Raw genomic sequence first — 72,089 nt, 5'->3', positions numbered from 1 at the left:
AGTTGGCAAATCATTTAATGAAGTTGTGAAAATGGGAGGTATGATAGAAGAGGGACTTAAGTCCAATAAGATCCTGAGTTATTCGGCAATTAAGGCAACAACTCAGGCCATTCAGAGCGGCACGGGAGGTGCGCTAGGGAAGAAAAGGAGAGAGGAGGTCACGACATTAGAGGCCGACAATTGGTCCAGATCTAGAGGTCCTTCCCCTCATTACCAACCCAGACCCCATCGTCTAAACTACCCACACATTCCAAATTACCCTCCACAACCCTACTACCAACCACAAGAACAACATTTCACCGTCCATCAAGCCCAGACATACACCCAACCTCCGGTTCGCCCACAATGGCGCGCGCTGGTTCCCCACAATACATACCCACCTCCACATAACACATACCTACCACCACAAAACACCTATCCACCACCAAGAGCTTACAGGAACCCTCCAGGGATGGGTTTCAGGGGAAATCCGGCCGCCAGAAATGAAAGATTGCAGAGGCAAAGAACTTTTACTGAGTTGGGGGAAACTTATATTGCCTTGTTCCACAAATTGAGACAGTTGGGTTTATTAAATCCTGTTGAGCCTAGATTACCAAAATCTCTTACCCCAAAATATGGATCACTCGGTAAGATGTGAATATTGTTTGGGAGCTCCCGGACATGATACCGAGAAATGTTGGAGGCTGAAACATGCAATAAAAGATCTTATTGATACCAACAAGATCGAGGTACAGGCACCGGAGGCACCCAACATTAACCAGAACCCATTGCCAAAGCACCCTGAAGCCCACATGATCGAACTTGTGCACGAAGGAGGGGAGCCGAAGAAACCCTCACAGACAGTGATGATGATCCGTGCCACTCCGAAAGAAAAATCGATCAATGAGGAAGCAGGGGTACAGTTGAAGGGGGAAGATGTCAAGCCAGTGGTGATATTGGGGAAGAATCCATCTGCCGCTACAAGGAAACCAGAACCAGCCAAGTTGGTAATAACGGGAGCATCATCTGCACCCGTGGTTGTTGTGAAGGGGGTCTGCAGGGAACCGGTCATCATAAAACCAGTAGTCCAAACACCAGTGATTGATAGCAAGGTTGTGCCTTGGAAGTATGAGAAGGCAGTGGTGATGTACAAGGGACAACAAGTGGAGGAGAATAGTTCTGAGGCGCAGGGACTGACTCGATCAGGACGGTGTTTTGCTCCGGCGGAGTTGAGAAGACCCAATCCAGCTGCAATAAAGAAACATGTGTCAGAAGAAGAAGCTGAGGATTTCTTAAAGAAGATGAAAGTGCAGGATTACTCCGTGGTCGAACAGTTGAAGAAAACACCGGCCCAGATCTCACTGCTATCATTATTAATCCATTCGGATGAACATCGTCGGGCCCTGATGAAGATACTGAATGAAGCTCATGTGCCCAATGAGATTTCTGTAAATCACCTGGAAACGATTGCCAACAAAATTTTCGAGGTGAACAGGGTAACATTTTCAGATGATGATCTGCTAGTGGAGGGCACGGAGCATAATAAAGCTCTCTACCTAACTGTCAAATGTGAAGATTCGGCAGTTACTCGGGCATTAGTGGATAACGGCTCAAGTGCCAATATTTGTCCATTATCCACCCTGAACCAATTGAAGATCGACCACGGAAGAATCCAAAAGAATAGCATTTGCGTCCGAGGATTTGACGAAAATGGAACAGCCACCGTGGGGGATATTGTACTTGAGTTGACCATCGGTCCAGTCCAGTTTACCATGGAATTCCAGGTATTAGATGCTACGGTATCTTATAACTTTCTGTTGGGACGACCGTGGATCCATGCAGCCAAAGCAGTGCCATCCACCTTGCATCAGATGGTCAAGTTCGAGTGGGATAGACAAGAGGTCGTGTTGCACGGCGAGGACACTGCGTGCATCGTAGGAGGCGCCATTGTACCCTTCATAGAGACCAATGATGACAAAGGTCCCTGGGTCTACCAGATTTTTGATGCAGTGTCGGCAAACAAGATCCCCGAGGGTGAAATCATTCAGCATCCTAGGATAGCTTCCGCAATGGTTATGATGGTTTCAGAAATGCTGGGTAATGGGTTTATGCCAGGAAAAGGCTTGGGAGCTGAACTTCAGGGAATTGTTCAACCTGTTTCCTTGCCCAAGAATTTGGAGACCTTTGGGTTGGGGTTCAAATCGACTGCGGCAGATGTAAAACGAGCGCGGAAAATGAAGAAGAAAGTTTGGTTTCTTCCCAAACCTGTGCCACGTCTCTCAAGATCTTTTGTTAGAGCAAGCGCCAAGGGGTCACCGGTCCCGAAAGTTCTCGGGCCATTGATTGGGATTGACGGGGATCTGAATCAGAGCTTCGAAAGATTGTTCACTGATGTCAATATGGTAGAAGTCGGAGAGGGTTCCAGCGGAACAGACATACAGTTTATGGGGCCTGAGGCCAAAACCAACAATTGGACGGTTACTCCTCTTCCTACTCGGGGAGAGTCCTGGTAGTAGGCTTTGATTTTTGCTTTCTTATTTTTCGGATTATTCAGGGTGTAATCCAAATCTTATTTTATCTTGTAAAAGTGTGAACCCTGTTATCCCGCATTTTAATAAAATTCTTTTCTTGTCTCATTTTAATTTTGTTTTATTCTTTTCTCTTTCTGAACAATTCTCTTTTTACTGGTTCTAATGACATGGCATGCACGACGGATCTTCGACCTAGTCTAATAAATCAATCTGACTCTGATTTAATGATACAAGAGATCGATTATGACGATGAGTCTGAATATGATGAGGATAAAGCCTTCAAAGAAATAAACCGAGAACTATGCCAATTTGAAGAGAAACCCAAGCCTAATCTGAATGACACCGAGGCTGTAAATCTAGGGGATGCGGATAATGTCCGAGAAACCAAAATCATCATCCACATTGAGCCTGGCATCAGGGAAGAATTAATCAAAGTACTCATTGAGTTTAAAGATATTTTTGCATGGTCGTATGACGACATGCCGGGTTTAAGCACCAAGCTAGTGGTTCACAAATTGCCCATTGACCCGGCATGCCTTCCCGTCAAGCAGAAACTGAGGAAGTTCAAGACAGATATGAGTGTGAAGATTAAAGAAGAAGTAACCAAGCAGCTGCAAGCAAAGGTTATTCGGGTCTCTCGATATCCTGATTGGTTGGCTAATGTAGTGCCAGTACCAAAGAAAGATGGGAATATCAGGGTATGCGTCGACTACCGTAATCTGAACAGGGCAAGCCCAAAGGATAACTTTCCATTGCCCAATATCCATATCTTGATCGACAATTGCGCCGGGCGAGAAATCGACTCCTTTGTGGATTGCTACGCTGGGTATCATCAGATTTTGATGGATGAAGAAGATGCAGAGAAAACAGCTTTCATTACGCCATGGGGGACTTATTGTTATCGGGTAATGCCATTCGGTTTGAAGAACGCTGGGGCAACGTACATGAGAGCAATGACTACTGTGTTCCATGATATGATACACAAAGAGATCGAAGTGTACGTAGATGATGTGATCATCAAATCCAAGCGTCAGGAAGACCACGTAGCAGACCTTAGGAAGTTTTTCCAAAGACTTCGAAGGTACGACATTAAGCTCAACCCAGCCAAATGTGCATTTGGTGTTCCATCTGGAAAGCTGTTAGGATTTATCGTCAGTCGGCGAGGCATTGAGTTGGATCCGTCAAAGATCAAATCCATCCAGGAATTGCCGCCACCAAGGAACAAAACAGAAGTAATGAGTCTGTTGGGAAGATTGAACTATATCAGCAGATTCATCGCTCAGCTCACAACAACTTGTGAACCCATCTTTCGATTGCTGAGGAAAGATGCCGCGATAGAATGGACGGCAGAATGTCAGGAGGCATTTGACCAGATCAAAGGTTATTTATCCAATCCACCTGTATTGGTTCCACCTGAGTCGGGGAGGCCATTAATCCTTTATCTAACGGTCCTGGATCATTCGTTTGGTTGCGTGTTGGGTCAACACGACATCACAGGAAGAAAAGAGCAAGCCATCTATTATCTCAGCAAGAAGTTTACAGTCTATGAGAATAAGTACACTCAACTTGAGAAGACATGTTGTGCTCTAACTTGGGTAGCACAGAAGTTTAAGCATTATCTGTCGTCACATACTACATACCTTATTTCACGTCTGGATCCATTAAAGTATATTTTCCAGAAGCCTATGCCCACAGGAAGATTGGCAAAATGGCAGATATTACTCACAGAGTTCGACATTGTCTATGTGACGAGGACGGCCATGAAAGCCCAAGCATTGGCCGATCACTTGGCTGAGAATCCTATTGATGAAGAATACGAGCCTTTGAGGACGTATTTTCCAGATGAAGAAGTGATACATATAGAGGAGTTAGAACTGAATGAGGAACCAGGGTGGAAGCTTTTCTTTGACGGGGCTGCTAATGCAAAAGGAGTTGGAGTAGGAGCAGTACTTATTTCAGAAATAGGACATCACTATCCTGTTACAGCTCAGCTACGTTTCTATTGTACCAACAACATGGCTGAATATGAGGCATGTATTTTGGGCCTACGATTGGCTACAGACATGGATGTTCAGGACGTCTTGGTCTTGGGAGACTCGGACCTGCTAGTACATCAGATCCAGGGTGAATGGGAAACACGGGATTTGAAGCTTATACCATATCGACAATGTTTTCACGATTTGAGCAAGCGATTTCGATCAGTGGACACATCCCGAGAGTTAACAATGAGGTTGCCGATGCTTTGGCCACTTTAGCATTGATGTTGCACCATCCAGACAAAATCCATGTTGACCCATTGTATATTCAGGTTCGTAATCAGCATGCCTACTGCAACATAATAGAAGAAGAAATGGATGGCGAGCCATGGTTTTATGATATCAAGGAATACCTCAGGATGGGAATATACCCGGAGCAGGCAACCGGAGATCAAAAGAGAGCCATTCGACGACTGGCAAATGGATTTTTCCTCAGTGGAGGAATGTTGTACAAAAGAACCCCAGATCTGGGATTGCTGAGATGTATTGATGCAGGTCAAGCCACGATAGTGATGACAGAGGTACATGCTGGAGTCTGTGGGCCCCATATGAGCGGATATGTATTGGCAAAGAAGATTCTGCGAGCGGGATATTATTGGCTCACTATGGAGCATGATTGTATCAGTTTCGTACGAAAATGCCATCAGTGTCAGATACACGGAGATCTGATTCATTCTCCACCAACGGAATTGCACACAATGTCCGCACCATGGCCATTTGTAGCATGGGGCATGGATGTCATTGGGCCTATCGAGCCGGCAGCTTCGAACGGTCACAGGTTCATTCTGGTAGCCATCTATTATTTCACTAAGTGGGTTGAAGCCAAAACTTTCAAGTCTGTAACCAAGAAGGCAGTGGTGGATTTCGTCCATTCCCATATCATTTGTAGATTTGGGATCCCAAAAATAATAATCACGGACAATGGTGCTAATCTTAACAGCAACTTGATGAGAGAAGTATGTGAACAGTTTAAGATTACACACCGTAATTCCACCCCGTATCGGCCCAAGGCGAATGGAGCAGTTGAGGCAGCCAACAAAAATATAAAGAAGATATTGAGGAAAATGATTGAAGGATCCAGACAATGGCATGAAAAGCTACCATTTGCGTTGTTAGGATACCGCACTACTGTTCGTACTTCAATAGGTGCGACTCCTTATTTGTTGGTATACGGAACCGAAGCAGTAATACCAGCGGAAGTTGAAATTCCTTCCCTTCGAATTATCGCTGAGGCCGGGATTGACGATGATGAATGGGTCAAAACCCGACTAGAGCAGCTGAGTTTAATGGATGAAAAAAGATTGGCAGCAGTATGTCATGGCCAGTTGTATCAAAAGAGAATGGCAAGAGCATACAATAAGAAGGTGCGCCCCAGAAAATTTGAAGTAGGGCAACAAGTATTGAAACAGATCCTCCCACATCAGATTGAGGCAAAAGGCAAGTTCGCCCCGAATTGGCAAGGGCCGTATATTGTGACCAGAGTATTATCCAATGGCGCTTTACGTCTGACGGATGTTGAAGGAAGATGCATCGACATGGCTATCAATTCTGATGCAGTCAAAAGATATTATGTGTAATTTCTTTTGTTGTTTATTTGTTTGTTTGTACTTAGTGCTTATCGGATAATGAAATGACGGAGACAATTCTTTCTTCTATCCAAACACTTTTAACCTTTGCTTTACCCCTTTGAGCCATACTTATCTTTTTATACCCCTCTCTTGGAATCATTAATGAAAAAATGTATGAAAAAAAAACTTTTTGAAGGTCGCAAGAAAACAAAGGAGTCAGTGAACTACGTTCGACCTGATTCCTCAAAGAGGATACGTAGGCGCCTCACGGCTCGGTCATAAGGTAATAAAAAAAAAGGAAAAAAAAATCAAAAAAAAATCCCCAAGTAAGAAAACTGGGGCAGAAATTATGTTTCTAAATTTTGAAAAAAGAAAAAGAAAAAAAAGAGTTTGATTCCAAGAGTTGTAATATTTTACCCATCAAAGTTATTTTGAATTTTATATCCTTTTCTTCTAAAACCTATATTGATATCCAAAAAAAAACCTCCCGATCAGTATCCGAGAGGTGTTAAGATAGGCAAATGAAAACCAAGAATAAAACGTCGGTCCCTGACTGAATGAGGATCATGAATTGAAAGAATTTATAGCCAAAAGAATTCCCGACAGAGATAAATCTTATCGGCAACACTCCAATCCCAAGCTGAGAAAATAAGATGAGAGAGTCTTATCGGCGAAAACCTTCACAGGCGCCATAAGGCGACGTAAGCTGAGAAATACAAAATGAGAGAGTCTTATCGGTGAAAACCTTCACAGGCACCATAAGGCGATGGGAGTTGTGAGAAATGAGAGAGCCTTGTTAGTGAAAACCCCGCGAAGGGCACTATAAGGCGACAAGATAGATTGACGGAAAAGATCCGTATTTTGCGAAGAATTGGGCACCTATTTATCCCCAGCAAGTGAAGACATCAGAAAGTTTGATCGACACAAATAGACTGGGTTGATTAATCCGGAATGCACAACATGATCATTGGAATCGGTTGTATCACCCAGATAAGTTCATTTTTTTTGTTCAGAAAGATTTTCTCATTTTTCTATCTTTTCATTTCTTTGTTTAAAAGAATTTTTCTAGAAATTTATGTTTTAAGAAAGGTCTTTCAGAGCTTACTACCAGTTGCCAAAATGGTACAACATAAAAGGTGAAAAGGGCAATCCAGAGACAAGGCAATAAGGCAAAAGACGTTGATTGCCAGGCCGAATAATACTGTCCTAAAATGGCAAGGAAAGTACGGGGAAGAGCCGGAAAAAAAAAACGAACAAGCAGAAAAACGATCCCCAACATGGCTTACATGGCTTACATGTTGAGGAAATTGTAAGCCAAGTTCCAAGACGATCCCCGGAGTACTCCGACCGAATATCGACCAAGCTCCGAGGTGGTCGGACAACACAAAAGTGGAAAGGAAGAAAGGAAAATCCATCTTCGGCAAAATAACCTCCAGAAATTTTTGAGATACAAAATGGTGAAGGGATAAATGGAAAAACCATCCCCAGCAGAATGTTATCCCCAGCAAATAACATCATCCCCAACAAGTTTTGAGAACGCCGGACAGGAATAAGGGAAAGGGGACAATCATCCCCATCAGGAGTGACATGACCACTCGCCATATTCGGAAAAAAAAAAAAACTAACTAAATTTTCTTTGATTTGAACAGGAAAATAAAGTGTTGATGATGGCCTAAAGATATGCCATAAGAAAGATCGCCAGAATTGGGGCAAAAAATTTTCTGCCACAAGTGGAAATTTTCTCGGAGAATCAAGGAAACAAATTCAAATTATTCTTTACCAATTAGGCGCCCACCAGTATAATGCGGGAATACTTTTAAGTTCTAGGTCGCCCACCAGTAAAATGCGGGAATACATTTAAGTTCTAGGTCGCCCACCAGTATAATGCGGGAATAATTTTAAGTTCTAGGTCGCCCACCAGTAAAATGCGGGAATACATTTAAGTTCTAGGTCGCCCACCAGTATAATGCGGGAATACATTTCAGTTCTAGGTCGCCCACCAGTAAAATGCGGGAATACATTTAAGTTCTAGGTCGCCCACCAGTATAATGCGGGAATACATTTCAGTTCTAGGTCGCCCACCAGTATAATGCGGGAATACATTTCAGTTCTAGGTCGCCCACCAGTATAATGCGGGAATACATTTCAGTTCTAGGTCGCCCACCAGTAAAATGCGGGAATACTTTTAAGTTCTAGGTCGCCCACCAGTAAAATGCGGGAATACTTTTAAGTTCTAGGTCGCCCACCAGTATAATGCGGGAATACATTTCAGTTCTAGGTCGCCCACCAGTAAAATGCGGGAATACTTTTAAGTTCTAGGTCGCCCACCAGTATAATGCGGGAATACATTTCAGTTCTAGGTCGCCCACCAGTATAATGCGGGAATACATTTAAGTTCTAGGTCGCCCACCAGTAAAATGCGGGAATACTTTTAAGTTCTAGGTCGCCCACCAGTAAAATGCGGGAATACTTTTAAGTTCTAGGTCGCCCACCAGTATAATGCGGGAATACATTTAAGTTCTAGGTCGCCCACCAGTAAAATGCGGGAATACTTTTAAGTTCTAGGTCGCCCACCAGTAAAATGCGGGAATACTTTTAAGTTCTAGGTCGCCCACCAGTAAAATGCGGGAATACATTTAAGTTCTAGGTCGCCCACCAGTAAAATGCGGGAATACTTTTAAGTTCTAGGTCGCCCACCAGTAAAATGCGGGAATACATTTAAGTTCTAGGTCGCCCACCAGTAAAATGCGGGAATACATTTAAGTTCTAGGTCGCCCACCAGTATAATGCGGGAATACTTTTCAGTTCTAGGTCGCCCACCAGTAAAATGCGGGAATACATTTAAGTTCTAGGTCGCCCACCAGTATAATGCGGGAATACTTTTAAGTTCTAGGTCACCCACCAGTAAAATGCGGGAATACATTTAAGTTCTAGGTCGCCCACCAGTATAATGCGGGAATACATATCAGTTCTAGGTCGCCCACTAGTATAATGAGGGAATACATTTTGTCTGTTCATTCCATATTCTAGGTCGCCCACCAGTATAATGCGGGCATACATTTCAGTTTTCCATTTCCAGGTCGCCCACCAGTATAATGCAGGCATACATTTCAGTTTTCCATTTCCGGTCTTATACTGCAGATTTTGAAGTCAGTAACCCCACCGGAAGGCAGAAGGTTACAACAAGAATCCCCAGTAGGAAACAATAAAAATCCCAATACCGGAAGGCAGAAGGTGGCAACAAGAAGTCCCAGCGCAAATTCAAGCGCATGAGTCAAAAGAAAGAAAAGACGCGTCTTGATGAATCTGATGAAGATAATCGTTTCCCAAGAGGAACAGCCAAAAAGCTTAATGAAGAAAGCCATGTCCCCAGCGGACCGAACAAAATGACGAAAACTGGTATTAAAAAAAAAAAAAAAAAAAAAAAAAACCAAGGGCCAGAAGTCTTGGTAAAAAGGCACCAGAGGAAACACAAACCGACAAAAAGCAAGGCAACCGGAGCAAGGGGGAAAACAAATAAGATTCTGTAATTTCTAGCTTAGTCTAGCTTCTTTTTTTTTTAAGCATGGTGTAATAAGGAGGTCAGCAAACAGTAAAAGTAGCATGCAACAGCAGTAACATTGCAGTCCCATGGTAGTCCCAGCTACCAAGACTTCCCGAACTACATTGACCTGATTTCTGTTTAGCCCAGGATATGTAGGAAACCTTTGAAGCAAAGGTTCGGTCAAATCTTTTTCAAAAAATGCTTCAACAGAGTACTCGGATGGGCAAAAATCGCTCGCTTTATCTTTGCACGAAAACCCTTCGTGTCTCCGGGCAAAGAGGGCAGCTGTAAGCACGTGATTTTTGCCCAATATGAGAATTACTCCCAAAAAATTCAAAAATAAAATGATTTTTCTTTGATGTGCAATTTTGTGATATTTTGTGATATTTTGAATAATTATTTGTATTTGTCTGTGCATGTTTATTTGCTAAATTAATAAAAAATACAAAAATATGTCGCATTTTGCATATAGGATTTAATTCTACAATTGTTAGTGATTAAATTTGTTTTACAAAAATTAAAAATTACAAAAATAGGCATCGTTTGCATTTTTAGCATTTAATGTCCAAATATACAATTTTATGCTTAATTAATACTTAATTGTGCGTTAATTGTTATTGAGAGTTAATTTGCGCTTTTATAACTTAATTTAGTTCTTAATAATAGTTTAAGTATTTTTATAATTTAGTTTTAGAGAAATAAAAGAAGAAAAGAGAGCGAAAATATAAAGAAAGTCGGAATTGGGCCTATTCTTCGATTTCAAGCCATAGGCCCAAAAAATGGCTCAATCTTCCCTACGACCCAGTCCATTTCGAACTGGGTCGACCCAGTCCATAACCCAACATCCTATTATCTTACAAACAACACAAAACAAAAAAAAAAGAAAAAACCCTAAAAAGACCTAACCAATCCGCCCCCTCCTTTCTTCTCTTTCTCTCTTTTCATCATCTTCCCCAAGCTAAAAAAAACACAACCATGGCTGCCCCCCCTTACACCCCAACCATGGCTTCCCCTCCATCTTCACGTCTTCATTTTTTCCGTCGACGTCGTCCATGGTTTCTCCGTTGCTTCATCTTCTTCGTCAAACCTCCGTTGTGCGCACTGCTGCCCGTTTCTGCTCCCCGTTGCTTCTGCCGGTGCGTCGTCTTCCCGTCATCCTCCTCGATGGACTGCCGCTGCCATGATCGACCAGCTGCTGCTGCTTCTGTCTCAATCAAACGACCAAACGAACACAGCCATGGACGAGCTTCGACGTCGACCATGTCGTCGTCCATGGCTGTCCGCGATGTGCTGCTGCCTGTCGCCGCCGGACTGCTGCTGCCTGTCGCCGTGACCGCTGTCTTGACGTCGTGCTGCTGCTGCTCGTCGCAGCAGGTGTTGGACGGACTGCTGCTGCTGCTCGTCGCGGCAGTAGCTACGGGCTGCTTCATCTTCTCTTCGTCTTCGTCCTCATTTGTTCGAGCTTTGGTCGAGGCTCGGACAGATTTGTTTACAATCAAAGTTTTTCGTTGATTCATCTCCGGTTAGTTGTTTTTGAGTTTTATTTTGTCCATATTTCGTTTTTATATTTCTAAAAGTTAAAATCGTTAAATATTTGATTCTTGTTTTGTTCGTTGTTTATCGTTGAAATCATTTTTTCTAGTTTGTTCATGTTCATGTGCTTTGTTAAAATTAATTTTCAGATTTCAAAATAGAAGTTTAATTAGTTGTTTTCATATTCATTTCATGTTTGTATTATTGTTTAAGTGAATATTTGTTAGTTTGTTGTTTGTTAGATTCAAATTGAAATTTAATTAACTATTTCTTCAATTTGTTTCATGTGTTTATGTATTGTTAGAAATTGTTAGTATTGTTAAGTTCAAGTTTAAGTTCATAATTGTTTCTTCGTCGATCTTGTTATTTGTTTAAAGAATTTAGTTGTGTTAAAGGAATATATTGATTTAATCGTTTAATCCGTCATGATTGTTGTGTTAAATAGATTCATTCATGTTCATACTTTGTTTGGATGATCTTGAATCCGAATTTTGTATAGTTTGATTTCTTGTTTATCATTTGTGATTATTTCTTGAATTGGTCTCATAATCTTGTTTAAAGTTTAATATAAGAATTGTTTGTTGTAATGTTGTTAGAGTTGATTTTAAGTTAAATATTATTGAATTTAAGAATCTAAATATACTTGTTTGATTGTTGTTGTTGTTTAAATCCGAAAAATAGGTTTGTTGTTGCTAAAAATATTGTTCAATCAAATTTTAGTTGTTCTTGGTTGTTCAATTTGTGTTCATGTGATTTGTTGTTGAAATGTGGTTAAAATCATGTTCATGTGATATTGTTGTTATGATGTTCATCCGTGTTCATATTGTTGTTTGAACATTGTTAGAAATTGATCATATTGTCTATATTTTGGTTAAGTTTGATTAATTGATGTGTTATAGCTGATGGGTAGTTTGGTAAATTTGTAATACGTTCAGGGGTAGTTTGGTAATTTCAGTAAGGTCGGAAGGGGTAGTTTAGGAATTGTACATTTTGAAATTGTTTATTTGAAGCATGGGGGACAAAATGAAATGGGGTGGGTTGTGATATGATTATTTAATATAAAGGGGGGACAAGATTTAAATTAAAGGGGAATCTTGCATTATTTTAAATAAAACATGGGGGACAAAATATAATGGGGTGGTGTGATATGTTTATTTAATGTAATGGGGATGAGTGGGAAGATAATGGGTTGGGTAGAGAAAAAGTATTGATTTAATTGATTAAAGGATTTATGGGATGTGATATATATATGTGAAGTCTTGAACACAAGAAGGAGGGGAAGAAATACAGACAGAGAAAAAAAGAGAGATTAAAAAAAAGGAGCTGAACATTTATTCCGAAAAAACATTCAAACTCTCAAGAAAAGAAAAACATACAAAGAGAAAATAAAAAAAAATTTGAAAATTAGAAGAGAAAGTAGTACACACCTGATAAATATTCTGGTATACAGGTGTAGAAATTAAGGGTTGAAGATTAAATAGCCTTTCAAAAATCTGAAAATTTCCCTTGGTTTCTGTCCGTTATTTTCGGCATTCTTGGATTTTATTTTGAATTTTTCAAAGCTGTCACTGGGATTTTCGTTGGCTGGTTATTGTTGCTGTTGCTGTGTTACGTATTACGTTGCTGACTTTCTTCTTCTTATATTGACAATATCAGGTACACAACTGTAATTTTGGCATTTTGTAAGCTGAAATGAAGAATGGAGAATTAAATTTTTAATTTAGTTTAATTTAATTTTTTGTATTGTATTTAGGTTATTCATGTATTATTATTCTGTAAATCACTGTCATTTGGCATAACTAGGCATATTATAGCGACATATTAAATAACGCCTTAACCAGATTATTAGGAAATATATTTAAGCTTGATTATTAATTAAAACTGTTTAATAACAAAAAATAGAAGAAATAACGTAAAAATGGCGTTATTGAATCAGTTTGGCAAAAATTAACTAAGTTCCTTATTCATAAGGTTTTTCGTCAACGATAAGTTAATCCGAATCATGTAGTCAATTTCAGTTATAACATGAATTAGTTTGCGAACAAGTATTAGGACATGATGAATTAAAACAAAGTTAGTTAATGTTAAATTGTTTAAATTTTTAGAAATATGATTTAGTACTCAAGTTTTTATTTTTATTTCTTTCAATTTTCAGTATTTGTAAATAATTAGTTTCAATAAGCTTAAGTCTTACTAACAATTTGAATTTTAATCCAACTATGGGATAATTAGTTTTTTTTTATTTTTATTTTTTTTTACTTTTCGATAATTCCATGTTGTATTTATGATTATAATTTTATTACTTTCTGTTAATATTTGTTTTCCTCTTCTATTTAATATGTCATTTTCAAGAATGTAGATATTGATTTTATATTTATAAACAAACTTAGTAATAATAAAAAGGTAGTCATTAAAGGATATTCTTAAAATAAGGAAGGATTTCGCTAAAAATAAATAGATGTAAATAATACAAAAATTTACAGGATTCTCCAATCTCATTTATTTATTTAAACTTTTTTTAAAAAAAAAAAAATTTTACTTAGAATTTGGGATGGATTGTTTAGTGAATTTCACTTCCTTCCCCAAAGATAATGACGCGCTAGACTCTTTAGGCACGATTTAATCAATTTTACCTTCTTAAACTCGGATGCGCATTTCATGCGACCCAAATCTAAATCTTAAAACATTGAATAAAAATGTGTTCCGGATTGCGGGTGCATTTCATGTGACGTAATCCAAAGACATGTTTTAAACGATGTTCACAATTTTTTTTTAAAAATAATAATAATAATAATAAAGTGGTAAAAAGTTAAATTTGCACATTGGTTCATAATTGTATTTAAAATCAGATAAATAAGCCGAATATGACAGTTGAGCGACCGTGCTAGAACCACGGAATTCGGGAATGCCTAATACCTTCTCCCGGGTTAACAGAATTCCTTATCCGGATTTCTGGTACGCAGATTGTAATATGGAGTCATTCTTTTCCTCGATCCGGGATTAAAATTGGTGACTTGGGACACCCTAAATCTCCCAAGTGGCGACTCTGAAATGAATAAATAAATCCCGTTTTGATTGTCCTTTAATTGAAAAAACTCCCTACGCACCTCGCGGTGCGGAAAAAGGAGGTGTGACAAAAACCTAATAATACTTTCCAAAACACAATAGTAACAAACAGTTTTCAATCAAATACGTGACTTAATAGTCGTATGGGACGGACCAAGTCATAATCCCCAACGGTGCACGCCCCCACGCTCATCATCTAGCGTGTGCGTCACCTCAAAGTAGTGAATCGATGTGAAATCCGGGGTTTCATACCCTTAGGACATCATTTACAATCATTACTTACCTCAAACCAGACATAAATCTACACCACGATGCTCTTGCCGCTCGACTCGGCCTCATATCGTCCCGAATCTTTCCAGAATCAGAATCATATCATCAATACATGCCAAAGGGACAAAGCCCATGCGGAAATTATCAAATTAAACTCAAAATCCCGATATTGGCCAAACCCAACCCCGGGCCCACAGCTTGAAATCCGACAAAACTCACAAAATCTGACAACCTATTCAACCACGAGTCCAACCATACCAAAATTACTAAAATCCGACAACAACTCGACCTCCAAATCTTAAATCTTTATTTTTGAAAAGTTTTGCAAAAATTCCAAATTGTTCCATTTAAATCTGAATTAAACGATGAATAACCATGTATTTATGAAATATAATCACTTTCGGATATAGAACACTTACCCCAATGTTTTCCCTTGAAAAATCTGTTGAAAATCTCTTTTTCCGATCTTTAAAATCATCAAGAATGAATAAAAATGACTAACTCCCGAATATAAACTTCTTTCCAGGCAAGTCGCATCTATGAAATGCGACTTGCTCATTATTTCCAGCCAAAACAAAAGGCAGTACCAGCCTTCACTAAATCTGTCATAACTTTCTGTACAAATGTTGAAATGATGAATGATTTAACTTTCAACAAACTAGAATATAAGGGCTACAACTTTCATGTTTTTCAAAATTTTAGATTCCTTATGGATTTCGAGATATAAGCTTTCAAATAGCCTCCTCGCATCAGAAATTTTTGGAAAATTTTCAAAATATCTTCACTAGCCTTTATTTGATCAAGCCTAACTTTCTGTACAAATATCCAAATGACTAATGGTTTTACTTTCTGGAAACTAGGATGAAAGAGCTACAACTTTGATGTTTTGCAAATTTATAGATTCTTTATATATTTCGATATATTAGTTCCCGAAATAGGCTCCACGATTGCACAGTTGCTGTCCAAAGACAGCTTTTGCAGCAGAAAATTCCAGCAACCTTTTTTTTTTGTCCGAAATCCATTCCGTTAACCGTCCTAAATTCACCCGAGGCCCTCGGGACCTTAACAAATTATATCAACATGTCCCAAAATACAATACGAACTTAATCGAGGCTTCAAACCACATCAAACAACGCCGAAATTACGAATCGCGCATCGAATTGAATTATGAGTTTTCAAATCTTCCAACTTCTATATTTTGTGCCGAAACATATCAATTCAATACGGAATGACTTTAAATTTTGCACTCAAGTCATAAATGACATAACAAAGCTATAAAAATTTTCAGAACTGGATTTCAACCCCGATATCAAAAAGTCTACCCTCGGGTCAAACTTCCAAACTTAAATTTCTTATTTTCGCCATTTCAAGCCTAATTTAGCTACGTACTTCAAAATAAATATTCGGACGCGCTCCCAAGTCCAAAATCATCTAATGTAGCTAACCAAATCATAAAAATCCAAATCCGAGGTCGAATTCAAAAAAGTCAAAACTTGGTCAAACCTTTCAAATTTAAAAGTTCAAGGTGAGAATTATTCTTCCAAATCTATTCCGATTATCCTAAAAACCAAAATCGACTATTTACATAATACATAATACATCATACGGGGCTAGTCATGCCTGAGAACTGGCGAGCGAAGTGCGAATGCTCAAAACGACCGGTCGAGTCGTTACAACAGAGCCGTCATGGAGGCCGGGTTTTATCGTGTCTTCCACCAAACTTAGTAATTTTTATGTTTCTTTGTATGATTTGTCGTTTGGCTACCATATCTATGTGGAGCTAAACTTCACGTTCTAGGATTGTGGTTCTTTCATGATTATTGTTATTTGGATATTGATTTTGCTTTCTTGATTTATCATATTAGTTTATTTATTCAATCTTCTGCTAAATTATTTGATTGTTTGATCATCAATTGAATACTATCTATGAATCTAAAAATGAACTCGAAAGTGGAAATTCTAGATTGCATATAGGATTGAGTAGAGCAAGTTCTTGAACCTGGACATCGGGGATGGATTCGTCGTTAGGATAGACATATACCTAATTGCGTTGCTTGACTGATTTACAGTAATTACAAATATGTTCTTCTTAGGTCTACTTTTATAGACATATAAGCATTAGGTTAGCTTGAATAAGCGAGTAAGAACTTGACAGATTCTTATGAGTGATATTAACCATGTCAACCAATAAGCTAGACAAATTAATTAGTCAATTTAATTGAAGAATACAATAGGAATGTTAGATAGACCATAACCCTGGATCGTTTTCATCATATTGATAACATAAAAATCTGCTCTTCCTCTGTTCAAAGTTCATTATAGTCAGACCTCTTTATAACAACATCCGTATATAACAACACTTCACTATAAAAGTCAAACTTTTCCAGAACCAATGTTATGTTATGTTATAATATATGTTCTCTATAACAACACTTCGCTATAACATCCAAAAATATTCGGAACAAATGAGGCTGTTATAGGGAGGTTTGACTATATTTATTTTTCTTTATTTTAATTACTTTACCATCACTACTTTTGGGTTTAATCCCTCTTTAGATAATTAGGGCAGTCTAATTTAGTTAATAGTTAATCACAAGACCTCGTGGGTCCGACATCCGACTTTTAGTCACTTTATTACTTGACAGCCGCATATACTTGCGTGTTCGCTTGACCGCATCAAGCTTTTGGCGCCGTAGCCGGGGACTTAGAAATTAGCTATTTTTCTAAATTAGACTTTTACTTCTATTTTTTCAAGTTTTATTGTTTTTTGTAAATATTTTTATTTTTATAAATATTCAATTTTTCTGTTAGTGTTTTTTCTAGTTCTCTCAGCATAACATCTAGAAATGAAATATATGGAGATAAGATGATTGATAAAGAAGCTTGGTTGACGGAAAACTTTTATGGCCTGTATTTTTGGGCTTGTCATGACTTGACCTCTTGAAAGTCATAATTTGAATATGGAAGTAAGGGTTGGTATTGTGACGAATCAAGAGAATATGCAAAACAGCATTGTTTACTAACAATGTTGGTGAATAATTGGTCCAAGGAGAGAGTTGATCTTGCACAAGAAATTGACAGGTTTGGCTTGGTTGTGCGCAACTTGGATGCAGATTTGAGCGCAAAGGTTGATGTGTGTAACGCCCAATAATTTAGTGATGAGTTGTGTAAGCTGAAAAAGATCTTCTAGGCCGAATTGAGGAGCTAAAACAATAATAACAATTATTAGACCATACTTTTGTTGATGATGCCGAGGTTGAGGGGGTATATATTATTGAGGATGTAAAACATAATGCAGTTTTAGAGTTGGGGCGTGTTAGTCTTCATTCTAAATATTTTTCTACATTATGTTTGGATGAAGACATGCAGATTGAGCCTTTAGAGAGATGTAACGATGAAGAACAAGAGCCTTACATTCTAAAATTTGCCAAACCAAAAAGACAAAACGACATAACTCACTTAACAGCCAAGCAATGCAAGATACGATACTTATTGCTTGGTTCTTTTATTTTTATACCACCGCCCCAGGAACGTGAAAGAGAAATTGATGCAAAATTGGGGGCGCAATTTATATCCTCAAAGTGAAAGGAAAAGTGACGAAGTGGTGTAAGCTGTGCCATGACTATAAATTAGGCGCTTGTTGGGAGGCCAACTTTACTGCTTTTATTTTTATTTTTATTATATTATTTTTATAGTATTTGTTTTGATTTTGTATGATTATAAGAATAGGAAGCAAAGCCATTGGAAGAGTACAAAAGCGAGCTAGATGGTAAGAACTAAGTGTGGGGTGCCCACATAAAGGACCATGTCTGGGGAAAGTCTGAGTACCATATGAGTCGCTATTGCTTCGGTCTTTGGCCTCTCAGGGAGTTTCTTGTCAAACCTCGTTATTGTTTTTCTTTATTTTTGTATTGGGGACACTGCACTCCTTTAAGTGTGGGGTGAGAGAATTTCTCTACATAATTAGTAGTTGTATGTTAGAAAAATGTTAACTTCTTATTTTGTTTTCGTAGTTGTGTAGTATTTTGTTAGCCCCTAAGAAAAATCGAAAAAAGGTAGAAAAAATAGACATTTCCCGATGATGGATCTCATTTGACAGGTTTCTTGAGGGAGTTAAGTCAAAAGAAAAAAGGACAAAAAGATTTTTTTAGGTAGTGTAGTAATTACGTCTTGATTTTTCTTTGTGCCGCGGTTCTTTTCCAAGGGTTTTGTTTGAATCGGGTGTAGTTAGTTTTATTTTTTAGGAGTAGGAGCCATTGTGCTATTAATTTAATTGAAACAATATCTCTTGACTTTGTTATGCCTTGAGAATAATGAGTATTTTGGTTGTGATGCTTAGGCTCAGTTTTTGACTCTTGTATAAGTACCTTAAATTATATGATCTTAACTTTGCTTAACTACTTTGACTAGAGTGTCTTGATGAGTCCAATCCTGAGTGAGTTATGTGCCATGTGTGTGTTCTGTGCATTACATTTGATGTCTAGAACATGTGCCATGTATTTATAAAGTGAAATAGTAGTTTTGTTCAGTCTTGGAAGTTATATAGGCGTTTCTTTGTTGAACCAGATATATATATTTTACCCGCCTAATTGTTATGTATCGTAGTTAACCCTTTGAGCTTGTAATCCATTTTTTGGCAACCACATTACAAAATTTACCCATTTGTTTGAATTGATCATCTATTTGAACCTTTTCATCTCACATGAGCGTTTGAAATATTATGAACCTTGTAAAGGTTAAAGTGTGGGGTGGTTGTTTGGCTTTTGAGTGAAACTAATGAAATAAGGAGAAATGTGCACTATTTTGAAAAAGTAAGAGCCACTTGAATTGAAAAAGAAAGAAAATATAGTTGTATTATTGTGAAAAATATTTCTTGATAGTGGTAACTCTTAATGTAATTGTACTTAAAGAAGTATGAAGTTAATATACATAAATGTGAAGGTGGAGTTATGGTTGACATAAGTGTGAGGTTTTAAATGTTAAAGTATAAGTATTAAAGTGCTTAAGGAGGTGTAGTCACTCTTATATCTATATGTATCCTACCCGTCCCGCAGCCTACATTACAACCAATTAAAGTCCTACTTGATCCTAGACTAAATGAGCTCGATTAGTAGAGTAGTACACTACCGGCAAGCCTATGATATATATTTTGTGGCATATGAATGTTATTTCTGAGAGTGAGTGAATTCTTTCTATCTTGAGTTCCTAATTGTTCTTAAATTTTATTGTGTGTGGAATTACTCTCTTTTGTTGTGTGAGACACTTGATTCATGAAGGAAAGGTAATGTCATTGACCTCTATGTTAGAGTAAGTAAGTGAGTTGTGAATAATGCGTGGTACTTGAGAGTCAAATCTTGAGGTGAAAATGTTACACTCTTGTGCTTATTCTATTTTAAAGATTCTTGGTGTGATGAGTTAGGAGAATTGTTTAAAAAGGTCGTGTCTATATAAAGTGTAATTTGATTGTTCGAGGACGAGCAATGATTTAAGTGTAGGGTGTTGATGGTAGGCTATAATTAAGTATTTTAGTCGCTTATTACACTTTAATGTACTACATTTTAATTGAGTTTGAGCTTTAATCGCTAGTATTTTGTACTAATTGCGTATTTTATGTCTTGCCGGAGTGATTTCGAGTGATGTAGATGTTATGGAGCTAATTCGAATTATTTAGATTAAAGCCTGAGTAAAAGCCCAAAAAATTATGCCGAAATCGTGTTCGGGGGTCGACTACCGCGTATGTATATAAAAAGTGAAAGAAAAAAACCCAAAGCCAAAAAAATGGCCTATCACGGCTTGTTGGAAGACGTGCACCATGAAGCCAAAATTCTCTAAGCTAAGGAATTTAATCCTCCAAAGTGAGACATGCAAGTGACGTGTGAAGCATTGAAGTAGCTGTCCAATTCATCATTGTACAAGACAAAGTAGTAGATGAATTGAAATTGGACAATTCTCTGGAAATGGCCACTAAAGAGCCGCGCTCTGCGACGCCCGCCGCGCCGCGGCTGCGCATTTTTCTGCTGCTGTTAATTTTGCACGCTCCCTGATAAACTCCACTGCTGCCCCGCGTGGGGTTCGCCCCATGCGGTGTGCCTATACAATTTTTATAGAGTTATTATCCCAGTTCGCTAGGAAAAGGTATTTTCGTCTTGGCCCGACCTACTTAATATCAATACATGTAAAGATGTTATTTTTGTAACTTTTGACAAAACATTTGACCTAGGGAGAGCACAGAGTCGTCGTTGAGGCCGGATTTTATCTTTTCTTCCACCAAACTTAGTTTTTTTATGTTTCTTTTTATGATTTATCGTTTGGCTACCATGTCTATGTGGAACTAAACTTCACGTTCTAGGGTTGTTGTTCTTTCATGACTATTGTTATTTAGATATTGATTTTGCTTTCTTGATTTATAATATTAGTTTATTTATTCAATCTTGCGCTTAATTTTTTGATTGCTTGATCATCAATTGGATACTATCTACGAATCTAGAATTGAACTTGAAAGTGAGAATTCTAGGTTGCATATATGAGTAGAGCAAGTTTGCGGTTAGGATAGACATATACTTAATTGTCTTGCTTGGTTAATCTACAGGAATTACAAATGCGTTCTTGTTAGTTCTAATTCCATAGACATATAGGCGTTAAGTTAGCTTGAATAAGCGAGTATGAACTCGACCGATTCTTATGAGCGATATTAACCTTGTTGCCCAATAAGCTAGATAAATTAGTTAGTCAATTTAATATAAGAATACATTAGGAATGTTAGGTAGCCCATAACTCTGGATCGTTTTCATCGCATTGATAACATAAAAATCTGCTCTTCCTCTGTTCAAAGTTCATTATTTGTTTCTTTATTTTAATTACTTTAGCATCACTATTTTTGAGTTTAATCTTTGTTCAGATTATTAGGATAATCTAATTTAGTTAATAGTTAATCACAAGTCCTCGTGAGTTCGAAATCCGACTTTTAGTCACTTTATTACTTGACGACCGCGTATACTTGTGTGTGCGTTTGACCGCAATAGCATGCTTTCCATGCTGCCTTGTTCTTCCTTGATGCTCCACGGTTGTTTCATCTTCATTAAGCTCGCCGAACTTAACAATCTAGAAGAAGTTCTCTGGCAGCCCAAAATCATCAAGTGTTACTTCCCTTTTTCCAGACTGGAGTCATTGTCCGAATCACGTACATTGATGTAGTCGGCTGGTTCACCTTCAAAATTTAAAATAAAAGAATAACACTGTATGTTGGTTGCATCAGTTCTTTTTGGAAAATTGAAAGCTGTTATTTTTTTTCCTACAATTATATTGTAACATATAGCACCACTGAAATCTTATCTTCTCCTTATTGTATAACGTTTTCTTGTTGAATTGGAGATTGCAAATGCATAATCTCCTTCTCCTCATTTAAATGCTCTCCTTGTATGCCAATTTTAGCATCCTGCTTTGGAGAGTCCACACACATATTTTCCTTATCTGTTACAATAAATGTGTACAACTTAATAAAATTGTAGATAATTTATAGTAAACAAAAACAATACTATGGATAAATTATAGTTTAATTTTAGAAAATTTGTTGAAATGTTGTCTTGTAGCTGAGATGCAATAAATATTGTGAAATATGTCGATAAAATGTACTAAATCATACCTTCAGTTTCTTCATCAAATGCCTCTTGAATTGTCAACACCTACAGGAACATTCTCCTCATTTTGAATGACATTCATGTGTCCTATATCTAACAAAACAACTGGAAATATAATGTAGATTATTTGTTGGTAATTTAGGCTATATGTAGATATAATGTTAATATAATGTATAATATAATTTTAACAATTGTGTTAAAATTGTTAAGATACCTAGTTTACTATTGCTAGCCAACACTGATTTAGCACTATTGCCCGGATTGTGTTGATTGTTCTTTTCTTTGTACTACTTATCATTTTTCATAGAACTGCCAGTAATCTGCAAGCATAATTTGTTAGGCTATATACGTTATGAATTACGATAGAAACATGGACATGGTAAAAATTGTTGTCCAAAATGAATATATTTCGAATGAAACCTGATCATCAATGTTATTATCCGTTTGACTGTTTATTGCCTGTAAAATAGACTTGATAGAATCATTGAGTAGCAGTCGAATGTGTTATGATCCGACTGGTCGTTTTGCTTTATAAAATTCGGTTTCCCTAAATAAGACTTCCCGCACTTGTTTTTACTAATTTATGACTTGTGAGGATGGTTGGTTTGGGATTTGGAAGAGTTTGGGTTGAAATCAGAACACTTGGTTCCTTAAGGTTGGCTTAAAAAGCCAAGTTTGACTTCGAGGGTTCGAGCGAATCCGTTTTATGATTCTAAACTTGTCGGTAAGTTCGGGCGAGGCCTCGGTGGCCACGAGCGTCAATCGGATGAGGCTCGAGTTAAGTTAGAAATTTGAGAAGGAGCTGAAGCTCCAGTTGTGTCATAACCGCACCTGCGGTTGTCCAGTCGCAGGTGCGAGACTGCATAAGCGGCTTACCAATCACAGATGCGGCCCAAGGGGAGGAGCCCAGGTTCCATATATGCGGCTCCTCTTTCGCAGAAGCAGAAACACAGAAGCGATCCCTGGACCGCAGATACGGGCCCAGCTAGCCCGACCCAATTCCGCAGAAGTGGACGACCCCTCACAGAAGCGAGATCGCAGATGCGATCCCCTAACCGCAGGTGCGAAAATCGCTGAAGGCAGTGCCTTCATTTAATACGGGAATGTGTCATTTTTGACATATTTCATTCGTTTCTTGGGAAATTTGGGAGCTTACAAAGGGGAGATTTCAGCCTAGCATTGTGATATAAGTTATTTATACTTAATGTAAGTTTAATACATAGTTAAGGGATAGATTACACCATGTAAATTAGTGAAAATTATGGGTTTAGAGTAAAACCTAGGGTTTTGATAAAAACAAGATTTAACCACAAAATATATTATGGAATGTAGAAGAAATCATATATTCTTGATCCTTAGGTTATGGGTAACAACTTTCTTCAAATATTTCCGGAATCCGGGCACGTGGGCCCGGGGATGGATTTTAGGAATCTTGCATTTAGGGTTAGGAAATTAGTTTAATAGTTAGAATATGAACTCTTGAGCATATATTGACTATTCTTACCCCATTTGAATTGCTTTGGATCTTTCGGCTCCGGTTTGAAAGTTTGAATGCATTCTTGAGTTTACTTTGTAAGGGAGAAATTTCCCCATAGGTGAACTTAATTAATATATATGATTAATTGTGGGGGCTATGTACGTACTAAGTGACGAGAGTCCGTACGTAGCTACTATTTATGTTATGTCCGGTTAGTTCTAGGCTTACACCATGCTTTGTGTGTATCGTTATATGATTAAAATTGTTGATTTGCATTGAATGAGACTAAGTTGAAGACGTTATGATTTCAAGGTTTTCAAGTAAATATTTATTTTGAAAAGAATTGAGGAAAATATTAAGTTATATTTATACTTAACCACGTTGCAATTATATTCCGCGAGCGAGGTGATTATTTCCACTACTCTCATGGGAGTGGGGCGTTTGCCTCGGCAGGATAGTAAATGTATATATGGTTTGGGCCGTTCGACCCTCGGTGGTGCATAGTTTACTTTTATGTTGGACGGGCCGAACGTCCTCGGTGGTATTTGTGTGTGATAATAGAACCAGAACCCTTATAATTCGTATGATTTATTTCTTGAAAGGTCACTTATTTTAAATGAGGAAAGTGCCTAGTTTTATTAATTGGATGAAAGAATTTTCAATAATTATTCTTGTTTGAGCTTGTTGTTATCTACATATCTTGAGAATTAAATATATTGAACTTCAAATTAGTATATTTGCTGGCCCTAGTAAGTGTCGGAGTCGACCCCTCGTCACTACTTCTGTGAGGTTAGGTGAGATACTTACTGGGTACATATTTCTATGTACTCATGCTACACTTCTGTACTTGATTGTACAGGCATTAAGGCAGGTGCATCTGGCCATCAGTCCGGCGCATAGAGTGGACTCCTCAGCTTGAGACTTTCCGGTGAGCTGCCCTTTTGAGTTGTTCTGCAGTAGCTGGAGTCTTTCTTTTGTCTTCATATTCCTGTCTATCCCTTTTCTAGATAGTAGGATAGCATGGTTATGTATATTCTACTAGATTGCCCACACACTTGTGACACCAGGTCTTGGCACACACATTAGTAGACTTATGATGTTTTGGCTTGTCTTCATGATTGAGATTCGCATTTATTACTTCCATTTAAATATGCTTAAATTTTAAACTATAAATCTATAATAGAAGTTATCACGTACTAACTACACAAATACGAATTCACTATTTGATTAGTGTTGGCTTGCCTAACAACGTAGTTGGGCGCCATCACGGCCTAATAAGAAATTTGGGTCGTGACAACATGGTATCAAAGCACTAGGTTCACGTAGGTCTCACAAGTTATGGGCAAACCTGGTAGAGTCTTGCGGATCGGTACAAAGACGTTTGTACTTATCTTTGAGAGGCTATAAGGTGTTAGGAAACTACTCTTTATTCATCTCCTATCGTGAAGTTTATGGTGTACTAAATTTTCTTATTCTATTTTCTTACAGATGGTGAGTACGCGACAGTGGACGTTCCAGACTCGGGAGGAGCTACTCCTCCCATTGCTAGAGGCCGAGGCAGAGTCTGGGGGAGGGCACCGGCCTGAGGCAGGGGAAGAGGGAATCCCAGAGCTGCCCCAGGTTCACTGACCAGTGGATCGAGTGGAGGATCATGTTATTGAGGAGCAGGATAAGGCGTCTGCAGCTGAGCCAGCCCCAGCAGATTTCATGACATTGCCGGGATTCCAAAAGGTCATGGGTCGTATGCTACGGTTCATGGACTCTATGATACATGCTGGTTTATTTCCAACGGACCCTGCCACATCTCAGGTGGGAGGGGGAGCACAAACCCCTACCGCTCAGGCTCCAGGGCACGCAACTGCCATAGATCAGACTCTGGGTACACTACCCGGGGGCGGTGCCCAGCCAATTGCAGCAGTGGCACTTGAGCCCAAACCAGTTGCGGACGGCGATTCGCAAAAGTTGTTGGATAGATGGACTAGGCTACACCTCCTATCTTCGGAGCTGAACGTCATAAGGATGCCCAGGATTTCATTGATAGGTGCAGGGACAGACGGCACAACATGAGGATATTGGAGTCCCATAGGGTAGATTTCACCGCCTTCCAATTAGAGGGCAGGGCCCGTAGGTGATGGAAATCTTACCTCCTTAGAAGACCAGTAGGTTCTCTTCCCATGACTTGGGATTAGTTTACACAACTTCTATTGGAGAGGTATATTCCACCCTCTCAGAGAGAAGAGTTACGATGTTAGTTTGAGTAGTTCGAGCAGGGTTAGATGTCTGTGACCGACTATGAGGTGAGATTCTATGAGTTGTCTCAACATGCGCTCATGATACTTCTTACAGACGTAGAGAGAGTGCGGAGATTTTTTGTGGGGTTACTATCGCGCCCCCTTTTTCTCGAACAATCGGGTTTTGACACATGACAACACTTTTATGGAAGGGTTTTAAAAGAGAGAGTCGCCACCTAACGAATTAAGGTGCGTTAGGACACCTATTTGTAGATAACTCTATTTAACCAGTTTGCGTCACCAAAGATCGGGTAAGGGCTCGAAATTACCTCGAACAGAAGATGTTAGGCACTCTTCGAAGTCCACAACTGTGGGTCCCGACCGAACTCAGTTATGTGAATTAGTCTATGTGATCAAAGATTTGGGGATACAACTATTTAGATCTAATAACAACATATAAAGAGGAGGGAGGGGGGTCCTAAGTTTTTTAGCCTAAAGGATCACCCCGTGCAACATAAATAATACTTCGTAACTCCCTCAAGATGGGGTGTTACTCATATTATTCAGCGGGCACAGACTATCATCTCCTGCTACCCGATTACTATCTTTAAGTTGTTTACCTAAAGCACACTAGTTGATTCTAAACCGTATCCTTGCGTGCACTACCCGTCCCATGCCTATGGTCCAGGAGGCATTTAGACCTCTATTTTTGGGATGGTTCTAGACTTATCTTAGGTTGCTCAAAATGATAAAAACTAAGCGACATACAAAATAAGTTGGACTTTCATGTAAAAGCAAACAAGGGCTCAAGATAGCCTCCACACTTAGGCAGCAAATACATGCAACAAATTAGGCATTTAGCAGTTTCGACAGTTAGGGTTGTTAGGTCTTATAGGCATGATCTCTAGATGATTCTAGATTCTAATCATACTGGCAGTTATGCAAAGTAATTCCTAAGTGACTGTATAGTTGCCTACTGATTATAACTATAATGGGTCAAACCTATAGACAAGCTATCTAGGTGATTTACTCAGTGTTACGCAGTGACAAGCAACGTGAGATATTCAGAATCACTCAGTTATTCCTATAGGCATGCTTTCAAACGGCATTCAATGAGGCAGCATTTTAAAGCCTAATTTTAGCATTTAACACAAATGTGATCATCCTATAGACATGATTCCTACCCTTGTTGATTAAAACTGATTTTAGTTCCTATAGGCATGCATACTAAATGGGCAAGTACGACACTAGCATATCAATCAATTGAGAACCCTATAAGCATGATTTCTAAAGAGGCAAATTTTGATATACTGCAATGCAAATTTAACTTTGGTTATTTTATTTCCTATAGGCATGTGTCTAAGTAAATGTAAAGCAAAGTAGGCAGGATATTCGAGCAAAAGTATACCCTTATAGGCAGGTTATCTAACATACAATAGCAGAATATGTTTTAATAAATAAACACCTATAGGCAGATCTATCACAATAGCAGAATGAGCCAAGTAAACACATATAGGCAGGATTTCTACCCATTCTCATGCAAACGTTAAAAATAAACCCAGTTTTCCCAATTCACTATTCCCTCAATTGCTATTGTAAATAATTATTACAGACCACAATCAAATGAATGAATTACAAAGTATATAAACTATAGGAAGCCTGTAGCACACCTAAATACACCTGGACAGGCCAGGCCTTCAACTCACAACATCTCCAAAGCCCATGTTTATAGGTACAACATGACCAGTGGTGAGTGATTCACCCATATTTCAAAGTTAAGAATACAAAACCCAAATCTCTAGTGTGTCAGAGTTCCAAGGGCTTTGAGAGCCCAGGGCAGTGCTCACACTAGAGAAACTGATTAGAGATAGTTCAAAGAAGACTAGAGACCCAAATCCTAGTGTATCAGAGTTCACAAAGGTGGTCTCACATGGACCCCGAGTAGTGCTTACACTAGAAAGGTCAAGGACAGATCCTAAATAGCCTTTGCTTTTAGCCGGCTAGAATGAGGATTCAGAATAGCATAGGTAACATGTAAATGGGATGGGCAATGGTTAAGGGACGAAATTTTAAAAAGAGATACTTAGTTTCAGGAAAGCAGACATCGCAAAGCTAAAACATAGGGGCAGTTGATCACAGGATCAACAAGACTTAGAAAGAAATCTAACACTGAGCCAAACAATACATAGGCAGAGTCATATTGAAAGAGTTAGGGAGAAACCAGTTTATGGGATTTACACAGTCACAGGTGCATAATACCAAACAAGTTAAAGCCAAAATTTCTAATTTATGCTAAGCATACCTCTAGTATCAAAAGGAAATCATGTTAACTCACTCAAGAAACAAAACAACATTTAGACATGTTATGAAAACACAGATTTGATAACTACCCTAGAGTTAAATAATTACTGAAGAAATATGGAATAAAAATGAGCCAAAGACATGCTGAAAGACAGGTTAAAAGTGAAGCATGTCACCAATTGTTAAAATGTGAAGCAACTATTTGCAGGAACTCAAAGTGGAGTAGGAAAACAGACTTAGTTGATCAGTGAATGTAGACATTCAAGTATTGACTAGTAGACTAATATGAACTTAAAGATTCAATGCAAGTGAAACTAACAAATTTTCATACGAGAGCAATCCAGAAATGCATTAGCTAAACAAACTTAAGAGGGTTTAGATTATTCGAGTAGGAGTGAACAATCTCAGAACTAGCAACATGAGGTGAAACTTAAAATACTAAAGAGACTTAACAAAATCACATATGAAAATAACCCAGAAACATATAAGGCTATGAACTTCAGAGATGAGAACGCATGCAAGTGATAACTGTATAAGAACAAAATCGCTAAGGTTCAGTAACTCACCAGTTAAAGGAAAATAGGAAAGAACAGTAGCAAGAACCTAGAATTTCTTGCCTTGGCTTTCAGCCGGCCAAGAACCAAAGTATTGAACAAGATAATGAAAGAAACACAGAATAAAGCCCCATATTTTACTGATTATTGCGATTTAGGTCCATTATAAAGGAGGATGGGGAGGGGTTTATATGGCACTGAATTAGAACACACAAATATGGAAAAGTACTAGAAAGGAAAGCACGTAGAAGTTAATAAGGAAAAAGTTGAAACCCTAATTTAGGTAAACATATAAGATCGTCAGAAAATAACAAATAAGGAGATGCACATAGACAGATTCAAAGGTTTTAACAAAGTAACTAAAGAATCAAACAGATTTGGTTTGATTTCGAAGGATCAAAACCCTAAATTTAAGGTAAATGAAAATCAGTCATAAATTAATGAAGAAAGTTATAATAAAGATGCATAGAGACATATAGACAGGAATAATTAAGGATTGAACCAAATTTGGTTCGATTTCAAAGAATCAAAAACCCTAATTCTTAGGGTAAAAATTAGTTAGACATATCAATGAAAAATCATAATAAAGATGCACATAGATAGATATATGGAAACGTTAAAGGAAAATATTTTTTTTTTAAAAATAGAGAACCATAACAGATCTAGAATGATCTGAACCCTAGTTTTAGGGTATGTAAAGAATCGAGAAAAATCTCAGAGATTCATACCATAAAGAGACAATGAACATAGATGGAAAGAAGCAAAGGTCCAAACTAGATTTCATTAAGAATGAAAGAAATCGGCTTACTATGCGCAAGCAATTATGTGATACCATAAACGGGTACCCAATAGCGAGAAAGGGTTGATAAGGTAAGTGAATCAATGATTGATTCCATATCTGGGTTGGAATCAGAGGGGAAATGGGTAACAGCTCTAGGGTTTCAAAGACGAAGAAAGGAGAAGGTTAGAGAGAAAATAGAGGCGGCTGGCTGACAAAAATGATCTCTAGGGTTAAGGGTGGGGATATAAGGAGAAATGAGTGGAGTATTGTGAGTCGTTGATCACTTTTGATCAAGGGCTGGGATTAGGTCGGGTTCTGGACTTGGGAATTAATGGTGGTTTGGATTGGGCTTAAGGATTGAGCCAAGGGTTTGGGTAGGTATTTAGCTAATTGGGCTAGGGGGATGGTCCGAAAATGGCTTAGAAATAGGCTATTAGTTAAATACCCAATTTTAATAAATAAATAATTTGTAAAAAATAATTGATAAATAACAAAAATATTACTTGTGCATGAAAATGATTAAAAAATTACTTAACATTATAAAAGTATATAAAGTCATTTTCTGCATAAATAATGTAATTATATATGCATATGGGCTATTATTGCAAAATATGCAATTTAGCACTAAATATGCAAATGTAATTATCAAAATGCACTGAAAAATATTTAAACATATGTGGGTAAAAATGATAAATTTAGATGATTAAATCAGCATAAAAATAATTTGAAGGATAATTATTGAATATTTATATAATAAAAATATAAAATAAATTGATTTAAAGCCTTTAAAAATTATGAAAAATACTTGTGCATGCTTGCAAATCCAATAACAATGCATGTGCACTATTTCAAAAGTATATATGTATATTTTAAAAATATGAGGGAAAAATTGGGTATCAACAACTGCCCCTCTTTACCCGGGAAGGATGAAAGAGTTGTCGGGTAAAGAAATGATGACCGATTTGACCAAATGGAGTGTTTTGAAAAAATATAGGCCAAAACCTGGTCTCTGAGCTGCATACATATCCCTGCTTTTACAGGAATCAGGCCATGTGTAGTTCTGGATCCAACGGTGAGCAAAACCGATGGAATTGTTGCAGGAACGGTCGTGTGTTTCGGAAGGGTTCTTTTGAGTAGGATAGTATCGGATGAATTTATGCGAAGTCATGAATGTAAATTTGAGATGTTATGGATATATCACAGGGCAAATATCTGAACGGTCATAGAGTAAAAGCGAGTAATTAATGGGAGTCAGTTGCGTTTGAAATAATGGTATGAGCGAAAACCGGAGCGAAGGTTGCTCCTGTTCGAAGAACGGTTACCTCCTGAATTACCTGCAAAAACTTAAAACATGATGCACACAAATATATATAGGTTATTGCGACAATTTAAACATGATACAATTTCCCTTTAGACCATGAAGATTGTCTTCTAACAGTGAGGATGATGTCCTTAGACCATGACGTCCTGGGCCACGAATCGTGAGATAAGGGATTCGTAGGCCATGAAATGATATTCTTGGGCCATAATAATGGTGCCTCTGAACTATGGTGCCTTTGAATAATGATGTGCAGTATTGAGAGACCCTTAGGCCATGACATGGTGTCTTCAGGCTATGTAGATGATACCTTCGGACTATGGCGCCTTTGGATAGAGACATGATGATGGATCATATAAGCAAAACAATATAGAGCTTAGTCTTGCATAGGATCGGGACAGAGCTTAGCCCCAAAAAAGGCAAAATAGTGCTAGGTTTCAAATAGTGTAACATTTAGCATTAGACAAGGAAAGGTAAAGCTTAGCCTTATGCAGTTGGAGAGACAGGGCTTAGCCTCATGCAAGGAGAGGGGACAATGCTTAGTCCCATGCAGTGGAAGGCAGTGCTTAGCCGTATGTAATAGGGAGGCAGTGCTTAGCCTCATGCAAGAAAGGAAGACAATGTTTAGTCTCATGCAAGAAAAGGGAGACAATGCATAGTCTCAGGCAATGGAAGGTAGTGCTTAGCCTTATGCAAATAGGGAGGCAGGGCCTAGCCTCATGCAAGAAAGGAAGACAATGCTTAGTCTCATTCACGGGAAGGCATTGTTTAGCCTTGTGCAAATAAGGAGGCAGGGCTTAGCCTCATGCAAGAAAGGGAGACAATGCTTAGTCTCATGCAATGGAAGACAGTGCTTAGCCTTATACAATTTGGGGAGGAAATGCTTAGCCTCATGCAAGAAAGTAGACAGTGCTTAGTCTCATGCAATGAAAGGCAGTGCTTAGCCTTATGCAATGGGGAGGCAGGGCTTAGCCTCATGCAAGGTTTGAGACGGTGCTTAGTCTCATGCAGTGGACAAATAGCAAGTAGGAGTAGAATATTTCTTAGTTGGAGATATATTTGCGTTTGGCATCCTTGTCGTTACGAATATACTGATTTTGGTATGTGTATTCGTGCGACTGCTCCTGTCATGTTCATTGTGCCTGCATCCAAAGAAAATTGTGAGTTTTGCGGGGAAGGTTGGTTCGTGTCTTCGCCTGCTTGTTTTGCTTTGCTTTGCTCTGGGGATCCTGTTTGGGTTACCTTGGGTAATATCCGGCTTCCATAGAAATAAAGTTTTCGAAATATATGTGTGTATTTGATGAAATAGAGTTATTTAGAAAATATAGTGGTATGTAATATCAAGTAAATTAGATAAAATAATGACTGCGACACTTTTAGAGACATTGCGGCTTCTTTGCATTAGAATTTTGAGGGTCCTCAAAATTCTGCCCCAGTTTGGTAAGTGATTCACCAGCCGTTCTGCATGTGACGAAGTTTGTTAGACTTGCTCTGGAATTTTGAGAATCCTTCTCAAAATTTTGGCCCAGTTGCTTAACCAATTCTCTGACTGCCTTGCATATGATGATATTGCTGGACTTGCTCCGGAATTTTGAGGGTCCTCCTCAAAATTTTGCCCCCGTTTCTGGTTGTAGGGAAAATGAAAATTTTATTGAGATGTGACCGAACCCATAGTGCTGCCTACGTATCGCCTCTTAAATGAGAATCAGGTCAAGCATAGTTCAGTTACATCAGATGAAGAAATATAAATAATTTAAATATAGTATCTCTTAACTGTGTCCGAATTGATAAGCATTGGCCAAACTTCTCTGTCCATTTCTGCAAGTATGAGTGCTCCTCCTGTTAGTACCTTGTGAACCATGTAGGGCCCTTGCCAATTGGGTTAAAACTTTCCTTTAGCTTTGTCTTGATGTGGGAAAATTCGTTTCAATACCAGTTGCCCCGGCGTGAACTGTCTAGGTTTAACTTTTTTGTTGAAAGCTCTGGACATTCTGTTCTGATAAAGCTGACCATGACATACTGGATTCATTCTTTTTCCATCAATAAGAGCCAATTGTTCATAGCGACTCGTTATCCATTCTGCATCACTAAGTTCTGCGTCTTGTATAATTCTCAAAGAAGGAATCTCAACCTCGGCGGGGATGACAGCTTCAGTACCGTAAACCATTATATAGGGAGTTGCTCCGGTTGATGTGAGAACTGTGTTATGATACCCCAATAAGGCAAATGGTAATTTCTCGTGCCATTGCTTGTGGTTGTCTACCATTTTACTTAGAATTTTCTTGATGTTTTTGTTGGCGGCTTCCACGGCTCCATTCATTTGAGGTCTGTATGCTGTGGAATTCTTATGCTTGATCTTGAAGATTTCACACATAGCTTTCATTAAATTGCTGTTGAGTTTGGCGGCATTGTCAGTAATGATGGATTCTGGTACCCTGAATCAGCAAACAATGCGATCCCTGACAAAATCTTTGACGACTTTCTTGGTTACAGCCTTGTAAGATGCAACATCCACCCATTTTATGAAGTAGTCTATGGCCACTAAAATAAACTTGTGCCCGTTTGAAGCTCTGGACTCGATTGGGGAAAATACGTTTTCAATGGTTCGTATTCCCCTCCAACAGGATTTTTGCAAGGTGATATGCTAAAGCCTGTCCGTTGACCGCCTTATGAGTCACATAGACGATATCAAACTCACTCAACAATATCTGCCATTTGGCTAGTTTCCCTGTAGGCATTGGTTTCTTAAAGATGTATTTCAGGGGATCCATCCTCGATATGAGGTATGTAGTGTAGGCAGAGAAGTAGTGCGTCAATATTTGAGCTATCCACGTCAAGGAGCAGCAGGTACATTCCAGCAAAGAATACCGTGCTTCATAAGGTGTGAACTTCTTACTCAAGTAATATGGCCTGCTCTTTTCTTTGCGTCTCGTCATGTTGTCCCAAAACATAACCAAAAGCTCCATCTAGTACGGACAAATAAAGTAGCAGAGGTTTACCAGGTTTCGGCGGGACCAAGACTGGTGGCATGGATAGGTATTCCTTGATTCTGCCGAAAGCTTTCTAACATTCTTCAGTCCATTTTGTTGCAACATCTTTCTTCAACATTTTAAAAATTGGCTCACAGATCACGGTCGACTGTGCTATGAATTGGTTGATGTAATTGAGATGCCCCAAGAAACTCATCACATCTTTCTTGCTCTTCGGGGGTGGAAAATCTTGTATGGCATTGACCTTTAAGGGGTCCAATTCAATCCCCTGACGATTGATGATGAAACCTAGAAATTTTCCAGAGGGACTCTGAAAGCACACTTTGCAGGATTCAGTTTTAGATTGTACCTTCGAAGAAGATTAAAGAATTTCCTTAAATCTTCTATTTGATATGCGCTTCTTCTGGATTTGATGATGACGTCATCCAAGTACACCTCTATATCTTTTTGAATCATGTCATGGAAAATGGTCGTCATGGCTCTCATATAAGTGGCCCTAGTAGGCCAAACAACATTATTTTGTAATAATACATCCCCCACAGAGTGATAAAGGCTGTTTTCTCGGCATCTTCCTCATCCATCCAGATCTGATGGTATCCTACGAAGCAATCCACAAAGGATTGGAGTTCTTGCTTGGCACAGTTGTCAATCAATATGTGTATATTGGGTAATGAGAAATCATCTTTAGGACTTGCTTTATTTAAATCTCGATAGTCGACACATACTCTGACCTTCCCATACTTCTATGGAACTAGCACGATGTTGGCTAACCAAGTAGGATATTCGACCACTCTGAGAACTTTGGCTTTGATCTGCTTGGTGACTTATTCTTTGATTTTCAGGCTCATATCAGGTTTGAATTTTTTGAGTTTCTGTTTTACAGGTGGACACATTGGATCGGTAGGTAGTTTATGAGCCACTATAGACGTGCTCAAACCAGTCATATCATCATAAGACCATGCGAAAGTATCCTAATACTCCTTCAGGAAACGAGTATATTCTTCTTTTTCTGATGACACATGGATACTTATGCGGGTTTCTTTAACTGTTTAGAATCTCCCAAGTTGACTATCTCAGTTTCGTCTAGGTTAGACTTAGGATTATTCTTAAAATTCTCAACTTCTCTGACAATTTCCTCATGGATTATATTTTCATCTTCTACTTCTTCTGACTCAATATCCTTATGTTGCGTTGTCTTATTACATGTCATAGTCATTGGTTCATTAGGATAAGTAATAATAATACTGTAGAGAAACAATGTAAAAGATAATAATAAATACTAAAATAACAAAGCATTAATTAAATCTCGAAAACATCAAAATAGGTACGACTCAATGACTCGAGCAATTATTTCGAAACAAAATACATCTTAAAACAAAATACTGGAAATATCTTAAGTGCTTAAAATGGCTTTTAAAAACAGATCATGCTAATTTCCAGGCTACCCAAGAACTCGACGGGTCCGGGATGGTGCATCGGTCCAATTCTTGAGAACAACTCCCTTCTCCATGGTCTTAATGGTGAGGTCTTCTTCCTCTTCCTCCTCCTCCTCAAATATTGCATTGCAGTCCATGTATTCATCATCCAGAAACAGATCCCTTAGGCCAGCTAAAGCCTCATCTTCTTCAGATCCACATATCATGTCAGTCTGTTGAAATATCTTATGCAGATGTGGTATTGGTTGTTCGAGAGGGTAATAGGGGCCACGCCATGGCGGTGACCAATCATTGTACACCTGCCAGGTGTACTGATACCCAAGTCCAAAGGTGGTACCATGACGTTTTGGTTGTATTAGCTTAGTGATATCCTGGAGATTCTTACCGAGACCTTTACCGGGTTCATACCCTGTCCATAATAGTATGCTTTCAATCTTATTACTCTACCACTTGTCTTTCTCTATTGCATTGACACGCTTGATACAATGGTACGTTTCTCCACCCAACTTCCTTCTATTCTCAACAACCGGAACAGTTTGATTGGTGTAGATGGGATTACTTCCGTCTCCATGAATGATCACCTCCTGATGGTTCCATTCGAACTTCACGGCCTGGTGTAACGTAGAAGCTACAACTCCAGGGGCATGTGTCCAAGGTCGTCTCAACAAAAGATTGTACATAGTAGATATGTCTAATACTCAAAACTCAACATCAAACCAAGTCGGGCCTATCTGCAAACAAAGGTTGATTTGCCAAATTGTGGCCCTTTGAGACCCATCAAATGCTTTTACATTCATACTCCCTGCTCGTATTTTATGGAAATCTTTACCCAACCTTTTCAAAGTAGTCAATGAACAAATTTTGAGGCTCGAAATCCCATCTATTAGGACTCTGGCGATGAATTTGTCCTCGAACTGTATTGTGATATGTAGTGCCCTGTTGTGACTCAGTCCTTCAGGTGGTAGTTCGTCTTCGTGAAAGGTGATCTTGTGGCTCTCCAATACTTGCCCTACCATGTTGGCCATCTCTTCACTAGTGATGTTGTTGGGCACGTATGCTTCATTCAATACTTCCGTTAATGCATTTCTATGCATCTCAGAATTCTAAAGCAGTGACAAAATGGAAATCTGAGCAGGGGTTTTGTTCAAATGATCCACTACATAGTACTCTCTTGCTTGCACTTTTCTCCAAAGATAATCTGGGATGGTTTTGATGATAGGTTGTTTAGGAGCGGCTTCTTTACTTGTTCATCCCAAATGCTTAGGTGTGTAAACCCTACCGGTCCTGGTCATGCCTTGTGCGGCACCTATTTCTTCCATCTTCTCTTTTCCTTTCCTTCTCGCCTCTGCAACATAGTCCCATGGTATAGCATTGGAATTAAAGGACGGTGTAGGTACTACCGTCACAGTAAAGGGTGTGGTCATTTCCACCTCAGACAGAGTAGGTGCAGCTAAGGGCATTGTTGTTTTAACCTCAAACGAAGTTGGCGCAGCTATTTCAACCTCAATTGGTGACTAAATTTGCACTACAATGGCCGTGAGAGTGACTGGAGGTATTGTGGTTTCATCCCTTTCACGAATGAGTCCAATTGATCCTTTCGGATCCCATTCTTCATCAGTTTCTATCACATTTACCCCCCCCCCCCCCCGCCCCTGTGATCTGGAAGAGGATTGTTGCAAACATTGGGTGCGGCCTCTTTTTCTTGTATAACCTTGGTGTCAATCAGATTCTGGATCTTATCTTTCAAAGTGCAACATTCATCAATATTGTGTCTCTTCATTCCTGAGTGATAGGCACATGTCTTGTTCGATTTGACCCACTAGGAAAAGTTTTCCATAGCAACAGCGGGAATGGGATGACATAACCGGCAGCCTTTTGTCTTTCATAGAGCTATCTGGGTGGTCTACGGTCGAAATTTTGTCTGGGTTTTGGTAGTTTGGCGGGCTAGTGGTGGTGAATGGTAATATGCATGTTGTGTATTATACGTATGGTAGGTGGTGGTGAGTTGTTGGTGTCTGGGAGGTGAAGGCTGATATGTGGGCGATAGGGTTTGGTATGTGAGAGGGGATTTTGGACCTTGGGCTACCATCACGGCTACTACTTCTTTCTTTTTGGATATACCCCCTGACTGCAAATCTTTATTCGTAACTTGTAATGCCTCAAAATTAGTTACCATTCCACTCTTGATTCCTTCTTCAATTCTTTCCCCCAATTTAATGATGTCAGAGAACTTGTGATTCTCAATAACCATTAACCTTTCATAGTATTGTGGATCCTGGGCCCGAATAAAGAATTTGTTCATTTTCTCTTCTTCCAATGTCGGCCTTAATTTCGTAGCTTCCGATCTCCACCGAGTAGCATACTTATGGAAAGTCTCCATTGGCTTCTTCTTGAGATTCTGGATATAGAAGAAATCTGGTGCATTCTCTATATTAAACCTGAACCAATCCATGAAATTTGATGTCATGTTTACCCAACTAACCCATTTCTTTGGATTTTGACTGATGTACCAAGATAGGGCGTCTCTAGTGAGGCTCTTCATGAACAATTTCATGCGAATCCTTTCATCTTTTCCAACTTCTACGAGCTTTTCACAGTATGTCCTTAGATGCACTTTTGGGTCACCTGTTCCGTCAAACATCTCGAACTTAGAAGGTTTGTAACACTCTGGCAGTTCTACGTCCGGCTGAATACACAGATCCTCATAGTTCAATCCGACATTCATTGATGGTGTGTCCCTTGGACTTGACTAGTAAGCTTCTTGAGTTCTTCTGCCATGTTCTTGATGAGCAGGTCCTTCTCGGTGGATTCAGGTATGTATAAGGTTTGTTGAGGAGTGTGGGGTAAGGTTTCCACATTTGTTGAGGACTCCAGGGATTTGAGTGTAGTGGTGGTCGTTGGTCGAGTTTTGAGGATCGGGAATAGGTTGTGGTGCGTTCTGAGGAGTATGATAGGTCATGGTTATTGGATAATAGGTTAGTTGATGATGTTGTGGAGGAGTTGGTACTGGTGGAGGATTGGTTCTTTGAGGCAGTGTGACATATTGGTGAGTTGCGGGAGGATTTTATGGATGCTGGTTCGGTGTATTTTGTGGAGGTGTTGGGTTTTTGGTGTTCTGTTGGTTGATGTCATGGATGTTCAGGGTAAGGGAGAGATTTGCCAAGTTCCATACCTGCTCAAGTTCCCCTTGTAACTCCAATATCTTTTTTTCCAGTCGCAAAACCAAGTCATTTGGTGCTGGAGTGCTTCGACCATCTGAAGTTTCAGCATTGTCTTCATGCGTGGCATTGTTTTTCTTGATATTGCTTGTATCATCCATTCTGGCCTTTCCCTTGCTTTTAAGATCATTTGGAGGAGGAGGAGGTGTAGGACCTCTTGATCTGGTATGATATGTTGACGATGCCAGTATGCACGAACCAGCCTTAGGGGATGGGAATAAGCAAATCAAGAAAAGAAGAAAACAAAAAGGTACACAAGTCAGTGAGGAATATTAAAAGGTTTCTTGCAGTATTTAAACACATATTGCGGAATAAATTCACGTCCTAAGTTGGGGACCTCATTGTGCCCAAGGTAGGCTTAAGCGACATATAGATTTGGAGAAAAGTTGATGCCAATAACTGCGTTATTTTATTAATGTGAAAAAATAAACTAAATCTCTAATAAACGACAATAATAATAAAGAGTCACTAATGGCATGTGCCTTATTACAACCAAATCCTAAAACAAGTCTAGAAAGCAAGTAAAATATAATTTATAATCTATTTGGTCCCAGAAGGACCTTCTCCATGTTTGGCCTTCTTTGCTCCATCGATCAAGTTCCCTAGGTCGCGCATGTCCAGCAGCAGATACGCCCTTGCTAGGAGACCTCCTTCATTTCTATCCATGTTTTGACAGCCTGTAACCCTGTTTCTCATCTTCCCTTCCAGCTCCATCAATCCCTGCTCTAAATACTCCAATCTCTCTGTTGATTTAGTGGCAATTTCTCTCCATTCATTGATTGCTTCCATGTCCGCTTTGTGTTGTTCCAAATGTCTGGCCTCAGACTCAAAAATCTTTTTGCGTAATCTCCTATATTTGACTTGGGCCTCAGCTGCGTCGTCTATGATCCTATTTCCCAAATCAATCATCGGCTTGACTTCTCCTTCTATGTCATCAACCAACCATGATGGATAAAAGTGCACATGGCCAGCATGGTATCGATCTGGCTCGATGGTATCTTTCTCCACCATGACCTTTAGATGCCACATGTGTTGTACCTCATACTTGAATGGAATAGCATCATCTTGGAAATCTTCTTTGTAGTGAACCATCTTAGAGACTCGGGGTATGACTTGTTTCCTCCCAGCCTGTCTCATGACCCTAATAGGACCATAAGGATAGATACCCCTCAACCAAATCAGCACTAAATGAGGAACATCTCTTGACCTGATGATAAACTCGCTGGTAGAGAACCACTCGAATATCCAATGGACCTTGTCGTCCGTCAAATTGCTAAAAAAGTGCAACTAATCCACATCATTTTCCGATTGTGCAAACCTATCTAGGATGAAAGTCATTCTTTTTGGATGGTGAAAAGCTATGTGTTCATTCCATGGTCTCCGCGGAAATTCCTGACGGTCTGTCGTCTTTGAAGAAGCTCCAACAACCATATTTGCAGTAACAAGTTACAGCTCTCGAAATGTTTGAATCCCTTCTTGTAGCAGTCCAAAGCTCGGTATATTTCTACCGCAATCATTAGGATGATAGTGTAAGTTTATCCTTCAATTCCTTCCATTAGTGCCTTAGTAACCATAGCTAAACGAGTGTGAATCCTTTATCCTTGCATTAGGAATACCAGTATACCTAGAAAACACACAATGAATGCGAAAACCTGACGGTGGGTCCAACCCAACGAAGTAATAGAAAACTCATCATGGTATAGGTGGTAGGATTTGCTATGTGAGGAAGTCGAACGGTATATAAGACTTCTTTAAGCAGACCAGTTCATCATTCTTTCTAAAACCCATCATTTTTAGAAACCCTCGGGAGGTGCGATTCTCAGGTACTAATAGACTAGGGCTATCCCAAGGAAGTCTAGCAAAGCCCTCTATTTCCTCTAGAAGGGGAGTCATCTCTATATCCCCGAAACGGAAAACAACCCTCTTTTCATCCCAGAACATAGTAGCGACCTCGATCAATACATTGTTCGGTTGAATGTCTAGTAAAAAGGTAAATTCCCAAGAACTCTTTTCACATGGTTTTTGTCGCTTGGTGCAAGATTTTCCCACCAATCCAAACAAAGGTGGAATATTTCGAACCATGCGAACCTGGGGACCTCATGCCTCATTTCTGCAAAACAGATAAAGTTAGCCCTTGCCCCATCCAGATTCAGCTAGTTTCATGCTAATGATCAACATATTGGCATGTTTTTCTCCAAATGATGCACAGATTGTGGTTACATCCATTAGGATTATAGAAATCCCGGCGGACTTTGGACAAGGTTTGTCTTAGTGAGTTATTGCACGGACAACATTCTAACTAATACTATGTTTAAACATGATGCATGCACAATAGGTTTTAGGATGAGGTTTATAGAAGAGTCTAGACTGGTACCCTCAAGCGGACAACTTGAGAGGGAAAGGCACAGAACCGTTGATTGCACCGTTGGTCGACTAGTTTTACCGCGAATAAGCCTTTTCGAATTTAAAGGGTGATTTTAGGAAGAGCGCGGACACTCATCAAGTGTCGTTATAGTATTAATACGCATGAGTGGAATATGATGCTGAGCATACTTTATGCAAAGACAAAATAACACGTTGTCAAGTATTTTCACATTGAAAGCAGTAAATGCAGTATTGAATGGAATGTAAAGACATAAAAGAAAAAAAACAAGGAAGAAGTTAGTTCACGTAATGAGAGAATAAAGCAAATAAAGGGATAAGGATTGGGGAAAGACATGATATAGCAAAATTAAAAGGTTGGAACAAGTGAACCTGATTAGGGGATAAGGGAAAACACACGTTGTAATCAAATTAGACAAGTGTTGCATATGGGTTCATATCAAGGAGAAATAGGGGAAAGGATGTATATGTAGCAATAAAAGGGAAAAGTAATAGCAAAATAACAAAGACACGCTTATAAAGGAAGACTAATTCACAAAGATTAAGTTCGTTTATGGTAAGAGCCCAAAAATATCCCCAGCAGAGTCGTCATGCTATCGTGCCCCCTTTTCCTTGCAAAATCGGATTTCGACACGTGACAACTCTTTTAAGGAAGGGTTTTAAAATAGAGAGTTGCCACCTAATGGATTAAGGTGTGTTAGGGCACCTATTTGCAGATAACTCTATTTAACCAGTTTATGTCACCAAAGATCGGGTAAGGACTCGAAATTACCTTGAAGAGAAGGTGTTAGGAACTCTTTGAGGTCTACAACTATGGGTCTCGGTCGAACTCAATTGTGTGAATTAGTCTATGTGATCAAAGATAAGGAAACAAAAGGATCTGGGGAGTTCATTATTAAACACAAATAATTGATGAAAGACAAGGTGGGGGTCCTAAATTTTTTAGCCAAAAGGATCACCCCGTGCAACATAAATAATACTTTGTAGCTCCCTCAAGATGGGGTGTTACTCATTATATTCAGCGCACACAGACTATCATCTCATGCTACCCGATTACTATCTTTAAGTTGTTTATTTAAAGCGCACTAGTTGATTCTAAACCGTATCCTATGTATACACTATCCGTCCTATGCCTATGGTTCAGGAGGCATTTAGACCTCTATTTTTGGGATGGTTCTAGACTTATCTTAGGTTGCTCAAAATGATAAACACTAGGTGACATACAAAACAAGTTGGATTTTTATGTAAAAGCAAACAAGGGCTCAAGCTAGCCTCCACACTTAGGCAGCAAATGCACACAACAAATTAGGTGTTTGAAAGTTTCAATAGTTAAGGTTGTTAGGTCCTATAGGCATGATCTCTAGATGATTCTGGATTCTAATCATACTGGCAGTTATGCAAAGTAATTCCTAAGTGAATGTATAGTTGCCTACTGATTATAAGTATAAGCGATCAAACCTATAGACATGCTATCTAGGTGATTTACTCAGGGAGTGACAAGCAACATGAGCTATTCAAAATCACTCAATTGTTCCTATAGGCATGCTTTCTAATGGCTTTCAATGAGGCAGTTTTTTAAAGCCTAATTTTAGCGTTTAACACAGATGTGATCATCTTATAGACATGATTCCTACCTTTGATGATTAAAACTGGTTTTAGTTCCTATAGGCATGCATACTATATGGGCAAGTAAGACATTAGCATATCAATCAATTAAGAACCCTATAGGCATGATTTCTAAAGAGGCATATTTGGATATACTGCAATGCATATGTAACTTTGGTTATTTTATTTCATATAGTCATGGTGTCTAATCAGGTAAAGCAAAGTAGACAGGATATTGAGCCAAAGTATACCCTTATATATAGGTTATCTAACATACAATAGCAGAATATATTTTAATAAATAAATACCTATAGGCAGGTTATCTAACACAATGGTCGAATGAGCCAAGTAAACACCTATAGGCAGGATTTCTACCCATTCTCATGCAAACGTTAAAAATAAACCCAGGTTTCCCAATACACTATTGCCCCAATTGGTATTACAAATAATTATTACAGAACACAATCGAATGAATGAATTACAAAGTATATAAACTATAGGAAGCCTGCAACAGGCCCAAATACACTTGTACAGGCCAGGCCTTCAACTCACAACATCTCTAAAGCCCATATTCATAGGTACAACATGATCAGTGGTGAGTGATTCACCCATATTTCAAAGATAAGCATACAGAACTCAAATTTCTAGTGTGCCAGAGTTCCCAAAGGCTTTGAGAACCTAGGGCAGTGCTTACACTAGAGAAACTGATCAGAGATAGTTCAAGGAAGACTAGAGACCCAAATCCTAGTGTGTCAAAATTCACAAGGGTCTCATATGGATCTCGAGCAGTGCTCATACTAGAAAGGTCAAGGACAGATCCTAAATAGCCTTGGCTTTCAGCCGGCTAGAATGAGGATTCAAAATAGCATAGGTAACATGTAAAGGGGTTGGGCAATGGTTAAGGGATAGAATTTGAAAAAGAGATACTTAGTTTTAGGAAAGCAGACATAGCAAAGATAAAACATAGGGGTAGTTGATCACAGGATCAACAAGACTTAGAAACAAATCTAACACTTAACCAAACAATACATAGGCAGAGTCATATTGAAAGAGTTAGGGAGAAACCAGTTTGTGGGATTTACATAGTCACACAGGTGCATAATACCAAACAAGTTAAAGACTAAAAGGTCTAATTTATGCTAAGCATACCTCCAGTATCAAAAGGAAGCAGGTCACAAATTGTTAAAATGTGAAGCAGCCATTTGCAGAAACTTAAAGTGGAGTAGGAAAATAGACTTAGGTTGATCAGTGAATGTAGACATTCAAATATTGACCAGTAGACTAATATGAACTCAATGATTCAATGCAAGTGAAACTAACAAAGTTGCATACAAGAGCAATCCAGAAATGTATTAACTAAACAAACTTAAGAGGATTTAGATTATTCGAGTAAGTGTGAACAATCTCAGAACTAGCAACATGAGGTGAAACTTATAATACTAAAGAGACTTAACAAAATCACATATAAAAATAACCTAGAAACATATAAGGTCATGAACTTAAGAGATGAGAACACATGCAAGTCATAACTGTCAAGGTTCAGTAACTCACCAGTTAAAAGAAATAGGAAAGAACAATAGCAAGAACCCAGAATTTCTGGCCTTGTCTTTCAGCTGGTCAAGATTCAAAGCGTAGAACAAGATAATGAAAGAAACACAGAACAAAGCCCCAGATTTTAGTGATTATTTCGATTTAGGTCCGTTTTAAAGGGGCATGGAAAGGGGTTTAAAGGCTCTGTTTTGAGCTTTTGCACTTTTCTCGCCAGTTCTCGGGCATGACTAGCCCCGTGTGATGTATTATGACTTATGTAAATTGTTGATTTTGGTTTTCAGGGTAATTGGAATGAATTTGGAGGAACAGTTCTCAGTTTGAAGCTTGAAATTTGAAAGGTTTGACCAAGATTTGACTTCTTGGTATATGATCTCGGATCGGAATTTTTATGATTTTGTTAGCTCTGTTAGGTGATTTGGGAATTAGAAGCATGATCGGAATGCATTTTGGAGGTCCGTGGAAGGTTTAGCCTTGAATTGGCGAAATTGAAATTTTGACGTTTCCCAGTTGATAGGTAAGATTTTGATATTGGGATAGGAATGGAATTACGGAAGTTGCAGTAGTTCCATTGTGGCATTTGAGATGTGTGTGCAAAATTTAAGGTCATTCAGACGTGGTTTGATATACTTTTTGATCGAAAGCATAATTCGGGAGATTTTGGAAATTTCGGCTTGAATCAGATGTGTTTTGGGTGATTCGATGTTGTTTGAGGTGTTTTGAAGATTTGTACAAGTTTGAATGGTGGTATGTGGCTTGTTTGAGTTGTGCTGCAGATTTTTGTTGTTCCTGTCATTTCCGCACCTGCGAATTGGGGACCGTAGGTGCGAGGTCCACAGAAGCGGTTATGTGGTGCAGGTGCATAGAAGGTGTCGCAGGTGCAGTTTGGTCCCCGCATCTGCGATGACCGCAGGTGAGGTCAGGCAACCGTAGAAGCGGAAATTGCCTTTTAATGAAATTCCGCAGAAGCGGAGGAGTTTGCGCAAATGCGGCCCCGTAGATGCGTGATGGGACCGCAAATGCGTGATGGGACCACAGATGCGGAAGTGCTGGGCAAAGTGTATATAAAGGCTCCTTCACGAATTTTTGGTCATTCTTCACCATTTTTGGCCGGGATTTGAGCTTTGGGCAGTGATTTTCAAGAGGAATCAAGGATCTTCAATGATGTAAGTTACTTGGGCTTTGTATTTTGTGTTTATGGTGATTTCCATTGTTTAATCATGAAATTAGTGGAAAATTCAGAGAAAGATTTGGGAAATTAGGGCTTGAAATTGGAGAGTTAAATTGGGACTTTGAGGGGCCATTTGAGGTCCGATTTTGATTATCTTAATGTGTATAGACTCGTGAGAGGATGAAGATTCTATTGATGTGAGTTTTATTAGAATTTGAGACGTGGGCTCGGGGTCGGATTTGAGCAATTTCAGGATTTTTGATGTAAATTGAATATTTTCGAGTGGGCTTTGTTCTCTTAGCATATTTTAATGGTTATGTACTGATTTTGGTTAGATTTGGAGCATTTAGAGGCCGATTCGAGAGGCAAGGGCATCGTGGGCTAGAGTTTGGACCGGATAGAGGTAAGTAATGATTGTAAATGCTGTCCTGAAGGTTTGAAACTCCGGACCTCACATCGTTGTACTACTTTGAGGTGATGCACATGCTAGATGACGAGCATGGAGTCGTGCACCGTTGGGGATTGTGACTTGGTCCATCCCGTACGACTGTTAAGTCGCGTATTTGATTTGAAATCTTGTGATATTCCATGTTTTAGATATTGATATTATATTTTGGGTTGTATGCCATGTTTTGGGCCTTGTGCTACACGTTGAGACCCTTAGGGGAATTTTCACTATTTGTTTCCTCACTCTATTTGTTTTGAAAGCATATCCTCAGTCATGTTTTACCTGTTTATTATTTAAATCGGGTTTTATTACTTTACTTCTTAAATTGTGAAAACTGTTTGGGCTGAGTTCCCTGTTTTACTGATGGTCCGAGTGATTGTGAGATTGACGACTGAGATAAATCCGATTGTGAGGTTGATGACTGAGATAGACCGAAGGTCTGATTGTGAGGTTAATGACTGAGAGAGGCCGAGGGCCTGGTTGCACGCCGCAACAATATATATATATATATATATATATATATATATATATATATGGATCGGGCTGCACGCCGCAGGCGGTTACTATATGGTACCTATTGAGTGTAAGCGCTGATTGGTAAGAGTTGAGTCATGAGTGACTGAGAGGCTTGCCCGAGGGGCTATATATATACATGTACATGAGTGATGCTTCGCCTGATGGGCCAGTTTATGAACTTACATTTCACTCCTCTTTAAAGTGAGTTTCTATTAAACATGTTGATTTAATTACTGTTTTCGCTCATCTTTAGACCGAGCCTCTATTGAAAATGTTGAATAAATGTTTTAAATAACTTTCATTTAAATTGAAGTTTTTAAGTTATGAAATGGTGGTGAATTCCTATTATGCCAAGAGGCTGTATACGAACTATGCTTTGCCCGAGGGGCCGATTATGATTTTCATCACTCTAATTATGATTTTTATCACTTTTACTATATATACATTTCATTAAACATCTATGGAAAAAGTTAGAAAAATGTTTTCCAAAGGATTTTACTGAAGATGGAAGTTTAACGAAGTGATTTGATTTGTATCCTATTATTTTGAAACATGTGGTGCCATGATGTGGCACATATGATTTCTTATGATGTGGTATACATGATTTCTTACTGCTCAGACTTTATTTACTTTTATTATTTACTGGGTTGGAGTATTCACATTACTCCCTGCACCGTGTGTACATATTTAGGTATTTCTGAGCTTTGCGGCAGTTTCATCGGAGTTAGCAAGTTAGCTGCCTAGCGATCACGGCTCTGCTTCTCCCTCTTTATTCTTCCTTATGTATTCTTGTGACTTTTCCCGACCATATTGGTTTTGATGTGGTTAGACAGTTGTATTAGATGCTCATGACTAGTGACACCCCGATGTCGGGCTTGTGTATTTATTCTGCACTGTTCGTTTAAATTTACATCATGAGATTATTGATTAATAAATGATATAAAAATAACTTTTATTGAATAAATGGTTGATTCGGGAGTTTTGTCGGCTGGCCTAGTTTCACGATAGGCGCCATCACGACTGGGTCAGTTTTGGGTCGTGATAAGTTGGTATCAGAGCCTAGGTTATATAGGTCTCACGAGTCTTGAGCAGGTTTAGTAGACTCTCGTGGATCGGTATGGAGACGTCTGTGCTTATCCTCAGGAGGCTGCAGAACCTTTAGGAAAAACTTCATATTCTTGAATTCTTATCGTGCGACCTTGATTCAGCTCGGAGTGTAACTCTTTGAATTCCTTCCATGCGTTTGTATGCGCACATGAGCGCTCAGTATCAGATGTGCGTCGATGGCTTGTGATTCCCTGATCAAAGGGCGAGGTGTGATTTCTATGCGTTGATGTTGGGCCAGTCAGGAGGACTTGAGGTCGGGTTTTACCTGCAGCTTGAGCACCGAGGTGCTGATTGTGTGAGCACGTATTTTGGATTTGTATGTCCGATAGTGTCCCTATTAGTGGTAGTGATGATTGGATAGCTATCTGATGAGTTTGATATGACTACGAGATGTGTGCATATGATTTGACCGAGACAAGAAGGGTCTGCTTGGGGGTAGTAAGAACTATCTAGTACTTGATTTCCATCGTGACTTGATGTATGGCCCGAGTTGTAGGCGGGTTGAAGACTTTTTAATGTTGCCTAGTTGGTAAGTGAAGTAAATTTCATGTTGTGATATGAGTTCAAACTCAGGAAAACTAAGTGACTGTGTAATGTTTATGCCGGTGGAAGGGTATGAATAAATGTTAGTTTGAGGCAAAGCAGGTGGGTTATCTCTTGCGGAGTGTTCTGAAGTTGGGCGATCCTTATTTTGTTTGTTAGAAGATCTCGTTTGCAAGTGAAATATATGTGTTGAAGTTTAAATTTGGGTCAATTAAGAGAGTGGGTTTAACCGTCATGAGAGTAAATGCGAGATTGCAAAAGATTTAAAGTACTAGGTGGTCTGTGTTTCACGAGCTTATGAAGGATTGTGTTTAATCTCACTATGGTATTATGGCGGTAATAGAGTATATCCATGATGAGTTATTATGAGTGTTCTGATCTATGGCTTCGAGCCAAGTAGGGGAGTCTGCTATTGATTAGATTGACTACACAGTTATGTGCTATGTTGGTTCCAATTGAGGCGTACGGGAGAATCAGTTATGGCCTGCGGAGACTGAGACCGAGGATGGCTCGAGTAAAGGAAAATTCTTGAAAAAGTTTATAGTATGCTTCATAGGTGTGTGAGAATCACAGAATGTCTTGGGTTTTTGTTGGTAAAGGATGCTCGGTGCGTAGAGCATGAAGTTGCTTGGTTGTATTAGGATGAGGTTACAATCTGTGTTGTCGGAGTGCTAATGAGGCATGGGTTGTTCGGTTCATTTTATCAAGCTAATTGCAGTTTGAGTAGAGTGACTGACTCTCGAGAATGGTTCGAATGTGTTCGAGATTATATATGTAAAAATTAGAAATTTTCAAGTGCATGATTTGGCTAGAAACTGAGGTTTGCATTGGAGGGTGTCAAGGCTTGTGTCATTTCTTTATCAATTATGGGATTCTATATATTAGTATTAAGAAGGTAATGTCTTCAGATTTGCAGGAAGTCTCATCAGGGTAGGTATTTTGAATGTTGTGCCTTTGGGAATATTAAGGAGAGCATTCAGCGGCTTATGAGCCTTAGACGGTGTGGTTTTATGGTTGGGTCTCATGTGGTGAGTCTGGGTTGAGGATTGTGGTGTTATAGCAAGAAAAAGTATCATGTCGAATGTAAATCAAAAGGAACTTGGATAGATGGGATAGCTTGGTAGTAGGACGGATCAACATGGTAGGGATATGATTAGTTCTTTGGGGTGCCTATGAGGTAATGAGTTTCTACAGGTGTTTCGTTGCAATGCCTTTTAGGTTTTTGAAGGCTTGCATAGCTTGATTGAGTTAGAAGGAGTCATTTATAACGGTTTGGTCTTATGCAAATGGAATTCGGATAGTTCTTGATGGTTTCTACCATGGTTAGAGATGTATATTTCCTACTGGCATGAGGAGCATGGGATGTATAATGATCTTCTCCTAGATGGAATCAAATGGAAAAGTTCTTGACTGGTTGAGTACGTAGTTGCTCTAGCTCGGAGTGGATTGCGAAGTTTTCATAATTATCATTGGATGGTATGGTAGATGCGGTATGTTGTGTGGGGTTGAGATTTGCATGTGTAAGGTCACAGTTCGGTTTTGAAAGGAAGGTCATAAATTCTTAGGCAGCATGGACAGCTTCAGATTACTAGATAAATGGGATCACTGATTGGTGTGGCTTGAGGAGGGTAAACATTTTTAAAAGGGCAATGTGTTTGAGTTATGGATGCTTTATTGGTATTGCGGCACTATCTTGTCTGATCGACTGATGATATTCGAGTTTTCTTGGTGGCACAGAAGAATTATAGGTGTACCTCTCGTAGGATGATTGAGTATTAGAGGTGTGTGTATATTCGAGCGGCAAAATTGGGATCAGATATGGTAATTCCTGTGCTTTATGGACTTGGAGACTGAAAGTTCTCATAAATAGGTTAGCTCGTGGTTGTGGATGGTAAAGATGTGGGTAAGTTAGTCAGATGATATTATGTGATGTGATTCAGTCATTGTGAACCCTCGGAGGGTTATTTATCTGTTGTGGGTGACTAGAGTTGATGTGTGGTTCATTGGTAGACCTATATGGATGTGTGTTCTGCATCGAGATGACTTTGTTGATTTTGAGTTGCTATTGGAAAGGGATGTGTTGATTCGGTTGTTATTGAGTTATTATTGATCAGGGGGATCTATGAGTTATCTTTCCGTGTTGCGAGACGTTAGGATTTGTTGGTTATAGGCACATGTGGTGCGGTGTTATTGGGGTCTCTCATCGGAATTCGAGCGGGAAGAGTATTGGGTATTGCTCGGTGGATGGCGTATGGTTTATGTCCTTTAGGGTTTGTTTAATGTTATGCCAATTGTTTCGTCGTGGTTATGATGATTTGCTTTTGGTTCTAGACATCAAATTGTATGCGGTTGTCTATTTTGAGCATAATGGCTTGAGGTGTTTCATGCGGACCAGTGTTTGGATAGGTTCACGTATTGCAGCGAAGTTATGTGGAGGTATGACCCTTCGGGTTAGATTCGTATGTTCTATTTTACGATGTGTGATGGGTTCCGAGCATTGCGTTGTGGTGGTACTGGCGAGCTTGCGGTACAACTCTCTCATTTGAGTCATTTTCATGATTTGAGTATGTTCGGATTGTTGCTTATTAGTGCGCAGATTACACGAGTTGTGGCTTTAGTTTTGGATTGATGTGTCATGTTACCAGAGTAGTTGTGCTGGATTAGATGAGATCGTTGGGATCTATAGTGAATACAAATGGATTCGGTTTCGGCGTGTTGGAAGGATAATATCGTTGTTCGATTTAGAAATTTTCTATGGTCCTCGCCAAAGGAAAAGTGGCTTCATTAATTGTTAATCCAACGAATGGTATGACTTTCTACGTGTTTCATTCATCATTGGAAATATACGAAAAGTGTTGGAATGAGGTTTTGTTCGATAAGAGGCTTAGTATCGGTATTCGGCTATTTTGAGTTATTACTGTGACTAGAAGTTATCGCTACGAGTGTCTGAGTTATAAGGTATATCATGTAATCGTATCTTGGGTATGGATATGGTTGTTACAACTTGTTCGGACTTATTCAGAGTATAGGTGTGAGGTTCTGACCATATAGATGATTTCGGAAGTGGAACTTTGGTTCTAAAGCTTATGGTCTAGGATGGATTGTGGAATTTTAGTTGCATTGTGTTATCGTACCTATATGAGATAGGGTGGCATGGGATCACTCCCGAATATCTGCATAGTGAGGTTATTCAGCAATTTGATGGTTTTCGGAACAACTCTGGGCACGTTCGAGGACGAGCGTATGTTTAAGTGAGGGAGGAGGTAACGACCCGACCGGTCGTTTTGAGCTTTTGCACTTTGCTCGCCAGTTATCGGGAATGAATAGCCCTATGTGATGTATTATGACTTATGTAAATCATTGTTTTGGTTTTCAGGGTAATCGGAATGAATTTGGAAGAACAGTTCTCAGTTTGAAGCTTGAAATTGGAAAGGTTTGACCAAGATTTGACTTGTTGGTATATGATCTCGGATCAGAATTTCTATGATTTGGTTAGCTTCGCTAGGTGATTTTAGACTTAGGAGCGTGATCGGAATGCATTTTGGAGGTCCATGGAAGATTTAAGCTTGAATTGGCGAAATTGAGATTTTGGCGTTTCCCGATTGATAGGTGAGATTTTGATATAGGGGTCGGAATGGAATTTCGGAAGTTGCAATAGTTCCGTTGTGGAATTTGGGATGTGTGTGCAAACTTTTAGGTCATTCGGACGTGGTTTGGTATACTTTTTGATCGAAAGTGTAATTCGGAAGATTTTGGAAGCTTCAGCTTGAATACGATATGTTTTGGGTGATTCGATGTTGTTTGAGGTGTTTTGAAGATTGGTACAAGTTTGATTGGTGGTATGTGACTTGTTTGATCTTTTGTTGAGGTCCCGGGGGCCTCGGGATGATTTCGGATGGTAACTGGAAAGTTTAGAATTTGAGTTGTGCTACAGATTTTTGTTGTTCCTGTTATTTCCGCACCTGCGGATTGGGGACAGCAGGTGCGAGGTCCGCAGAAGTGGTTATGTGGCGCAGGTGCATAGAAGGTGTCGCAGGTGCGGTATGGTCCCCGCATCTGCATTGACCACAGGTGCGGTTAGGCAACCGCATAAGCGGAAATTACCTTTTAATGAAATTCCGCAGAAGCGGAGGATTTTGCGCAGATGCGGCCCCGCAGATGCGGAAGTGCTGGGCAGAGTGTATATAAAGGCTCCTTCACGAATTTTTGGTCATTCTTCACCATTTTTTGCAGGGATTTGAGCTTTGGGCAGTGATTTTCAAGAGGAATCAAGGATCTTCAATGGGTTAAGTTACTTGGGCTTTGTATCTTGTGTTTATGGTGATTATTCATTGTTTAATCATGAAATTAGTGGAAAAATCAGAGAAAGAGTTGGGAAATTAGGGCTTGAAATTGGAAAGTTAAATTGGGGATTTGAGGGGCCATTTGAGGTCCGATTTTGATGATCTTAATGTGTATAGACTCGTGAGAGGATGAGAATTCTATTGATGTGATTTTTATTGGATTCTGAGACGTGGGCACGGGGACAGGGTTTGAGCAATTTCAGGATTTTTGATGTAAATTGAATACTTTCGAGTGGGATTTGTTCCCTTAGCATATTTTAATGGTTATGTACTGATTTTGGTTAGATTTACAGCATTTGGAAGCCAATTCGAGAGACAAGGGCAATGCAGGCTTGAGTTTGGACCGGATAAAGGTAAGTAATGATTGTAAATGCTGTCATGAGGGTTTGAAACCCCGGATTTCACATCGTTGTACTACTTTGAGGTGACGCAGACGCTAGATGACGAGCTTGGAGTCGTGCACCATAGGGGATTGTAACTTGGTCCGTCTCGTACGACTGTTAAGTCGCGTATTTGATTTGAAATTTTATGATATTCCATGTTATAGAGATTGATATTATATTTTGGGTTGTATGCCATGTTTGGGGCCTTGTGCCTTCCCGTTAGGACCCTTAGGGGTATTTTCACTATTTTTTTTCCTCACTCTATTTGTTTTGAAAGCATATCCCCAGTCATGTTTTACCTATTTATTATTCAAATCTGGTTTTATCACTTTACTTCTTAAAATGTGAAAACTGTTTGGGCTGAGTTCCCTGTTTTACTGATGGTCCAAGTGATTGTGAGATTGATGACCGGAATAGACCGAGGGTCTAATTATGAGATTGACGACTAAGATAGACCGAGGGTCTTATTGTTAGGTTAATGACGGAGAGAGAGGCCGAGGGCCTGGTTGTGAGGATTTTATATTTATGGATCAGGCTGCACGCCGCAGCAATATATATATATATATATATATATATATATATATATATATATATATATATATATATATATATATATATATATATATATATATATATGTATATGGATCGGGCTGCACGCTGCAGCGATACATGGATCGGGCTACACGCCGCAACAATATAGCGCTTGGGCTGTAGGAGCCCCTCCGGAGTCTGCACATCCCCACTGAGCGCAATCGACTATATATATGGATCGGGCTGCACGCCGCATCGATATATGGATCAGGATGCACGTCGCAGCGGTTACTATATGGTACCTATTGAGTGTGAGTGCTGAGTGTGAGCACTGATTGGTAAGAGTTGAGTCATGAGTGACTGAGAGGCTTGCCCGAGGGGCTATATATATACATGTACATGAGTGATGCTTCGCCTGAGGGGCCATTTTATGAACTTATTATTTTTCACTTCGCTTTAAAGTGAGTTTCTATTGAACATGTTGATTTAATTAGTGCTTTCACTCACCTTTAGACCGAGCCTCTATTGAAAATGTTGAACAAATGTTTTAAATAACTTTTATTTAAACTGAAGTTTTTAAGTTATGAAATGGTGGTGAATTCCTATTATGCCGAGGGGTTGTATATGAGCTATGCTTTGCCCGAGGGGCCGATTATGATTTTCAGCCGATTATGATTTTCATCACTTTCACGATATATATATTTCATTAAACCTCTATGGGAAAGGTTAGAAAGATATTTTCCAAAGGATTTTACTGAAGATGGAAGTTTAACGATGTGATTTGATTTGTATCCTTTTTCTTTTTTTTGGAAACATGTGGTATCCTCTGTGGTGCCATGATGTGGTATACGTGATTTCTTACTGATCGGACTTTATTTACTTTTATTACTTACTGGGTTGGAGTACTCACATTACTCTCTGCACTTTGTGTGTAGATTCAGGTATTTCTGAGTTTGGTGGCAGTTTCATCGGAGTTAGCAAGGTATCTGTCTGGCGATCGCGGCTCTGCTTTCTCCCTCTTTATTCTTCCTTATGTATTCTTGTGACTTTTCCCGACCATATTGGTCTTGATGTGGTTAGACAGTTGTAGTAGATGCTCATGACTAATGAAACCCCAGTGTCGGGATTGTGTATTTATTTCGCACTATTCGTTTAAATTTATATCATGAGATTATTGATTAATAAATAGTATAAAAATACCTTTTATTGAATAAATGGTTGATTCGGGAGTTGTGTCGGCTGGCCTAGTTTCAGGATAGGCGCCATCACGACCGAGTCGGTTTTGGGTCGTGACATTAAGGGTGGGGATATAAGGAGAAATGGGTGGCGTATTGTGAGTCGTTGATCATTTTTTATCAACGGCTGGGATTAGGTCCGGTTCTGGACTGAGTTGGGAATTAAGGTTGGTTTGGATTGGGCTTAAGGATTGGGCCAAGGGTCTTTGTAGGTATTTAGGTAATTTGGCTATGAGGCTGGTCCGAAAATGGCTTAGAAATAGGTTATTAATTAAATATCCAATTTTAATTAATAAATAATTTGTAAAAAAATAATTTATAAATAACAAAATTATTACTTGTGCATGAAAATGATTAAAAAATTACTTAATATTATAAAAATATAAAAAGTCCTTTTCTGTATAAATAATGTAATTATATATGCATATGGGCTATTATTGCAAAATGTGCAATTTAGCCCTAAAAATGCAAATGTAATTATAAAAATGTACTGAAAAATATTTAAGCATTATGTGGGTATAAATGATAAGTTTAGATGATTAAATCATTATAAAAATAATTTGAAGGATAATTATTGAATATTTATATAATAAAAATGCAAGAATAAATTGATTTAAAGCCTTTAAAAATTATAGAAAAATTATGAAAAATACTTGTGCATGCTTGTAAATCCAATGACAATGCATGTACACTTTTTAAAAAGTATATATGTATATTTTAAAAATATGAGGGAAAAATTGGGTATCAACAGTTACACCCTGGTAGTCGAGCTAGCATGGCCCGAGAGGTTGAGATGGGGACTGAGTATTTGCTAGTGGTGGAGATTGCTTTAAGGATTAAGGGTTACCGCCAAAGGGGTAGAGAGAAGTTTCAGCAGGACAAGAGGACCCAATTCTCTGGAGAGTTTAGAGGTGCCCCGGCTAGGGGCAGAGGTCAATTTGGGAGGTGCCAACCCTGCAGGCCCCCATATTCAGCACCACCACCTCCTCGAGGTGCTCCAGTGAGGCCTTATTTCAGTGTGATGCCGGAGAGTTCTTATCGCCCACTAGCTATTCAGGGATCCTCCAACGGGTATTCTAGTCATCAAGGTTCTTACAGTGCCTACTTTAGTGTTGTGCCTGAGCTTTCATATCGCCCACCAATCATTCAGGGTTCTTTTAGTGGGTATTCGGGCCATCATGGTCAGGCTTTAGGTCAATATTCTATGGCACCGCGAGGTTGTTACGAGTGTGGGGATCCGGGTCACATAAAGAGGTTTTGTCTCAAACTTCGGGGCAAGGTAGTACAGTAGGGTCATCAGCCTATGATTACAGCACCAGCCATCCGGCTACCCAGAGGTGGGGGCTAGGTTGGTAGGGGCCTTCCTAGAGGTGGAGGCCAGTTAGGGAGAGTTCAGTCCGCTATTGTTCAGTCAGCGGAGGCCAGCCAGGCGGTGCTCCAGCTAGATTCTATGCTTTTTTGGCTAGACCAAATGCAGTGGTCTCAGATACCGTGATCACAAGTATTATTTCTGTATGCGGTAGGGATGCTTCAGTATTATTTGATCTAGGGTCTACATATTTATATGTGTCATCTCTATTTGCTCATTTCTTGGATATCCCTCGTGAGTCTTTGGGTACTCTTGTTTATATGTCCACTCCTATAGGCGATTCTGTGGTTGTGAATCGGATCTACCAATCCTGTGTGGTTACATTTTGTGGTTACGAGACTAGAGCGGACCTTTTGTTACTTGATATGATCAACGTTGAGGTCATCTTGGGCATGCATTAGTTATCTCCGCATCACGCCATTCTTGATTGTCATGCCAAGACTGTTACTTTAGTGATGCCAGAGTTGTCGAGATTGAAATGGAAGGGTTCCTCCATTAGTTCATCTAGTCGGGTTATCTCTTTCCTAAAGGCTCAACATCTTGTCGAGAAAGGGTGTTTGGCGTATCTAGCCTATGTTCGGGACACCGCCGTAGAGTCTCCGACAATTAATTTAGTGCAAGTAGCCCGGGAGTTTGTCGATGTGTTTCCTTCTGACCTTCCAGGCATGCTACCGGATCGTGACATTGACTTTTGTATTGATTTAGCTCCTGGTACCCAGCCTATATCTATCCCACCGTACCGTATGGCACCGAAAGAGTTGAAAGAGCTGAAGGAGCAGCTTGATTGATTTCCATCTTGATTTGATGTATAGCCCCGAGTTATGGGTGTGTTGAAGGATCTTTTCATGTTGTTTATTGGGAAGCGAAGTAGATTTCATGTCGTGATATGAGTTCTAACTCAGGAAGATTAAGTGATTGCATGGTGTTTATGATGGTGGAAAGGTATGAAGAGATGTTAGTTTGAGGCGAAGCATGTGGTTTATCTCCTGCGGGGTGTCCTGAGGGTGTGTGATCCCTATGTTGTTTGCTGGAAGTCCCCTTTTACCAGTGAAATATGTGTGTTGCAATTTGACCTTAGATCGCTTATAAGAGTGGGCTTGACTATTGCGAGGGTGAATGCAAGATTTGTAGATAATTTGAAGTACTAGATGGTTTGTGTTGCACGAGCTTATGAAGCATTTAGTTTAATCTCATTATGGTATTATGATAGTAATAGAGTATGTGCATTGCGAGTTTTTGTGTGTTTTGACCTATGGCTTGAGCCAAGTGGGGGAGTCTGCTATTGATAAATTGATTGCGCGACTAAGTGCCTTAATAGTTTCGATTTGAGGTATACCGACGAATCAGTTGTGGCTTAAAGAGGTTGAGATCGAGGATGACTCGAGTAAAGGAAAATTTTGGATAAGGGTTGTGTTATGCTTTATGGGTATATTAGAAATTGTTGGATTAATTAGTTGTTGTTGTAAGGGATGTAACGGGTATAGAGTAGGATATCATTCAGCTGCTTAGAAGGATGGGTTACTTCCTTAGGGGTTGTTTTACTAATGGGGCACAAGTCGTTCGATTCATTTGATTAGTTTGATTAAAACCTGAGTAGAGTGGATGACTTTCGAGAATGGTTTTAATGGATTCAAGATTTACATGTAATAATTGGAGATCTTCAGGATGTGTATTTGGCTAGAAACTGAGGTTTACAATTGAGGGTGTCAAGACTTGTGGCATTTCTATATCATTATGGATTCTACATATCAGTATTATGAAGGTGAAGGTAATTGCTTTAGATTCACAGGAAGTCTCTTTAGGGTAAGTATTTTGGATGTGGTGCTTTTGGGGATAGTTAAGAGGGTATTCGGCGGCTTATGAGCCTTAGACGGTGTGGTTTTATGTTTGGGCCTCGTGTGGTGAGTCAGGGTCAAGGATTGTGGTATTATGGCGAGGAGAAGTATCAATTTGAAGGTAATTCAGAAGGAACTTGGATAAATAGGACAACTTGGTAGTAGGACGGATCGGCATGGTAAGAGATATGATAAGTTCTTTGGGTGCTTATGAGGTAATAAGTTTCTACATGTGTATCGTGGCAACGCTATTGGGTTTTTAGTGACCTACGTAGCTTGGTTGAGCTAGAGGAATTCAGTCCTGACAGTTTAGTTTTGTGCAAATGGGATTCGAAGAGTTCTTGATGGTTTCTACCACAGTTAGAGATGTATATTTTCTACTGGCCTGAGGAGCATGTGTTGTATAGCAATTTTCTTCTAGATTGGATCAAATGGGAGAGTTCTTGGCTAGGGAAGTACATAGTTGCTTGTGGCTTGGAATGGATTATGAAGTTCTCATATTTGTCATAGGATGGTTTGGAATATGCGGTATGTCGTGTATGGTGATATCTGCATGTGTGAGGTCACGGTTCAGTTCTGAAAGGAAGGTCATAAATTCTTAGGTAGCACGAGCATTTTCAGATGAATAGGTAAATGATGTTACTAATTGGTGTGGTTTGATGAGGGTATACATTTTTAGAAAGGGCAATGTGTTTGAGTTAAGGGATACTTCATTGGTATTGCGGCACTCTCTTGTTGGATCGACTGCTGATATTCAAGTTTGCTTGGTGGCACAAAAGAATTATAGGAGTACCTCTCGTGGAATGATTGGGTATTAGATATTCAGGTGGTAGAGTTGAGATTGGATGGGGTGATTCATATGGTTCATGGAATTAGAGACTGAGAATTGTCATAAACAGGTTATTTCGTTGTGGTGTACTGTGAAGATGTGGGCAAAGCTAGTCAGATGATAGTATGTACCAGGATTCAGTCATTGTGATCTTTCGGAGAGTGCTTTATCTATTGTGGACCGAGTTGATTTGGGGTTCATGCATAGGCCCAACATGGATGTGTGTTCTGCACCGGATCAGATTTGTTGACTTCGAGCTGCTATTGTTGAGAGATGTGCCATTAGATTGTTGTTGAGCTTATTCGTGTTCTGGATTGATCTATGAGTTACTCTTCTGTATTACGAGGAGTTATGATTTGTTGTTTATATTCATATACGGTGCGGTTCCATTTGGGCTTTATACGAAAATTGAGTGAGACGGGTATTTGGGTGTTGCAGGATTGATTGAGCATTTGATGTGTTCTCTCAGACTGGTATGATATTGCGTCATTTTCTCTCTGTGGTTATGGTGATTCACTTTTGGTACTAGACATCAAATTGCGCGTGGTAGTTGATTTTGGGCATGGTGATTTGAGGTGTTACATGTGGACCAGTGTTTGGATAGGATCACGCATTGCAACGAAGTTATGTGGAGGTATGATCCTTCGGGTTGGATTCGTGTGTTCTGGTTCTATGGTGTGTGATGGGTTTTTAGCATTGTGTTGTGATGGTACTGGTGAGCTTGCGGTACAGCTCTCTCATTTGAGTTATTCTCCATGATTTGAGTATATTTGACTGCTGCTTATTGGTGCACGGGTTACATGGGTTGTGGCTTGAGAATTGTATGGATGTGTCATGTCACGAGAGTAGCCATATGGGATGAGATGAGGTCATTGGGATCTAGAATTAATACTATCAGATTCGATTTCAGTATGTTGGAAGGATAATAACGATATTCAGCTTAGAAATTTACTATGGTCCTTGCCAAATGAGAAGTGGCTTCATGAATGGCTGATCTAAGGAATGATTATGACTTTCTGCGTGTTTCATTCATCATTGGCAGTATACGAAAGTGTTGGAATGAAGATTTATTTGATAAGAGTTTTATTATCGATATTCGGTTATTTTGAGCAGCTGCTGTGATTTGAAGTTATCGCTATAAGTGTTTGAGTTGTGTAGTATATCATGTGATTTCCATCTTGAATTGTGGTTATGGTTTAATACAGCGTGTTTAGATTTATTCGATGTGTAGATGTGAGATTCTGATATTATAGATAATTTCGGAAGTGGAAATTTGGTTCTAAGGTTTATGGGCTAGGTTGGATTGTGAAATTTTAGTTACATTGTGCTATCAGACCTATATGAGATAGGGTGACGGGGGATCACCCCCAGGTATGTGCATGGTAAAGTTACACAGCAATTTGATGGTTTTCGGAACAACTTTGGGCACATTCGAGGACGAACGTATATTTAAGTGGGGGAGGATGTAACGACCCGACCGGTCGTTTTGAACATTCGGACTTCGCTCGCCAATTCTCAGGCATGACTAGCCCCGTAGGATGTATTATGTCTTATGTAAATCGTTGGTTTGGTTTTTAGGATAATCGGAATAGATTTGGAAGAACAATTCTCACCTTGAAGCTTTAAATTTGAAAGGTTTGACCAAGTTTTGACTTTTTAGTATTCGATCTCGGATTTGGATTTTTATAATTTGGTTAGATCCGTTAGGTGATTTTGGACTTGGGAGCGCGTCCGAATATTTATTTCGAGGTCCGTAGCTAAATTAGGCTTGAAATGGCGAAAATAAGAAATTTAAGTTTGGAAGTTCGACCCGGGGGTAGACTTTTTGATATCGGGGTCGAAATCTAGATCTGAAAATTTTCATAGCTTTGTTATGTCATTTATGACTTGTGTGCAAAATTTGAAGTCATTCTGGATTGATTTGATATGTTTCGGCCCAAAATGTAGAAGTTGGAAGATTTGAAAACTCATAATTCAATTCGATGCGCGATGCGTAATTTCGGCGTTGTTTGACCTGGTTTGAAGCCTCGATTAAGTTTGTATTGTATTTTGGGACATGTTAATATAATTGGTTAAGGTCCTGAGGGCCTCGGGTGAATTTAGGAAGGCTAACGGAATGGATTTCGGACAAAAAAAAGGTTGCTGGAATTTTCTGCTGCAGAAGCTGTCTTTGGACAGCAACTGTGCAATCGTGGAGCCTACTTCAGGAGCTTATATATCGAAATCTACAAGGAATCTGTAAATTTTCGAAACATCAAAGTTGTAGCTCTTATATCCTAGTTTCAAGAAATCTAAACTCTTAATCATTTGGATATTTGTACAGAAAGTTATGCTCGATCGAATTAATGCTGGTAAAGCTGTTTTTGATATTTTTCCAGAAATTTCTGATGCGAGTAGGCTACTTTGGAAGCTTATATCTCAAAATCCATAATGAATCTGAAAATTTTCAAAACATGAAATTGTAGCCCTTACATTCTAGTTTCCCAAAAGTTAAACCATTCATCATTTCGACATTTGTATAGAAAGTTATGACAGATTTAGTGAAGGCTGGTACTACCTTTTGTTTTGGCTGGAAATAATGAGCAAGTCGCATTTCATAGATGCGACTTGCCTGGAAAGAAGTTTATATTCGGAAGTTAGTCATTTTTATTTATTCTTGATGATTTTAGAGCTCGGAAAAAGAGATTTTCAACAGATATTTCAAGGGAAAACATTGGGGTAAGTGTTTTATATCCGAAAGTGATTATATTTCATAAATCTATGGTTATTCATCGTTTAATTCGGACTTAAATGGAAGAAATTGGAATTTTTGCAAAACTTTTCAAAAATGAAAATTTAAGATTTGGAGGTCGAGTTGTTGTTGGATTTTAGTAATTTTGGTATGGTTGGACTCGTGGTTGAATGGGTTTTCAGATTTTGTGAGTTTCGTCAGATTTCGAGACATGGACCTGGGGGTCGGGTATGGCCAATTTCAGGATTTTGAGTTTAATTTGATAATTTTCGCATGGGCTTTGTCCCTTTGGCATGTATTGATGATATGATTCTGAATCTGGATAGATTCGGGACAATTTGAGGCCGAGTCGAGCGGCAAGAGCATCGTGGTGTAGATTTCTAACGGTTTGAGGTAAGTAGTGATTGTAAATGCTGTACTAAGGGTATGAAACCCCAGATTTCACATCGTTTCACTACTTTGAGGTGACGCACAGATGACGAGCGTGAAGGCGTGCACCGTTGGGGATTGTGACTTGGTTCGTCCCATACGACTATTAAGTCGCGTATTTGACTGAAAACTATTTGTTACTATTGTGTTTGGGAAAGTATTATTATGTTTTGAGCTGAATGCCATATTTGGGCCACGTGCAAACTGTTTGGACCCTTAGGGGCTTTTTACTACTATTCCTCACTGTTTTGACTTAATATTTGTACTCAATCATGTTGTGTTTTACTGATTTCATAACTCAGCCTTATTTACCCAGTTTTAATGCTATAAATGATATTTTGGGTTGAACGCTCTGTTTTACTGATAGTCCGAGTGGCTTGTAAGGTTGATGGCTGAGAAAGACCGTGGGCCTGATTGTGATGTTAATGACTGAGAGAGGCCGAGGGCCTGGTTGTGAGGATTATATATTTATGGATCGGGCTGCACGCTATATATATATATATATCGGGCTGCATATATATATATATATATATCGGGCTGTATACCGCAGTGATATTGTGCTTGGGCTGTAGGAGCCCTTCTGGAGTCTACACACCCCTAGTGAGCGCAATCGACTATATATATGGATCGGGCTGCACGCCACAGCGATCTATGGATCGGGCTACACGCCACGGCAGTTATGATAAGGTACCTATTGAGCGTGAGTGCTGAGTGTGAGCGCTGATTACTGAGACTTGAATCATGAGTGACTGAGTGGCTTGTTCGAGGGGCTATACATATACACATATATGAGTGATGTTTTGCCTGAGGGGCCTGTTTATGAACTTACTATTTTCACTCCTCCTTAAAGTGAGTCTCTATCGGATATGGTGATTAAATTACTGTTTTCACTCATCTTTAGACCGAGTCTCTATTGAAAATGTTAAACAAATGTTTTAAACAACTTTCATTTAAATTGAAGTTTTTACGAGGTGTTCGGAATTTAGTCACTGATTTGGCTTTGTTACTTCTCTTGAGATTTTTAAGTTATGAGATGGTTATGAATTTCTGTTTGCCCGAGGGGCTGTATACGAAATATGTTATGGCTGAGGGGACAATTATGATTTTCATCACTTTCTCTATAAATTACATTGAACTTCTACTGAAACTGTTAGAAAGACATTTTTCAAAGGATTTTCCCGAAATAGGAGTTGAACGAGATGATTTGATTTGTATCCTATTTTGGAAACATGTTGTACCCACGGTGGTGCTATGACGTGGTTTACGTGATTTCATACTACTCAATCTTTATTGACTTTTATTACTTACTGAGTTGGCGTACTCACATTACTCCCTGCATCTTGTGTGCAGATTCAGGTATTTCTGAGCTTGGTGGCGGGTTCATCGGAGTTAGCAAGATAGCTGCCTGGCGATCGCAACCCTGCTTTTCTCCCTCCTTATTCTTCCTTAATGTATTCTTGTGATTTTTCCGACCATATTGGTCTTGATGTTGTTAGACAGTTGTAGTAGATGCTCATGACTAGTGACACCCTGATGTCGGGCTTGTGTATTTATTCTGCACTGTTCATTTAGACTTACATCATGAGACTATTGGTAAATAAATGGTATAAAAATGACGTTTATTGAATAATGGTTGATTCGGGAGTTGTGTCGACTGGCCTAGTTTCACGATAGGCGCCATCACGACCAGGTCGGTTTTAGGGTCGTGACATTTGTGCTCTCCTAGGTCAAAAGTTTTGTCAAAACTTATGAAAATAACGTTTTTACATGTATTTATACTAAGTAGGGTTGGGCCCAGGCGAAAACACCTTTTCCTGCACAAACTGAGATATTAACTCTATAAATATTGTATAGGCATGCCGCATGGGACGATATGCCACACAAGGATACAGTGGATTTTATCAAGGAGAGTGCAAAAGCAGAAAAATATGCAGTCGCAATGCGGCGGGCGATGCACAATGTGGTGCTTTAGTGGCCATTTCCAGAGAAGTGACCGATTTCAATTTATCTACTACTTTGTCTTGTGTAATGATGAATTGGTAACCTACTTCAATGTTTCACATGCCACTTGCATGTCTCACCTTGGATGATAAAATTCCTTAACTTAGAGAATTTTGGCTTTATGGTGCACGTATTCTAACAAACCGTGATTGTAACGATCCGGCCAGTCATTTCAAGAGTTATAGCCTCATTCCCCCATTTCCTTCTTCTTTTATGTTCTACATCTGTATTATGACATATCGGGTTAGTTGATTCGGGTCCAGAATAGTTTTGGAATGAATTGAGACACGTAGTCTTTTATGTGAAGGCTTAAGTTGGAAAAGTTGACTGGATGTTGACTTATGTGTAAATGATCCCGGATTTGAATTTTGATGGTCTTTTTAGCTCCGTTAGGTGTTTTAGGACTTGGGAGCGCGTCCGAAATGTGATTTGGAGACCAGCGGCAGAATTAGGCTTGAATTGGCGAAAGTTAGAATTTTGGCCATTTTGGTTGGCAGTGGAAATTTTGACATCGGGGTCGGATTGGATTTCCAGAAGTTGGAGTAGGTTCGTGGTGTCATTTTGACTTGTATGCAAATTTTTAGGTCATTCGACGTGGTTTAGCGGGTTTCGGCATCGTTTGTGGAATTTGGAAGTTTAGAAGTTCTTAGGCTTGAATCCGAGTGTAATTTGGTGTTTTGATGTTGTTTTGAGTGATTCGAAGGTTCGAATAAGCTCGAATGATGTTATGGGACGTGTCGGTATGTTTGCTTGTGGATCCGAGGGCCTCGGGGTGATTTTGGGTGGTTATCCGAATGTTTTGAGTAGAAGAAGTGCAGCTGAAGTTGTTGGTTCTGGTATTTTCGCACCTACGGTGGGGAGCCCGCAGGTGCGGCCCAGCAGAAGTGAAGAGGAGCTCGCAAATATGGGCAAAGCTGAGGTGGACTGGAAGCGCAGGTGCGAGATTAGGAGCGCATCTGTGGAATAGAAGATGTGGAAATGGAGCGCAGATGCGAAAAAAGGGTCTGAGAAGAAAGGATCGTAGAAGCGGACAGGGCCCGCAGGTGCGAGTATTTGACCCTAAATGCGGATTTTGGGAAAGTAAGTGGGATCCGCACTTGCGATGGAATTATCGCAGGTGCAGCGTCGCAGAAGTGTAAATGGTACCGCAGATGAGGTTTTGCTAGGCAGAAGGTATAAATAGAACACTTCGGGATTTTCCCCCATTTTCACATTTTTGAGCTCGGATTTTGGGGGTTTTTTAGAGGGATTTCAGAGCGATCAGTGAGTAAGTTCCTTATGCTTATCTATGTTCAATAATGGTGTTTCCCCACTAATTTTACACCTAGATGGTGAGTTTTTGAGGTGAAATTTGGGAGGTGTGGGCTTGAGAATTGGAGAGTGACTTTTGGAGATTTGGAGGGGCAAATGATGTTGTATTTTGATGAAATTAGTATGGTTAGACTCGTGAGTGAATGGGCTTTCAAATTTTGTGACTTTTGTCGGATTTTGATACATGGGCCTGAGGGCTAAGTTTGAGCCAATTTCGGGTTTTGAGTCTAATGTAGTAGTTTTTCTTTTGGAACGGATTTCTTTAGCATATATTAATGGTATTTTACTGCTTGTGGCTAGATTGGGACGTTCGAAAGCTGATTCGAGAGGCAAAGGCATCGCGGAGTAGGATTTTGCTCGGTTTGAGGTAAGTAACGGTTATAAATCTGGTCGTGAGGGTATAAAACCTCGGATTTTATGTCATATGACTATTTTTGAGGTGACGCACATGCTGGGTGACGGGCGTGTACTGATGGGGATTGTGACTTGATCCATTCCGTAGAAACTGTAAAGTTGAACAATCTGTTGTTAGTTATATGATCCCTATGTGTTATAGAAAGATTGACTATAAATCATGCTAGACACCATACTTAGGCCTTATGCCAGTATTATTGGGACCCTTAGTGGTCATTTTTTGCTGTCATCTCCATGTTTCATTGATATCCCGCACTCAGTCATGTTCATGCATTTTTATATCATATCTCAGTCTCTTTTATTCTATTTGATGATTCATATCATTGCTGTTTGGGCTGATTATCTTGATTTCTGAGAGCCCGAGAGACTACAGAGATTGATGACTGAGTGAGGCCGAGGGCCTGATTGTGAGAAAAATTTTGGGATCGGGCTGCTCGTCGTAGCATGTTTTATTGATTCTACCATGATTGGCATTTATATAGCGCTTGGGCTGAATGAGCCCCTCCAGAGTCTGCACACCCCCAGTGAGTGCAGGTACCTACGGAGTGCGGGTGCCGAGTGCTGAGAGCTGAGAGATTGTGAAGAATGAGTGGCTGTGAGGCTGGAGTAGGAGGACTGAGTGATGATTGCTCGAGGGACAGTATATGATTTCATCATTGTTGCACATAGTTGCCTTGTATTCTTACCTTTGGAAACTATTGAAAGATAATTTATCTCACTCTACTTGAACTTGATTTAAATCAACTGATTTCACTTAAACTCTGAACTAAAAGCATGCCTACATTTTACCGAATTTTTATGAAAATAAACTGTATCTGCATAGTTCGTCACTACTTCTCAGTTCTCTATTTATTTTTGTTACTTACTGAGTTAGTGTACTCACGTTACTCCTTGCCCCTCATGTGCAGATCTAGGAGTAGTTGATCGGGGAGGTTGTTGATAGTCCTCGCAGCAGTTTGGAGATAGCGAGGTAGCTGCCCGGTGTTCGCAGCTTTTCTTTTCTTCTTCCCTATCTTTCTTGAGTTGTATTTTGGATTTCAGACTATGTTAACTCTTATTATTGTCGGACCAGTTCTATTAGATGCTCATGACTTAGTAACACCCAGATGTTTGGGGCTTTCCTTCCGCATTTATATATTGAGTTTAACTCGTATTTCTTTTGTGAAAATCCTATTTTAAAAAAGTTTTTGGCTCATCATTTAATGAATTATTGAAGTATTGTGATAGTCGGCTAGCCTAGTACCATCGATAGGCACCATCACGACATGTTTGAGTTTAGGGTTGCGACAAGTTAGTATCAGAGCCTAGTTAACATAGGTCTCACGAGTCATGGACAGGTTTAGTAGAGTTTTGTGGATCGGTACGGAGATGTCTGTACTTATTTTTGAGAGGCTGCAGAACCCTTAGGAAACTTCTCATTCTTGAATTTTTATCATGCAAATCTATTGATACTGGTAACTAAAGTTCTGTTATTATATTCTCTCACAGATGGTGAGGACACATGCTACGGTGCAGGATGGATAGCCACCAGTGCCACCAGTCAAGGCCGCGAGAGGCCGAGGTCACAGTCGAGGTCGTGGTAGGGGCAGGGGTGTAGCCCGCATAGTAGCTAGGGTAGCACTTGCAAATCCACCAATTGCCCCAGATCAGAATCAGGTCCCAGTTATGGATGCACCAGCGGGACCAGCTCAGGCACCAGTTGTACTCTTCGTGATTCCAGGTCTTCAGGAGACCTTAGCTCAGATTCTGATCGTATGCACCAGTCTTGCTCAGGCAGTCTCTATTTCTACCACAGCAGCCACTTCCCAGGCCGGGGGAGGCACTCAGACTCCCGCCGCCCGAATACCAGAGCAGGTGGTATAGGCACTCCAGACACCGAGGGCACTACCAGCCCAGCCGGTCGCACCTGCTCAAGACTATGTGGTTCCAGTCATGCCTGATGATGAGCAACGTAGATTGGAGAGGTTTGGGAGACTTCAGCCTCCAACTTTTAGTGATGCAGAGGGCGAGGATGCCCAGGGTTTCTTGGATAAGTGTCAGAGGATTCTCCGTAAAGAAGGTATTCTGGAGACCAGTGGGGTCTCGTTCACTACCTTTCAGTTCTCTAGAGCTGCCTTCACTTGGTGGGAGGCTTATGAGAGGCATAGGCCTATTGGTGCAATGCCCGTTACCTGGAAGCACTTCTCCGTTCTCTTCCTAGAAAAGTATGTCTCGCAGTCCCGCAGAGAGGAGCTGTGCAGATAGTTTGAGCAGTTGCGTCAGGATGATATGACAGTGATGCAGTATGAATTGAGATTTTGTAAGTTGGCTCGTAATGTTATTTAGCTAGTTCCCAAAGATAGGGAGAGGATCAAGAGATTTGTTGATGGCCTCACATATCAGCTGCAAATTCTTATGACCAGGGATAGGGTGTTTGGTGCTTCTTTTAAGGAGGTGATTGACATTGCTCAGGATATAGAGTTGATCCGCCTCCAGGAGCGAGTTGAGAGGGATGCCAAGAGGCCTCGGGGATCTGGTATTTTTGGTGGTGTTCCTTCTGGAGGTCAGTTTCACCACGGCAGGGGTCGTCCCTTCAAAAATGCTCAAATGTCTCATCCAGCCCACTGTGGTGCATCATCTGGCCATCATTTTCACAAATCTCAGCATGTTCACTCATCCCTCAATGTCCTCCCACTCCAGATTTTGTCCCATGCTCCTTCGGTTTAGGGCTTATTTTTCCTAGGTCATTCTACCAGTTATCCCAGTGCTCGGGGCTCCCTTTAGTCCTCGTCACCAACACCAAGGAGTTGTTTTTAGTGTGGGGAGTTTGGGCATGTGTGGAGGCAGTGTCCTCATTGTCATGGAGGTTCAGCACAGTAGAGGAGCCAGGCTACATCTTTATCCCCAATTACTTCACCGCCCACCCAGCCAGCTAGGGTGGAGCTCAGTTAGCTATGGTCGCCCTAGAGGGGGAGGTCGATTAGGTGGTGGTCAGGCCCATTTCTATGCACTCCTTGTCAGACCAAATGACATTGCTTCAGACACAGTGTGATCATAGGTATTATCTTTGTATGTCATCGATATGATTCTGTATTATTTGACCCTGGTTCCACCTATTCATATGTGTTGTCATATTTTGCTCATTATCTGGACATGCTCCATGAGTCTATAGTTTAATCTATTTGTGTATCTACACCGGTAGGCGATACTATTATTGTGGACCATGTATACCAGTCGTGTGTAGTGACTATTGGGGGATTAGAGACTAGAGTTGATATGTTGCTACTTAGTATGGTTGATTTTGATGTGATGTTGGGCATGGATTTGATTGTCTCCGTGTCATGCTATTCTAGACTATCATACGAAGACGGTGACGTTGACTATGCCGGGGTTGCTCGGATTGAGTGGCGAGGTTCATTAGATTATGTTCCCAATAGAGTGATCTTATTCTTGAAGGCCCAGCGGATGGTTGGGAAGGCTTTTCTTTCTTATTTGGACTTTGTGAGGGATGTCAGTGCAGAGGTTCCTTCTATTGATTCAGTTCTGATGGTGAGAGATTTTCTAGATGTGTTTCCTACAGACCTGTTGGGCATGTCGCCGGATAGGGATATTGACTTTGGTATTGATTTGGTGCCGGGCACTAAGCCCATTTCTATTCCACCGTATCGTATGGTACTAGAGGAGTTTAAAAAATTGAAGGAGCAGCTTCAGGAACTCCTTGATAAGGGGTTTATTTGGCCCAGTGTATCACCTTGGGGTGCACCAGTTCTATTTGTGAAGAAGGATGGCACTATGAGAATGTGTATTGATTACAAGCAATTGAACAAAGTTACAATCAAGAACAAATATCCTTTGCCTCGTATTGATGATTTATTTGACCAGTTTCAGGGAGCGAGGGTGTTCTCCAAGATCGACTAGAGGTTATGGTATCACCAGTTGAAGATTAGGGACTCAGATATTCTTAAGACGACCTTCAAGGCCCGATATGGTCATTATGAGTTCCTTGTGATGTCTTTTGGGCTGACCAATGCCCCAACAACGTTCATGCATTTTATGAAGAGCGTGTTTCAGCCTTATCTCGACTCATTTGTTATTGTATTCATTGATGACATTCTGGTGTACTCGCGTAGCTAGGAGGAGCACGTCGAGATTTTAAGAGTTGTATTGCGGCGGCTAAGGGAGGATAAGCTTTACGCCAAATTCTCCAAGTGTGAGTTTTAGCTCAGTTATGTAGCGTTCTTGGGATACATGGTGTCCAGCGAGGGTATTCAGGTTGATCTGAAGAAGATAAAGGCGGTTCAGAGTTGGCCCAAACTGCCCTCAGCCATAAAGATTCGGAGCTTTCTTGGGTTGGCTGGTTATTACTGTCAGTTCATTCAGGGTTTCTCGTCTATTGCATCCCCCTTGAGCAAATTGACCCAAAAGGGTGCTCCATTCAGGTGGTCGGATGAATGTGAGGTAAGCTTTCAGAAGCTCAAAACTACCTTGACCACAGCTCCAATGTTAGTCTTCTATCAGCTTCAGGCTCTTATATAGTATATTGCGATGCTTCTCGGGTCGGCATTGGGTGTGTTTTGATGCAGGATGGTAGAGTGATTGCTTATGCTTCACGCTAGTTGAAGCAAACTACCCTGTTCATGATTTGGATTGGCTGCCATTGTTCACGTGTTGAAGATTTGGAGGCATTATCTCTATGGTGTGTCTTGTGAGGTGTTTACTGATCATTGTAGCCTTCATCACTTGTTCAAGAAGAAGGATCTCAATTTGAGGTAGCGGAGATGGTTGGAGCTACTAAAGGACTATGATATTACCATTTTGTACCATCCAGGAAAGGCCATGTGGTGGCTGATGCCTTGAGTAGAAAGGTAGTGAGTATGGGTAGTCTTGCATTCCTTCATGTTGGTGAGAGACCCCTTGCAGTTGATGTTCAGGCCTTAGCCAACCATCTTGTGAGATTGGATATTTCAGAGCCTAGTCGAGTCCTAGATTATGTAGTTTCTCGGTCCTCCTTGTTTGATCGCATCAGAGAGCGCCAGTATGATGATCCTTATTTGCTTGTCCTCAAGGACAAGGTTCAACATGATGATGCCAGGGATGTGACTATTGGAGATGGCAGGGTATTAAGGATGTAGGGCCGGATATGTGTGCCCAATATATATGGGCTTCGAGAGTTGACTCTTGAGGAGGCCCATAGTTCGCGGTATTCCATCCATTCGGGTGCCGCGAAGATGTATCACGATTTGAGATAGCACTATTGGTGGAGGAGAATGAAGAAAGATTTAGTTGGGTTTGTAGCTCGGTGTCTCAACTGTCAACAAGTGAAATATGAGCATCAAAAATCGGGTGGCTTGCTTCAGAAGATAGAGATCCCAGAGTGGAAGTGGGAGCTGATCACCATGGAAGTAGTTGGGCTCCCACAGACTTTGAGGAAGTTCGATGCTATTTGGGTGATTGTGGGTCGGCTGACCAAGTCTGCGCACTCATTCCTGTGATTAATACATAATCTTCAGATTGGTTGGCTGAGATTTACATCAGAGAGATTGTTCACCTGCACGATGTGCCAGTTTCCATCATTGCAGACCGAGGTACGCAGTTTACATCGCAGTTTTAGATGGTCGTGCAGCAAGAGTTGGGCACTCAGGTTGAGTTGAGCATAAAATTTCACCCTCAGACGGACATATAGTCCGAGCGCACTATTCAGATATAGGAGGACATACTACGCGCTTGTGTCATTGATTTTGGGGGTTCATGGGACCAGTTCTTGTCACTCGCAGAGTTTGCTTACAACAACAGCTATTAGTCGAGCATTTAGATGGCTCCGTATGAGGCTTTATATGAGAGGTAGTGCAGATCTCTAATGGGTTGGTTTGAGCCAAGTGAGGCTACGCTTTTGGGTACAGACTAAGTTCAAGATGCATTGAATGAGGTGAAATTAATTCAGGAGCGGCTTCGCACGGCGCAGTCGAGACAAAAGAGTTATGTTAACAGAAAGGTCTGTGATGTGTCTTACATGGTTGGGGTTAAGTTCATACTGAAGGTTTCACCCATAAAGGGTGTTAGAGATTTGGGAAGAAGGGAAAGTTGAGCCCTCAATTTATTAGGCCATTTGAGGTGCTTCGAGGATTGGGGAGGTGGTCTATGAGCTTTCTTTGCCGCCCAGCTTATCGGGTGTGCATCTAGTATTTCATGTTTCTATACTTAGGAAGTATGTCGGCGATCCATCTCATGTTTTGGATTTCAGCACGGTTCAGTTGGATGGTGATTTGACTTATAAGGTGGAGCCGATGGCTATTTTGGGGCGTCAGGTTCAAAAGTTGAGGTCAAAGGATATAGATCCAGTGAAGGTGCAATGGAGAATTCAGCCTGTAGAGGAGGCTACTTAGGAGACTGAGCTGGAGATGCGGATCAGATACCCACACCTATTTGAGGCTCCAGGTATGTTTCTAGACCCGTTCGAGGATGAAAGTTTGTTTAAGAAGGGAGGATGTAATGACCAGTTCGGTCGTTTCAAGAGTTATAGCCTCATTCCCCCATTCCCTGCTTCTTTTGTATTCTACAGTTGTATTATGTCATACCGAGTTAGTTGGTTCGGGTTCGGAATGGTTTTGGAGTGAATTGAGACACTTGGCCTCTTATGTGAAGCTTAAGTTGGAAAAGTTGACCAGATGTTGACTTATGTGTAAACTATCTCAGATTTGAATTTGGATGGTCTCATTAGCTCCATTAGGTGATTTTGGACTTGGGAGCGCATCCAGAATGTGATTTGGAGACCCGTGGTAGAATTAGGCTTGAATTGTCGAAATTTAGAATTTTGGCCATTTTGGTCGGCTGTGGAAATTTTGATATCAGGGTCGGATTGGATTTCCGGAAGTTAGAGTAGGTTTGTGGTGTCATTTTTGACTTGTGTGC

The sequence above is a fragment of the Nicotiana tabacum genome, chromosome 10, assembly GCF_000715075.1.
Source record: "Nicotiana tabacum cultivar K326 chromosome 10, ASM71507v2, whole genome shotgun sequence".
NCBI lineage: Eukaryota > Viridiplantae > Streptophyta > Magnoliopsida > Solanales > Solanaceae > Nicotiana > Nicotiana tabacum.
This window is presented reverse-complemented; position numbering follows the sequence as displayed.